Source organism: Hordeum vulgare, chromosome 2H (assembly GCF_904849725.1).
Source record: "Hordeum vulgare subsp. vulgare chromosome 2H, MorexV3_pseudomolecules_assembly, whole genome shotgun sequence".
NCBI lineage: Eukaryota > Viridiplantae > Streptophyta > Magnoliopsida > Poales > Poaceae > Hordeum > Hordeum vulgare.
This window is the reverse complement of record NC_058519.1, coordinates 483,496,990-483,569,078: the sequence shown is the minus strand read 5'-3', so window position 1 is coordinate 483,569,078 and position 72,089 is coordinate 483,496,990. Positions and strand designations below refer to the sequence as shown.

The window sequence follows — 72,089 nt, the reverse complement described above, 5'->3', positions numbered from 1 at the left end:
ATGTGGAATAGGCTAGAGTTGCACGTGGCAAAGTTGTGTCTCAAATGCCCTAAAACAACCAGTATATATAGGAGGAGGGGAGGGGCTAGCCTTGGGGCACAAGGGCCCCAAGGGTGCGCCGGCCGAAGGGGGAGGAGGACTCCTCCTCCAATTCGGTTTGGGAAGGAGGAGTCCTCCTCTTCCTTCCCACCTCCTTCTTTCTTTTTTTTTCTTTTTTCCTTTGGTATTTTTTCTTGTGGCGCCATAGCCCTCTTGGGCTGACTCCACCAGCCCACTAAGGGCATGGTGCGACACCATAAGGCCATGGTTCACTCCCGGGGGGTGGGCCCCTCCCAGTAAACACCTCGAACCCATTCGTCACTCCCGGTATACTGCCGGTAATGCCCAAAACTTTCCGGTGACCAAATGAAACCATCCTATATATCAATCTTAGTTTCCGGACCATTCCGAAAACCCTCGTGACGTCCTTGATATCATCTGGGACTCCTAACAACATTCGGTAACCACACATATAACTCAACTATACCAAAACATCATCGAACCTTAAGTGTGCACACCCCGCGGGTTTGAGAACTATATAGACATGACCCGAGACACTCCTCGGTCAATATCCATTAGTGGGACCTGGATGCCCATATTGGATCCTACATATTCTCCGAAGATCTTATCGGTTGAACCTTAGTTCCAAGGATTCATATAATCCCGTATGTCATTCCCTTTGTCCTTCGGTATGTTACTTGCCCGAGATTCGATCTTCGGTATCCGCATACCTATTTCAATCTCGTGATTCATTGGCAAGAAAATGGATTCATTGGCAAGGAAATGGATTCTGAGGAAGAATCTGAGGAATGTGATGAAGAGGAAGGATCTGAAGAAGATTCAGAGTGTGGTGTGGCAAGTGTTGCATTCTCTACCACATTCGTCAACAAGTCAATCTTCAACCTTGAAGAAAATGACAATGCCATCTACACTGATGACTATGCTGATGACTTTGCTATAGGGGAACGTTGCATGGGAAATGAAAATTTTCCTACGCACACGAAGACCTATCATGGTGATGTTCATCTACGATATGAGATTAGATTCACATACCCTTGTAGATCGGTAAGCGAGAAGCGTTAAGAAACGCGGTTGATGTAGTGGTACAGCTTCGAGATTCAAATCACCATCATCCCACGATCCGTTCCGATCTAGCGCCGAACGGACGACACCTCCGCTTTCAGCACACGTACAACTCGGTGACGATCTCGGCCTTCTTGATCCAGCAAGAGAGACTTAGAAGTAGATGAGTTCTCCGACAGCGTGACGACGCGCCGGTGTTGGTGATGATCTATTCCTGTAGGGCTCTGCCCGAGCTCCATATAAATCTAATCTAGAGGAAGAACTACGAGGTGTAGGTTTGAGTTGCACGTGGCAAAGTTGTGGCTCAAAAGCCCTAAACCTATAGTATATATAGGAGGAGGGGAGAGGCAGCATTGGGCAGCCTTGGCGCACCAAGGAAACCCTCCTTGGGTCGGCCGAAGTGGGAGGGAGGAGTCCTTCTCCAATCCCACTTGGATTAGGACTCCTTCCTTATTTTCCCACATCTTTTGGTTTTTCCACTTTTTACTCATGGGCTTTCCTTGGATGACTTTGTCAGCCCATTATACCTTATTGTACGTCCAATAAACCCACGCGGACCCCTTGGGGCGTGGTGGGCCCACCCAGTGGGTCCACGAAACCCATTCGTCACTCTCGGTACACTGCCGGCAATGCCCGAAAACTTTCTGGAATCCAAACACAAACTTCCTATATATCAATCTTCATTTCCGGACCATTCTGGAAAACCTCATGACGTTCGTGATCTCATCCGGGACTCCGAACAACCTTAGGTCAACAACACATATAACTCAACTATACTAAAACATCATCGAACCTTAAGTGTGCAGACCCTGTGGGTTCTAGAACTATGTAGACATGACCCGAGACACTCCTCGGTCAATATCCAATAGCGGGACCTGGATGTCCATATCGGATCCTACATATTCTACGAAGATCTTATCGGTTGAACCGTTGTGCCAAAGGATTCATATAATCCCGTATAACATTCCCTTTGTCCTTCGGTATGTTACTTGCTCGAGATTTGATCGTCGGTATCCCTATACCTATTTCAATCTCGTTACCGGCAAGTGTTAGAAGATCCCTGGCAATGGCTAGAAAAATGCTATTCTCGATTGCTCAACAATTAGAAATCGTCTTGCAATGACCCACCAACGCGTGGGATCGAGGCAGTTTTCGAGGGTAGAGTATTCAACCCAAATTTGTTGGTTCGCCAGACAGGAAGTGCGAGGATACTCTCAAGTATTAGCAGCTGAATGTGTCAGATTCAACCACACCTGAAAGATTAGTATCTGCAAGCAAAGTATCAGCAGCAAAGTAGTATGATAACAACGATGTCAGAAACGATCTGTTGACGGCAGACTATTCCTAACGGTTGTATCAATGGCGCCAGAAGTTTCCTGTGGACGGGAAATATTCTTTCCCGTCAACGTCGTGCGAACAAGTATTGTAGCAGGTAGCAGCACTGTAACAAGTAAAAGCAGTGGCGAGGAACAGTAGTAGTGACAACAGTAGCAAGTAGCAAAAGTAGCAAGTAACAGCAGAGCAAGCAAGTAACAGGAGCAGCAACAGTAGTAACAGCAGCAGAGCAAAACAAGTAACAACAGCAACAATAGTAGTAACAGCAGCAGTGGGACAAACTCGTAGGAAATGGGTCGGTGATTTGTTTGGATGATATTCATCATGCAACAGTTATAACATGGAGAGATATGTGGCTAGCTCCCGTTTGTCAATGTGATGTAGGCATGCATTCCGTGTGTCGTCATACGTGCTTAGGGAAAAGAAGTTGCATGACATCTATTTTCCATCCCTCCCGTGGCAGCGGGGTCCAAAAGGAAACTACGGGATATTAAGGTTCTCCTTTTAATAAAGAACCGGACCAACGCATTAGCACTTGGTGAACACATGAACTCCTCAAACTATGGGCATCAATGGGAGTGGTGCCGGTTATTGTCACTCCGGGGTTGTCGGGTCATAACACATAGTAGGTAACTACAACTTGCAAGATCGGATCTAAAACACACATATATTGGTGACAACATAATAATTTCAGATCTGAAATCATGGCACTCGGGCCCTAGTGACAAGCATTAAGCATGGCAAAGTAGTAGCAACATCAATCTCAGAACATAGTGGATACTAGGGATCAATCCCCGTCAAAACTAACTTGATTACATGATAGATCTCATCCTACTCATCACCGCCCAGCGAGCCTACGAATAGATTACTCATGAACGATAAAGAGCTTCATGGAATTAGAGAGGGAAGAAGGTTGATGATGACGATGGCGACGATTTCCCCTCTCCGAAGCCCAAAACGGACTCCAGATCTGCCCTCCAGATGAAGAACATGATGTGGCGGCGCCTCCGTATCGCAAACGCGACGAAATCTTCTCTCTTGATTTTTTCCGGGACGAAAGTGAATATATAGAGCTGAGTTTGGGGGCGGTAGAGCCACGTGGGCCCCACAAGTTTGCTAGCCGCCACCAGGAGGGTGGCGGCTACAAGGCTTGTGGCCCACTGGCCCATCCCCTCCGGTGGATCTTTGCGCAGGTATTTTTCATATTTTCCAGAAATATTCTCCATAAATTTTCAGGACGTTCCGAGAACTTTCATTTCTGCACAAAAACAACACCAAGGCAATTCTGCTGAAAACAGCGTTAGTCCAGGTTAGTTCCATTCAAATCATGCAAATTAGAGTCCAAAACAAGGGCAAAAGAGTTTGGAAAAGTAGATACAATGGAGACGTATCAACTCCCTCAAGCTTAAAACCTTGCTTGTCCTCAAGCAACTCAGTTGAAAAATTGAGAGAGAAAGAAAAACTTTGACAAACTCTGTTTGATCTTGTTGTTGCAACTATGTCTAACTCATAACCAGAATTTCAGCAAGATCACAAGTTAACCACATAAGCAAGTGACACAAAGGTCTCACAGTAAACTAATATCAGTGGCATAATCAGCTAACGAGCAAATAATAATGTGTTTCAAATACCAACAATTCAGTCAAAACAAGCATGAAGCAATATGAATAGGTGGTATCTCGCTAGCTCTTTCTGAGACCGCAAAACATAAATGTAGAGCACTTTCAAAGATCAATGGCTGACTAAACATTGTAATTCATAGCAACGAAGATCCAGTCATAGTCATACTCAATAACAATCAAAAGCAAAGCATAAAAATGACAGAGGTGCTCTCTAATTGGTGCTTATATAAGAAGAGGATGACTCAACAGGAAAATAAATAGACAGGCCCTTCGCAGAGGGAAGCATTGATTTGCAGAGGTGCCAGAGCTCAAGCTTTGACAACAGAGATAATAATTTGGGTGGCAAGCTTACATTGTCAACGCAATGACCAAGAGTTCTCAATATGTTCCATGCTACTCATGCTATAGGCGGTTCCCAAACAGAAAAGTAAAATTTTAACTCCCCCACCACCAATCAATCACACTCCACGGCTACCCAAATCCTCGGGTACCGTCCATACTAACATCAATCCGGGGGGAGTCTTCTTTTACAGTTATGTTTTTGATTTAGGCGTGGAACTGGGCATTCCAATTACCGGCCCTTTTCTCGTGAATGGCAAAGAATAAACACATGTCGAGGATAACACGCCTAACATGGAAGATATCAATAGCCCCCTGTCACCACATGAGCGGTTCGGGCATGCAAAACAGATTATTTCTTGAAGGTTTAGAGAATGGCACATGCAAATTTACTTGGAACGGCAGGTAGATACCGCAAATAGGTAGGTATGGTGGACTCTCATGGAAAAACTTTTGGGTTTATGGAAGTGGATGTACAAGCAGTATTCCGCTTAGTACAAGTGAAGGCTAGCAAAAGGCTGGGAAGCGACCAACTAGAGAGCGACAACAGTCATCAAGATGCAATGAGTTTGACTAACATTGAATGGAAGCATGAACAGGATAAAAACCACCATGAACACGAACATCATAGAGGCTATGTTGATTTTGTTTCAACTACATGCATGAACATGCGCCAAGTCAAGCCACTTGAATCATTCAAAGGAGAATACCATCCTATCATACTATATCATAGTCATCTCAAAATCTATGTTGGCATTCAAGACAAACCATTATAAGCTCTCAGCTAGTTAAGCATGGCATCAGAAACTATGATCTCTAAGTTGTCATTGCAAACATGGTTCTCTCACAACAAAGATGAATCAAGCATGACAAGCTAGTCATATTTACAAAAACAAAATAGATAGAGTTCATACCAGATTTTCCAGTCTGAGTCACTTCATCATATATCATCATTATTGCCTTTCATTTGCATGATCGAACAATGTGAACAATAATAAGAGTGCTCGTGCAATAGACTAAGCAGAATCTGCAGGCAAACACAAAGGAGAAGACAAAGTAATATGGCTCTTTGAAAGCTAAACACGTATGCATGCAAGAGCCACTAAACATTGTAACCAATATCTTCTACCTTGACCCAAAGAAAAAGAGAACTATTTACACGGGAAAGCTCCCAACTAGCAAAAGAAGAAAGAAAAATCTTTTTGGGTTTTCTCAAAAGTACACAAAACAAGAAAACGAAAATAAACTAGCATGGATAATACAGTGGCAAAGTGTAAACACCGACTGACAAAGTGAAAGCATAAGCATGAATGTAAGGTCGGTGAGAACACGTACTCCCCCAAGCTTAGGCTTTTGGTCTAGCTTGGTCTACTCCCAAGGATGGTCCTAGCGAAACCCAAAATCATAATGGGTGTTATACGGGAGTGCTACAGCCACTGCCTGAATAGCTGCCTCACAAAGTCGCGCAGCCGTAACCTCCCTCTCATACTCCTCTGCCTCTCCTATGGTTATGTAGTATCTCCGTTTTACCTGAAAGTCAAAGAAAGCAGGAGCAGGAAGGGTAATATGGAAAACACGCTACCGGTCAAAAATCAAACGGTATATGAGGGATTCATCATCCCTCTCGAGGAACTGGTAGCGTGTTAGAGCGACACGATCAAGGTAGGCTGTACGGACAGGGGGGTCTTCTGAATGGATGGGTCCTCCAAGAAAATTTGCTAAGCGTGTAGCATAAATTCCACCAAAGATATCCCCCTCAATGGCATTATTATTTAGCCTCCATGCTATTATAGATCCCATGTTGAAGCTCCTGTCACCTGTTACTGCGCTCTTAAGGATACTAAGGTCGGATGCGCATAGGTGACAATGTGCACCCTTGCCGTTAATGCACCTACCTATGAAGAGGGCAAAGTAGTGCAAGGCAGGGAAATGAATGCTTCCTATGGTAGCTTGCGTGATATCTCTAGTTTCTCCAACAGTTACACAGGAGACAAAGTCTCTAACCGAAGACTTAGCAGGATCATTAAGACTACCTCCATCGGGTATCTTGCAAATCCTATTGAAATCCTCCAAATCCATGGTGTAGGATTTATCATACAGATCAAACAGTATGGATGAGTCACGGCCAACTGAAAATTTAAATCTATGCACAAAAGAGGCAGTGAGCATAGCATACTGTTCACATTTATCTGAGAGGAATTCTGCTAACTCAGCATTGCGGACAAGTGTATCAAACTCATCCTTGAAGCCTGCTTCGATCATGAACTCATCGGAAGGCCATTCACATGGTTTTACCGGTGCGTCCCTTAGTTGATAAGGTTCAGGCTCCTGAAAAGAAAGACGGGGACCCTTCTTACTTGAGGAACCACCATGAAATTTCCTCCTGAACATAATTTCCTTTTGCTAAAATATTTGAAGTTCAAGAGAAAAGTGAATGAAGACCAACCACACCTTGTAGCAATTACTCCTACTAGTGCCTAGAGACCGTATCACGTGCTAAAACTACTTGGGACCAGCTAAAATCAACATTTCTAGATCAAGAACAGGGTCACCAAGGTAGCAAGAATACGTGAAGGATAAAGCACTTGAGCAAAAACTAATTGGGCCAATGGAGGAGTCACTTACCAAGGAGTAATTTCCCCAAAACGGTTCGGAGAATGGTGCTATGAGCAAGGAGATCGAAAATCACAGCCAAACGAGCAAGAACACGGGTTTGAGCTGCGAAACATTTTTTTATGGAGGTGGAAGAAGAGGATGGGAGCTGGAACGAGTGGAGGGGGTCCCTTTGGGCCCCACAAGCTTGCTAGCCGCCACCAGGGGGCGGCGGCTACAGGGCTTGTGGCCCACTGGTGTCGCCCCCAGGCCAGCTCTCAGTCCCAGTATTTTTCAAATATTCCAGAAAAAATCATACTAGATTTTCAGGACCATCGGAGAACTTTTATTTTCGGGGTATTTTTCCCGGGATGATAAAATGGAAAACAAGAAAAACTAAACTAAATCTATCATTTTTCTTCTAAGCGACAGAAAGTGAAAGCTTAAAATAGAGGTGTGTGACTCTTTGATTCATTCATTTCATGGTCATCGAAAGAAATCCGTCAATGGGGTTGATCAAACCCTCATGACAAAACCTTCTCGAATCGCAGAAGAGAACGAAGAATTTTCGAATAGCCACTAAGTCACCTCAATGGGGATATGTATCTCCCCAACAAGCAAATCGTACTTCATCTTGACACGAGGAATAGGGCATTCAAAGCTCACAATAAGAATCGATGAAGTTTTTTCGATAGCATTGATGCAATGTACTTGATATCGTTTCTTCGGAAAGCGCACTATACGCTCATTACCGTTGACGTGGAAAGTGACATTGCCTTTGTTGCAATCTATAACAGCCCCTGCAGTGTTTAAAAAGGGTCTTGCAAGGATAACAGCCATGGCATCGTCCTCGGGAATATCCAAGATAACAAAGTCTGTTAAGATAGTGGTGTTAGCAACCACAACAGGCACATCCTCGCAAATGCCGATAGGGAAAGCAGTTGATTTGTCGGCCATTTGCAGAGAAATTTCAGTGGATGTCAACTTATCCAGTTCAAGTCTACGATAAATAGAGAGCGACATAACACTAACACCGGCTCCAAGGTCACATAAGGCAGTTCTTACGTAGTTTCCTTTAATGGAGCAAGGTATGGTGGGCACTCCGGGATCACCAAGTTTCTTAGGAGTTCCACCTTTGAAAGTGTAATTGGCAAGCATGGTGGAGATCTCAAGATCTGGTATCTTCCGTTTATTGGTCACGATATCTTTCATGTACTTGGCATATGGAGACATTTTGAGCATATCAGTTAACCGCATCTGCAGAAAGATGGGTCTTATCATCTCAACGAAGCACTCAAAATCCTCATCATCCTTTTTCTTGGATGGCTTAGGAGGAAAGGGTATAGGTCTCTGAACCCATGGCTCCCTTTCTTTACCATGCTTCCTAGCAGTGAAGTCATTCTTATCGTATCCCTTAGGTTGTGGGTTATCAGGATTAACCGTAGGTTCAATCTCCACATCCTCATCATTGCTAGGTTGAGCATTATTATGAACATCGCTGTCCATATTGTCACCAGGTTCATGTTCATCACCAGATTGTGTTTCTGCATCAGACGCCGAAATATCATTAGGTTCTTTAGGTGTGACAGTATTTGGTGAGCTAGCATGTAGGTTTCTATCATCCTTCTTCTTCTCCTTAGGATGACTGGGTGTATCATCATTAATTCCTTGAGAATCTTGATCAATTCACTTAGGATGGCCTTCAGGATACAAAGGTTCCTGAGTCATTTTGCCTCCTCTAGTAATAACTCTGACAGAGTTGTCATTTAATTCATTGAGCAAGTCATTCTGAGCTTTAAGTACTTGTTCTACCTGAGTAGTAATCATAGAGGCATGTTTACTCAGAAGCTTCAGATCATTGACATTTCTGTCTACACAAGCACTTAAATGGCTAAGCATACGAGTACTTTGTTCCAAATGCCTGCTAACATAATCATTGAAACTCTATTGTTTGGCAACAAAGTTGTCAAATTCATCAAAGCATAGGCTAGCAGGTTTGTCAAAAGGAATATCACTCTCAGCAAACCTACGCAGAGAATTCACTTCTACTACTTGTATTGGGTTATCGAGACCATGGATCTCTTCGATAGGTGGTATATTTTTGACATCTTCAGATCTAATGCCTTTCTCTTGCATAGATTTCTTGGCTTCTTGCATATCTTCGGGACTGAGGAATAGAATACCTCTTTTCTTAGGAGTTGGCTTAGGTGCTGGTTCGGGAGTAGTCCAAGCATTATCGTTGATCAAGATGTTATTCAGAAGGATCTCAGCTTGTTCGATAGTTCGTTCCCTAAAAACACAACCGGCACAATTATCTAGATGGTCTCTAGAGGCATCGGTAAGTCCGTTATAGAAGATATCAAGTATCTCTTTCTTCTTAAGAGGGTGATTAGGCAAAGCATTCTGTAGCTGGATGAGCCTCCCTCAAGCTTGTGGGAGACTCTCTTCTTTGAGTTGAGCAAAGTTGTAAATTTCCTGCAAGGCAGCTTGCTTCTTATGGGCAGGGAAATATTTCTCACAGAAGTAATAGACCATATCCTGGGGACTACTCACACATCCATGAGCAAGAGAAGTGAACCAGGCTTTAGCGTCATCCTTTAGAGAGAAAGGAAACAACTTAAGGATATAGTAGTAGCGGATCTTCTCCTCACTAGTGAAAAGGGTGCCTATATCGTGTAGTTTGGTAATATGGGCTACGACCATCTCAGACTCATAATCATGGAAAGGATCAGATTCGACTAGAGATATTATCTCAGGGTCGACAGAGAATTCATAATCCTTATCGGTGATAAAGATAGGTGAAGTGGCAAACTTCGGGTCGTATTTCATCCTAGCTTTTAGAGATTTTTCCTTCCACTTGAGAAGTAATTTCTCAGCGTCATAGGCATCCTTACACGCAAGAAAATCCTCAGCTATATCTCCCTTCATAACGTAACCCTCAGGTATATCAGGCAATTCATATCTAGGAGAGATAGATCTAGTAGGAGCAAAAGCAGGTTCTATCTCAATAGTATCGGCAGTTTTAGAAGCATCACGAGCATTGGCAGTAACTCTAGCAATATGAGCATCAAGGAAAACCCCTAGTGGCTCATCAGGAAAAGTAGTATCTCTAGCAATATCAAGCATAGCATCATCAGGCAAGGCAGTATCAGGCATAGCAGTATCAGGCATAGCATCTCTAGCAGTATCAGGCGTAGCATCTCTAGCAGTATCAGGCATAGCATCTCTACCAGTATCAGGCATAGTATCTCTAGCAGTATCAGGCATAGTAGCATCATAAGCATCATCAAGCACAGGTGACATATCAAGATTTCTAGCAGGAGGTGATGTCGCAAACTTACTCATAATTGAAGGTGAATCAAGTGCAGAGCTAGATGACAGTTCCATACCTCCCCTCGTAGTTGAGGGCAGAGCTCTGGTTTTTGGATCTTTCAGATTCTTCATAGTGATCAGTAGATATAAATCCCAATTGACTCAGAAAATATAGCAATCTCTTCCCCGGCAACGGCGCCAGAAAAAATGCTGTTAGCAGATCCCTGGCAATGGCTAGAAAAATGCTATTCTCGATTGCTCAACAATTAGAAATTATCTTGCAATGACCCACCAGCGCGTGGGATTGAGGCAGTTTTCGAGGGTAGAGTATTCAACCCAAATTTGTTGGTTCACCGGACATGAAGTGAGAGGATACTCTCAAGTATTAGCAACTGAATGTGTCAGATTCAACCAAACCTGAAAGATTAGTATCTGCAAGCAAAGTATCAGCAGCAAAGTAGTATGATAACAATGGTGTCAGAAATGATATGTTGACGGCAGACTATGCCTAACGATTGTATCAATGGCGCCAGAAGTTGCCCGTGGACGGGAAATATTCTTTCCCGTCAACGTCGTGCGAATAAGTATTGTAGCAGGTAGCAACAATGTAACGAGTAAAAGCAGTGGCGAGGAACAGCAGTAGTGACAGTAGTAGCAAGTAGCAAAAGTAGCAAGTAACAGCAGAGCAAGCAAGTAACAGCAGCAGCAACAGTAGTAACAGTAGCAGAGCAAAACAAGTAACAGCAGCAACAACAGTAGTAACAGCAGCAGTGGGACAAACTCGTAGGAAATGGGTCGGTGATTTGTTTGGATGATATTCATCATGCAACAGTTATAACACAGAGAGATATGTGGCTAGCTATCGTTCGTCAATGTGATGTAGGCATGCATTCCGTGTGTCGTCATACGTGCTTAGCGAAAAGAACTTGCATGACATCTATTGTACATCCCTCCCGTGGCAGCTGGGTCCAAAAGGAAACTACGGGATATTAAGGTTCTCCTTTTAATAAAGAACCGGACCAACGCATTAGCACTTGGTGAACACATGAACTCCTCAAACTATGGTCATCACCGGGAGTGGTTCCGGTTCTTGTCACTCCGGGGTTGTCGGGTCATAACACATAGTAGGTAACTACAACTTGCAAGATCGGATCTAAAAACACATATATTGGTAACAACATAATAATTTTAGATCTGAAATCATGGCACTCGGGCCCTAGTGACAAGCATTAAGCATGGCAAAGTGGTAGCAACATCAATCTCAGAACATAGTGGATACTAGGGATTAATCCCCGTCAAAACAAACTCGATTACATGATAGATCTCATCCTACTCATCACCGCCTAGCGAGCCTACGAATAGATTACTCACAAACGATGAAGAGCTTCAAGGAATTGGAGAGGGAATAAGGTTGATGATGACGATGGCGACGATTTCCCCTCTCCGGAGCCCAAAACGGACTCCAGATCTGCCCTCCAGATGAAGAACAGGATGTGGCGGCGCCTCCGTATCGCAAACGGGACGAAATCTTCTCTCTTGATTTTTTCTGGAACGAAAGTGAATATATAGAGGTGAGTTTGGGGGTGGCAGAGCCACGTGGGCCCCACAAGCTTGCTATCCGCCACCAGGGGATGGCGGCTACACGGCTTCTGGCCCACTGGCCCATCCCCTCCGGTGGATCTTTGTGCAGGTATTTTTCATATTTTCCATAAATATTCTCCGTAAATTTTCAGGACGTTCCGAGAACTTTCATTTCTGCACAAAAACAACACCAAGGCAGTTCTGCTGAAAACAACGTTAGTCCAGGTTAGTTCCATTCAAATCAATGCAATTAGAGTCCAAAACAAGGGCAAAAGAGTTTGGAAAAGTAGATACGATGGAGACGTATCAGCAAGTCTCTTTACTCATTCTGTAATACAAGATCCCGTGACTCACACTTGAGTCACATTTCTTGCAAGGCTTATATGTGATGTTGTATTACCGAGTGGGCCCCGAGATACCTCTCCGTCACACGGAGTGACAAATCCCAGTCTTTATCCATGCTAATTTAACGAACACCTTCGGAGATAGCTATAGAGCACCTTTATAGTCACCCAGTAATGTTGTGATGTTTGATACAAACAAGGTATTCCTCGAGTGTTAGTAAGTTACATGATCTCATGGTCATAGGAATGAATACTTGACACGCAGAAAACAATAGCAACAAAGTGACACGATCGCATGCTACATTTATAATTTGGGTCTTGTCCATCACATGATTCTCCTAATGATGTGATCCTGTTATCAAGTGACAACACTTGTCTATGGTCAGGAAACCTTGACCATCTTTGATCAACGAGCTAGTCAACTAGAGGCTTACTAGGGACAGTGTTTTGTCTATGTATCCACACATGCATTTGTGTTTCCAATCAATACAATTATAGCATGGATAATAAACGATTATTACGAATAAAGGAATATAATAATAACTAATTTATTATTGCCTCTAGGGCATATTTCCAACATTCGCTCCAACCTATTGTTTCATGGCAAAAGGTTCAAAGGTACCGAATGATACTTCCTCCTCTGACTCGAGTGACTGTGAACCTGATGATTATAAAAAACCCAGTTACAGTAAACTTGCCAACATTGCAACTAAACAACAAAGTGCAATTGAAAATCTTCAAAAGCTGCTAGACAGAAGCGATGAGTTGTTGAATGATGAAATGAATCGCACTCAAGTCCTCACTAAAGATGTGAAAAGTCTTCAGTCTAGATTTGATAGTCTTCAAGATCGTTATGGCACACTCTTGGCTGAACATGAGAAACTTTCCTATGAATTTATTCAAAGGAAACTTGATCTTGAGAAGTTGAAGACGTCTCATGATGATTTTTGAATGTAAAACGATTCATTACTTGCTCAACAGATCAATGCCGCTCAGGTTGAATTCACTCCACCATGTCTCAAATGCATCGAGCGTGAAACTGCCAATTCTTCACCAGAATCATCAAATGCTTCTATCGCTACAAATTCTTCAACTGTTCCTGTGGTATCAAATTCTTCATGTGAGGAAACCACAAATGCTACTGACGAAAATGCAGGGTTGAAGGAATTGTATGTGACAGTCATATACAAAAGTCTCAAAGGGCATCAAACTCTTTGCGATGTGCTCAAAAGGCAGATCTTGAACAGGAACCCGAGGAAAGAAGGAGTTGCCTTCGAGAGGAAAATGAATGTTGATGGATCATACTGGAAACCTGAGCAGTACCCCAAAACCTCATGGGTTGCTATTAAAGGCCCTCCCACCGATCCATCTACTCTAACAGGCTTTTCTTGTGAATAACCCTATCCCTCAGATGAGTCATTTGACTCCAACTATAAACTGTTCAAAAATCAATCTCGTGAAGTATTTGCTCGATATGTAAGAACTCACTGCAGGAATGGACCCACCCCTGAGGAAAATCTGGGCCCCCAAAAGTCGCTTAGAAAATCTTCAGGTGAATGTCCTCATGACACCACCTCTGAAGAACCTGAACCCCAGATCAAATTCCTCAGGTGGACCAAAGTATTCAAGAGGATCAAAATCCTCATAATGGTCAATACTATACTCGTGCTCGTGCTAATGCTTCTGATATGCAGGGAAATTACAAGGGATATGAATATGAGCATTATTCCTCAAATCATTATGTTCATAAATCCTCAAAGAACTTTTGTGCCTACTCATTTCAGTACTCTAATCCCCCTACTGTGAAAAGAAGTGCATTAGATTCAATGCCCCCTTTCTCATATGGTGCTCGCAGGATGATGAATTCTTTGCCACCCCTTCAGATGTGGGTGGTGAAGAAATTGAACTAATCACTTCTGCAGGTTAGGTCTCCAGATGAAAATCATCATCTGAAGAATTTGCTGGAGACCTGAGGAAAATGCTTGATTGGACGCAAGCTAAAATTGATGAAATGATAACATTTCACAGGTCCTCAAATTTACTGTTTATGATGAAATTCCTATCCGATGAAATTGAAATCATATTCTTCAAGTCTGAAGCATATGAGATGGTAAGCTATACTAATTCATCTGCAGGATGACAAACCCAAGAATACAGAGTGGGTTCTTGACAGTGCTTGCACAAACCACATGACTGGTGATAAAAGTTTGTTGATGAATATGCCACTAACTCCATCACCACTGAAGCAAATCACTTATGCCGACAAAGGTAAAAGGAAGGTATTGGGACTTGGCAAAGTGGCTATTTCCAAGGACAGGCACATGGACAAAGTCATGCTTGTCGAATCCCTTGGGTTTAACCTCATGTCAGTCTCAATGCTTTGTGATCTTGATATGGTTGTTATCTTTGGAAAATAGAGTTGTGTAGTCATCATGGAATCTGACAGATCCAAAGTCTTCGAAGGCTTTAGGAGAGGAGATTTGTACATTGTTGATCTTTCCACAGGTCCTCAACCAACCACATGCTTACTAGCAAAAAACTCACAAGGCTGGTTATAGCATCGACGTCTGGATCATGCAGGCATGAGGAATTTGCACACACTGGCGAAGAAGAAGCATGTCATTGGCATCAAATCAAACAAATTCCTCAAGGACCACCTCTGCGGTGCTTGTGAGTCTCGAAAAATGACCACATCCAAACACCTCTCGAAGACTATCATGACTACTACTCGTCCGTTTGAATTGCTTCACATGGATCTGTTTGGACCTACTCATTATGCGACTCTAACCAATGCGGGATCTTTATATGGCTTTGTCATCATTGATGATATTCTCGATACACTTGGGTACATATCATTCTGTATAAAACTGAAGTGCAGGAAGTCTTCAAACGATTTTCCTCAAGGACCTCGACGAACTTCGGTGTCAAGATCAAACACATCAGGAGTGACAATGGGGGAGAATTCAAAAACACTGGTCTTTATGATTATCTTGATGAACTTGGTATTACTCACGAATTATCTGCTCCTTATACTCCTCAATAGAACGGCATCGTTGAAAGCAAGAACAAGACTCTGGTTGAAATGGCATGGACTATGCTTGAAGAATATCAGACTCCTCGTCGCTTCTGGCCTGAAGCAATCAACACCGCTTGCCACATCATCAACACGGTATATCTTCACAAATTCCTCAAGAAAACCTCATATGAACTCCTAACTGGCAAGAAATCCATTGTAAGTTATTTCAAAGTCTTCGGTGTAAGATGCTGGATTAGAGATCCTCACCATAGCTCAAAATTTGCACCTAAAGCACATGAGGGTTTTATTCTTGGTTACGGAAACGACTCGCACACCTACAGAGTCTTCAACACCTATCACAACAAGGTTGTTGAAACTGTAGATGTGCGGTTCGATGAAACTAATGGCTCGCAAAGAGAGCAATTACCTCCTGTGCCAGATAAATTATCTCCTGAGGAATCCATCAAGCTCAAAGCCACTGAGGATATCATTCCTACTGAGGAAATTGCTGAAGAAATCGTCCCCAACAGTGATGAAATCCAGACAAATGCAACTGAGGAAATTGCTCGAGATCAAATTCCTCATCTCAAACAAAGTCTTCAACCAGCTCATCCAAGGATTGCAAATGAAGTGGAACTTGACAAAATCCTCGATGACATCAATGCGCCAGGTCCTCTCACTCGCTGAAAAGCTTCACATTTAGTTAACTTTTGTGGGCATTCCTCTTTTGTGTCTATCACAAAACCCTCAAAAGTTCCTGAAGCTTTCATGGAACTTGAGTGGATTCAAGCCATGCAAGATGAACTTCGTGAGTTCAAGCTAAATGACGTGTGGGAACTTGTCAAATGACCAGATCCTCGCAAGCACAATATCATCGACACCAAGTGGATTTTCGGAAACAAGCAAGATGAGGATGGTCAAGTGGTGAGGAATAAGGCACGGCTTGTAGCCCAAGGCTACACACAGGTTGAAGGAACTGATTTCGATGAAACTTTTGCACCTGTTGCTAGACTTGAAGCTATTCGAATACTACTTGCTCATGCTAATCATCATAATATTACTCTATATCAAATGGATGTGAAAAGTGCATTCCTCAATGGTAAGCTTAAGGAAGAAGTATATGTTGCTCAGCCCCCAGGTTTTGAAGATCCGAAGCATCCTAACAAAGTCTTCAGACTAAAAAAGGCACTCTATGGCCTCAAGCAAGCCCCTCGGGCGTGGTATGACACATTGAAGTAATTCCTCATGAAGAAAGGCTTCAAACCTGGTTACCCGATCCAACTCTTTTCACAAAATCTTATGACAATGAACTATTTGTGTGCCAAATATATGTCGACGACATTATCTTTGGTTGTACTAACAAACATTACAGTGATGAATTTGCTTACATGATGGGTGAAGAATATCATATGTCTATGATGGGGGAGCTGAAATTCTTCTTAGGTCTTCAAATTCATTAACAACGCAATGGCATCTTCATATCTCAGGAGAAATACCTCAAGGACGTTCTGAGGAAATTCGACATACATGAATGCAAAGGCGTCAAGACTCCTATGCTTACCTACGGCCACCTCAGCACTGAAAAAATGGTAAAGATTTCGATCAACGGGTATATCGCTCGATGATTTGCTCTTTATTGTATGTATGTTTATCTAAGCCAGATATAATGCTTAGTGTTTGCACGTGTGCTCGTTTTCAAGCAAAGTCGAAGGAATCACACCATAAGGCTATGAAACACAGTCTACGATACTTAGCTCACACACCAACACTAGGATTGTGGTACCCCAAGGGCTCAAATCTTCATCTCGTTGGATATTCCGATTCTAATTATGCTGGTGACCGTGTGGATCGCAAGTCAACATTAGGCACATGCCATTTCCTCGGAAGATCATTAGTCTGTTGGTCCTCAAAGAAGCAGAACTGTGTTTCTCTCTCCACTGCCGAAGCTGAGTACATTGCTGCTGGATCCTGTTGTGCCCAACTGCTATGGATGAAGCAAACCCTCAGAGACTACGACATCAACATGAAGAATGTGCCCCTCTACTGCGACAACGAGAGTGCAATCAAGATCACCTACAACCCAGTACAACACTCGAAGACTAAGCACATCTAGATTCGTCATCATTATCTTCGTGACCATGTCCTCAAGGGAAATATCATCATCGATCATGTGAAGACTGACGATCAACTAGCAGATATCTTCACAAAGACCTTGGATGAGAAAAGGTTTTGCAAGTTGCAGTGTGAGCTAAATATCCTAGAGTCTTCAAATGTTTTGTGAAAACATGCACACATCCTAACACTTATGCAAAATTGGTGACTTAGATGTGCAACACACGAAGAAACGATTTTCTTCAATCAATGAAGAACGTCACTCTTAGTGTGAAGAAACTAATGAAGAATTTGGTTCTGAGGGCCCTACGAAAATTGTACGCGGCGCCTGAAATCATCAATCGTATATGGTGGGTCACGCCACCACCCAACTTTGAAATTCTTCAAGCTGGTTTTTCTTCAAAGTTGAAATTCATCAATCTCACACTTTGTCACAAAATCATCAAATTTTCAAAATCTTCAAAGTCATCAAAATGTTTGATGATTTTTATTTAAATATAATATATATATATATATTTATATATAGGATGAGCTTTCAAAGTCCTCAACAGCATTCACTTATAGCTTAGTCTTCAATATGATATTTCATCTAAGTGAATATGGTCTGACCCGACTCCCCTCTATGCTAAGCTCAACCCAGTTTATTCTTAATTCTTCATATGCGTTCAACTTGACACTCGTTCAGAATCCTCATCGTGTCCTTGTCAGCTGAGGACTTTGCAACAAAATCCTCAAAAATTTAAAAATTGTTTTTATAATGTTACACAACTACGGGACCCACTTCTCACGATCGGATAACCACGAACTCCACCGCTTTAGTCGTGGGCACAACATGTCATGCAGAGACGAAGGGGCAAGGGTAGTTCTGTCTGAAAGTTTCGGCCGAACAATTTTTTACCTGAGCTATAAATAGGCCCTTACCCCCCTTCTGTCAAAACTCTTCATGCTCTCATCTTCTCCGCTCGAGCTCAACCCTAGCGCCACCGCTAGCATCCTCGTCGCCGGTGAGGAAAAACTTCACTACCTCGCCCTCGCTGTCCCCAAGTTAGGGCACCGAAGATCTAACCCGAGGAACTTCTCCCTTTTATTGCTCCAGTTCTTCGTGTTCTTCGCACAGGGTAAATAAAATCTTGTTGTACTGCATCTGTTGATCTTTTAATTCACTTTATACTCGCGAAATCCGTTTTTCCTCAGAAAGTCTGTCAGCCATACACACTCATTCCTCAAACACTTGATGAATTTCACTAAGCCACTAAAATTCTTCTTGAGATTCCTCAATTGTGTAAATTCTCGAATCTGCGCAACTCTGGAACCCATTAGAATGCTTAGTCAAATTCCTCAACCCACTGGTCAAATTCCTCAACTTCTAATTTTGTTCAATTTCTTCAAATCTGAGAACGCATATGACCTCTCCAAATTCTTCACATCTGTATTCTGTTCACAGGTACAAAATATCAGCTGATGAATCTCTAGGTTCTCATCAACTTAACTCATTTGCAACATTCCTCGAAGAAACTTTACATGTGTCTTCATAATCATCAAGAGTTCAGATTCCTCAGCAAAAGCCTCAGTTGAAGAAAATGAAGGATGATCGAAAGAAGAAAGGAGGAAAGAAGCTAGAACAGAACACATCATTTGAAATACTTGAAGATATATATGCTGACTATTGTACTCCGGATGAGGAAATACATGGTAAAGAGACCATGGCGAAGCAAAAAATAAGGATTCAAAAGATTGAGCGCAGGTGGGCTAAGGAGTGGAAGGAGTACAAATATGTGACTCCAAAATATGCTAAGAAATTCGCCCTCAAGCCACCTTGCAGAAGACCGCCACAGGGTGATCAACAAGCAGCTCATCCCTCTAGTGTAGCAACTATTGAGGATTATCCTCATGAAAAAGACAAATATTTGTCTAAGTTGCACAAGAAGGCAGAAGCAGCTGTGAAGAAATTCAATGAGGATTCTGCTGCTGCAACCACTGCTGCCACTTCTTTAGCTGCTGAAGCCTCTGCTACAACAGTTCCTCAGAAGAAGACTCTGTTGAAGAAACCAAAAGCTTCAACTACACCGCCAAAAGAGCAATTGCCTCATAAAGTCGCATTGACAGAAAAGTCCTCAACAGCAACATATTCTTCACCCCCACAACAGAAGCAACTCAGTAAGTTTCAGCCTGGACAATCAAGTTCCTCAATGCCATCTGCCACTAGCTCTGCTTCAAAGTCTTCACCCACTCTGTTGAAGACTAAAGTGACTACTGGTAGAGGCATCACGCCAAGTCCGAACAAAGTCATCAACGTTCCTTCTGCATCAGAAGGAAGTGAAGAATTTTATGATGAAACACTCCAAGCAATCATCAGAAACAAACAGGAACGAGTTGCACAAGCCTCCGACAGTTCCATTCCTCTTGCTATGGATCCGAAGGTATTGCTGGATTTCATCGACCTATGGTATGAAGATCCAAACACATCGGTTGATGACTTGAAGCTTCCCCCTGGTGTCAGCCATATGGTGGCTACTTTGATCAATGAAGCAAAGTGGAAAGAGCAGCAAGCCAAGCAAGCAAGGGATGCCAAAATAAAAAAGGAGAAATTCCTCAAGCAGAATCTCCTCAACCTGACGCCTAAAGCACTTGTATCCACTCAGGCTGAACTTAAAATCCTCACACACAAATATACAAGTCTTCACTCTGATCGACAAGGCATCAAAGTGAAATTCATCAAGGCTGCAACAGCTGCTATTGATGAATACAACAAGAGAACTGCCCTTCCAAAGCAGCAAACACCACCTCAACCAAGCTACACCGTTCAGCTACCTGAGGAAGATGTAATTGATGAACCAGTTGCTGAGGATATTCCTCAAAATATTCCAGTTGAAGAAATTGCTCCAGCTGAAGAAACTGCGAGGCCTAACACTGAACCAGTGCCTCATGAAATTGTCCCTTCACCACAACCCTCAAAGGTGAAAAAAGTAACTCCGTCTGCATCAGACGTAAAGAAAACCAAAGCGGCTGAGAAGGAAGCCAAAAAGAGAAAAGCTTCAATGGTCTCAGAATCCTCAGAGGCCAAACGTTTGAAGATTACTAAGTCAGAATCTTCACCAGCCCCGGTGGATGCTACGCCTCTGAATGTAGCACCATCATACATGATCGTTCCCTTTGGAGTTGACTATGTCATTCCTGAAGAAGATGATGAAATGAATGACGCTAAAGAAGATGAAGTAATGGATGAGGAAATACAAATAGATGACATTCCTCAGCTCACCACTACTCCAAAGCAATGAAGAACAAGTGGGTGATGATGACATTGGACGCAACACACCAGTAATCCATGATGATTTCTGGGAAGAAACTCATCCACGCTCACCAAGGTCAACTCAAATCCCTCCAACTCCTGCTGCAACTGAGATTCTCACCGGTTCTGATGGAAAGAGCATTCGAGTAGAATCTGCTCAAGAATCAACTACATCAGCTGAAGAAAATGCAGCGTCAAATACTACAACTGCCTCCTCCAACAAGCAAATTCCTCAAGCTGAAGTGAATCCTCAAACTAAAGAAAATGCTCCTGCATCTTACACTGAAACCGCTATTGTCGTGGTGAACACAGAAACAACAATGGTGGTGGCTACTCCTCAAGAACAGGAGCACAATCTTCAACCGCAGCAAAATCAACCTTTCTCCAGAAGGCCAAAGTTGCAGAAAGAGGCATTCTATGAAGAACACATGTACTTCACTGGTGAAAATCCATATGACAAGCTTCGGATCAGACATAGGAAGTTCTAGACAAGAAATCAGCTTAACTACTATGCTTTTGTGCTCCGTGGGAGAAACAAGATATTTCAACGTACTCATATTTCTTACTGTGATATGGAGGAAATACCTTGCTTTGCTCCAGTCCTCAATGTTCTTCACGGAGCTGGGTTACTGCCTTTCTGTACTGATATCGATGATTGGAACACATACATAGTTCTTCAATTTTACGCCACACTGCATATCTCTGGCGACCCAAAGGATGTCAACACTTGGATATTGGATTGGATGACTCAGCACATGCACTACGAAGCTCCTGCCACTGAATTTCTTCAAGCTCTCCCAATTTCAATTCCCTCAGAAGATGCAGTTCTGGTGTATGATGAACGAGAACTGCCCAACAAGCTCATGGAAGTCCTCATGAAGCCTTTGGCCAAGGGACAACCCCCAAGGACATGATTTCTCGTACAGGACTTGAAGTATGAGCCCATAACCGTGTACAGAATCTTGTCTTATGCCATTGCGCCTATCAAAGGACATGATGATGAAGAAGATGTCGTAGGCATCATGAAGAATATCCTGTTCAATGTCATTCATGGCATACCTATGAATCTTCATGACTTCTTTTTGAGGACTTTGGCGGACAATGCTTTGTCACCATTTGAGTTGAAAATATATGCACCTTGGATCATGAGATTCACCAGAAACAGGTCAGGCATCAACTATCAAGATGATTTTCGGAATCACCTTGGCTATCTGCCGCCAGTCAAAGTCATCAAGAAATCATTTGAACGTGTTGAAGGCAAAGGGAAGTCTGTGATAGATGAAGGAAATCAGCCCCTTGATGGACAATTTCGCAATGCTGATTCATATTCTTCATATGATGACACTGCTACTCAAGATCCTCCAAGCCCAACTGCACCTAGAGTGATGACATACAGAGAGCTACTCCTAAGTATTCATAAAAAAGTCGATCACAATCACAAGTGGGTAAAACGCCAGTTTGGTGCCATTGTGAAAACCCTCAACGAGACCCAGAATGTAGTGAAGAAAAATCACTATTATCTTCATGAGGTGTTTGATCGCACTTGGGCCACCTTGGCTCATCTGAAGACTTCGGAGGAACTTGAGGAATTGGAATTTACTCAAGACTTTGGCTGGTCGTGGCCTCCAAAGAAGAAATTCAAGCCAATTCCAGTTCCTGACTTGGAGGACAGTTCATTTTCTTCATTTCGCACTGCTGAATCAGATGAAGAACGAGAAGACACCGCAACTGGTCCAAGGAAGAAGCCTGTCTCCAAGAATCCTCACGCCTCTACATCAACCAAGAAGTGAATTTTTCAAGGGCGTTAGTCCTTAGTTTTGCCCCTTTTCGTCACTTGATGACAAAGGGGGAGAAATCTGAGACTTAGTCTTCAAGCGGGATCTATTTTGGGGCTTATAAACTTTATTAAGTTACAAACTCTTGGCTCTTGTGAAGTGTTTGATGTAATGAGTTGTAACTTAAGCCCGGTGGTGCTCTGACTCTTTTGAACGTTTTTCCTCGCATGCTTATTCCTCAAAGTATATTAATGCAGGCATGCTGAAATTCGTCAGACACCATTTTTCATCATGCATTTTCAATTCCTCATATTATTTGTCAAATGTATGCATGATTTACAAGATACACGGGGAGATCTCCATGATATAAATCATCAACGTGCATCTGTTGTACAAAGAAAATTTCTCAAAATATGCACATCTTCAGGGGGAGTCTCTCATATCTTGATTTCAAATTCCTCAAACTCAATAATTACATATCATATTATTATCCCCGTTGAAGACTTAACCTAATTGTTATCAACCACCAAAAAGGGGGAGATTGTAAGTGCATCTAGTGCTCTTAATGATTTTGGTGGTTTGAAGACTTATGTGTTTGTAAGTGTACACAAACTCTATAAGTCGCTGAGGAGTTTGAGTTATACGATGAATATCGACCTCTAAAAATAAATGTCTTCAGCTGAAGAATTTGGTCTTAACTTGAAGACTTTAATCGCGAAGAAATTGCGATGAAATTGATATTCCTTATGAAGATATTGAAGATGAGGAATTCGGTGTGTCTTGAAGAAAAATAGTGTGAAGACTTTGAAGTGTGAAGATTTACTCTTTCTATTTCATTTTGTTTACTCTTGAGTCATAGGAACACCATACTGTTAAAGGGGTCGAAGTAATACTACGGAATGAATTTCCTCATGATGCTCAACCCAAGCCTAAACATACCAAAGCCTCAAAGTGAGGAATATGAGAGATATGAGGACTTCCACAGTTGAAAATTCTGACCGTTGCCGCGACATGTGCCACCTCACTCATCTTATCCACCCAAGAGTCATAATATTTAAGGGCATTTATGTCAAATCATGTCAGGATGCTCCCAGGCTATAAATAGCCACCGCCACAACCACTAGCTGGTTGGCTGCTCCGAGAGAAACTTGCACTTGTCATTTAGAGCAATCCTAATTCCTCAGAGTCTTCTAGATGAAAAATCATCAAGTGAGGAAATACCCCAAACACCGAACGCCAAACCAAAAACCAAGTGATTGAGCATCACTGAAGAATTTGTTCCTGTGTGGAACTGAAGCCTTTTACCTTTGAGGATTGTGCATCCTTTAGACGGTTAGGCGTCATGGTCTAAAGCATCCAGTAGTCAATTGTGGATCGTCGGGTGACGGAGATTGTGAGGGTTTGGAAGTCTACCCTGAAGACTTACCACTAGTGTTGGGCAAGGATTGTGTGTCCTTAGCTCAAGGAGAATACGGTAGAGACTGTGTGTCCCGGGACTGTGTGTCCATTGGTTTCAATACCAAGCCGCTCCGAACCAGACGTACAACTGTCACAACAGTTGGAACTGGATCATCAACTACTGTCTTCAGCGAGCTACGGGTTCTATTTCTTGAACTCTTTCATTTCCTCAAAATTGTATGTTGAAGACTTTTGTGTGTGCTGTTTGAAAAATGTGTCTGAAAACTTTCTTTGAATTTCCTCAACCTCAAATTATTCACACGAGTTAATCTTCACCTCGTTCTTTGTTCGTGCGTACTATGCGAACCGATTCTCATAATCTTCATCAAGTAATCTTTTGTAGTAGTCTTGCACTTCCGATCCTGCGCCATTTCTGATGCACGTAATTCATCATTGAGGAATTTCCTCACAAGGAATTTACTCAGCGATGAAATTTTAAATTCGCCTATTCACCCCCTCTAATCGATATAATGCACTTTCATGGCTTCATGTGGAACACACCCCCTCCGCTGCGGCCTCACCTCCTTTGCTCACCTCCGCCGCTTCATTTCGCTCCGGCTGACTCCACCTTGCCCCACCGCCATGGCTATACCCCGAGGCCCAAGCCGGTCTTCTCCGCGGTCCGCTTCGCTGCAAGCCGCCGCTGCATCGGCTCACCTCGCCTCACGTGTGCCTCACCGAGCCGAGCCGCCTCGTCCACATCGTCATGGCCTCGATCAGCCTGGCCGCCAGCCTCCCCTCACCGGCTCGCCTCCGCATGCCACCTCTCTGCCACCAGGGCCCCGCCTCGCCTGCCCACAAGCCGGCCTCAGCTTGAGCCGGCCTTGAACCGCTGCTCCCCCCTCCACACACCGACTGTCTGTTGTGCCGTCTGGCCACTTCTACCGCCTCCACACATCGGTCTCCTACCGCGTCGCCTGGCGCTGCTCCCGCCTTGTCGGCCCACATCCATCATAGCGCCGCCTCCGCTACCAAACAATGCCTTGAGCAGGCCCCTTCGCTGTCGATGCGCTGTGCCCTGGACGCGGTGCTGAGCTCCACCGCCCGCACACACCACACTAAGGGTGTGTTTGGTTGGAGAACCAACTGTCATGGAATGGAATGGTTCCATTCCAGAGGAACGGGTCGGTTCCGTTCCTGTGTTTGGTACGAGCAAAAAAGTGGAACGGGATGGTTCCGTTCGAGTGTTTGGTTGGGAGGCATGGAATGAAAAATGGAAGGGAGAGGGCCGGCGGCGACGCAACAGAGAGGAAGGGAGAGGGCCGGCGGCGCGGCAGCAGAGAGGGAGGGGGCCGACGTTGCGGCGACGCAGCAGAGAGGGAGGGGGCTGGCGGCGCGGTGCGGCAGCAGAGAGGGAGGGGGCCAGCGGCGCGGCGACGCAGCAGAGAGGGAGGGAAAGGGCCAGCGGCGCAGCGCGGCAGCAGAGAGGGAGGGGGGCGGCGGCGCGGCAGCAGAGAGGGAGGGGGCCGGCAGCGCGGCGCGGCAACAGAGAGGGAGGGGGCCGGCAGCGCGGCGACGCAGCAGAGAGGGAGGGAGAGGGCCGGCGGCGTAGCGCGGCAGCAGAGAGGGAGGGGGCCGGCGGCGCAGCGCAGCAGCAGAGAGGGAGGGGGCCGGCGGCGCAGCTGGGGAAGGAGGAGCTCGAGCGGCGCAGCTGGGGAAGAAGGATCTCGAGCGGCGCAGCTGGGGAAGGAGGAGACGAGTTGCGCGAGACGAGCCGTTTCGTGTGATTCCGTCAATTTCATGGTACTAGCACGTTCTGGATCTGAGTGGAATATTCCCTAAAGTGGAATGAGTGGGTTCTGTTCCAGTTGGTAAACCAAACGCATGAACGAGGACTAGGAACGGGTCCGACCCGTGACATTCCAGCCCATGACAGCAACCAAACACACCCGAAACTACTGCTCCTGCTCCTCGGCGGCATGCGTGCCTTTCTCTCGTGATGCGCCTCCTACCTCAAGCGACCGAGCCATGCATTGGCTGCAACCACTATAACGAACCATGTGGTGCCGTCAGCTAGCGCCGGAGGCGGTCAAGGAGAACCCGGAAATAGGTGGGGGCGAAAAAGGGGCTCCCCTTGTGGATGCCACCCGTCCGAAGGCTTCTGATGGGAACCCGAGGACCTGCCGTCGACGAGGTTAGATGTGCTAATGATTGGTGTTGCTAATGAGAGAGAGGAGAAGGTGTCGACAGCGGGTTGTGAGCAACATGCGGGTACATCCATGGTTCGGAAGAGTGCATGGAAGGAGAGAATCAAGAGGTGAAAGAGGACCTTGCTGAGATGAATATTGCGGAGGATGGCACTACACGGGAGCATGAACACTCGTGGATGATTATTGTGTTAGTATGTTCCCTTCACATACCTACACCGTTCACACTGTTTGATGGTTTGAAGTATGTGGTGTCAGAGGAAACTACTGGACGCTAAGGAAAAGAATGGCCAGGATACAACGTGCAGTGGGCAATATGAACTTTGATTCCAGACGACTACCAAGTTACGATCAGTCTGGGCCACCAGCAGCTCAAAGTGGCTATGTTGCACGTGCTGCAAACCCACAACTTCGGTTGCTAAGGGCGTGTCGCTTCAGCCTGCTACTGCTGCTGGGTACGATAGTCATCTTTACCTAATTTCTTTATCTAATAATAAAGAGGCTATCGCTTCCGTCGGAAAACCCACCGAGGTGATTTTACAAAAAAACCCTTACTGTTTATGACATTAAACTCGTAGTATATATTAAATTAAATGTTTTTTAAAATATTCATATCTTTTAAACCGTAACTTTAAATTTAACATATTATATATGAAATTTAATTAGAAAAATATGTAGAATTTAAATATGATATTATTTTATCTGTTAAACGTTTAATAAAAATACTATCTAGGGTGCAATCTTAATAAATAAGTCATTATTCGTCTTTCTTTCATACCGGTACTCATCCGGGTTGGGGATGAACACGTCAACAAAATCAGGATTAGAGATGAAACTGAAGGTCACTTGACTGATTCTTTGTACGTATTAAATCTACATGCAAGCAGTGTTAAAATAGAAGACCTGTGAAATTTTGAACTGCATTTTTGTAGGATAAGACCATCTTTATTTGTGTCGTAACTACAAATTCTCACATTATAGACCATTTTTTATAAATTAAGAGCGTGTGGTATTTCTTTCTCCCGTTACAACGCATGGGCCCTTTTGCTATAATAATAAAGCGCGGAGCGCTTCTGCCGTCCGTCGTGGCAATTTTACAAAAAATCCCCTCTGTTTATTAGTATTCAACCCGCGGTCCTTGGTAAGTGAAGAAGAAAAACGTTTCAGTTTTATTAACAAAACACCCCCAGCTCACCTTATCCACCCTGTCCTCCACCGCCCCACACCCGATCGAGCGACCGCGCCTCCCACCGCCATATGGATCTGGCGCCTCCCCGCCGCTCGCCCGCATCCTCCGCCACGCCGTCCTACACGCACCCCGACCCACCTCCTCTCCGCCGCGCCCTTCTCCCCGTGTCGTTCAAATCCTCTGCGCGCGGTTCGCCGACGTCGAGGCGCAGGCCGCAGCGCTCCGGGCATGTGCCGGCCGACTCAAGCGCCCGTCGTCGACCACGAAGGGCTTCTCAACATGCTCCTCGCCGCCACGGGCAACGGCCGGAAGGAGGAGGAGTGCCGCCACCCTCCTGTCCCAAGTGCCCCCACCGCTGATGACACTCGACGATGCAACCGCTGCCGGCTCCCCCATACCTATTACCAACGCGCCGCCGGGACTACTCCCCACTGCCTCCACCTGGGCAATGTTTTCCCCAACCCTCATGGCTTCGTCATCCCGGTGCACTCCATCACCCGTTGGACCGGTCCACCTGGCTCCCGCGACGAACATCGCCGCAACCTCGCTGTCCTTCCCACCCCAGCCACTAGCCTCCTCCACCGGCGCGCCACTCCCAGACTTCCCTTGACGCGTCGCGTGCTCCCCAGCCTCCGGCTAGCTGTGATGCGAGGTGAGCTTGGTTGCTTGGCAAAATGTGTGCAGACCATATTGTTTCAGAGGATTGGGAGTCAAAAACTTGCAGCTACAGGTCGTAGCTCTTCGGATGAGATGGGAGTGGATGAGAAGATCAGATCCTAAGAGACCATGGCAAGGATTACTGGAAGCGGTGGACGATTTTGTATGTCGGTTCTTTAATAGTTTGGTCATATTGATTGATGTGGGAGATGGGCGTACAACTTTTTTTGGTCTGACAAATGGATGGAAGGCTTTGCTGTTAGTGATTTTGCACCATCCTTGCTACTGAAGATCAATCCGTGCATCCTGAATAAGCGCACAGTTCGGGAAGCTCTCCATAGCCATCGATGGCTTTAAGATATTGTTGGCTTGGCGAGGTCCATCTGAATGAACAGGTTCAGCTGGGCACCTCATGGACAGTTCTCAACTATGTCCAACTTGACAATGCTAGACCGGATGTGTTCCAATTTTCCGGTGGCGCGTTGTGTTGGCCGTATTTGGGTCCTTCTGTGCTAGATTCCTCACTCAACTTGGCGTGGAGAGGAAGGATTATTTTCTCCCGTTGCAATGCACGGGCATTTGTGCTAGTTAATAATAAAGAGGCTATCGCTTCCGTCGGAAAACCCACCGATGTGATTTTACAAAAAAGCCCTTACTGTTTATGACATTAAACTCGTAGTATATATTAAATATTTTTTAAATACTCATATCTTTTAAACCGTAACTCCAAATTTAACATATTATACATGGAATTTTATTAGAAAAATATGTAGAATTTAATTATGATATTATTTTATCCGTTAAACGTTTAATAAGACAATCTTTATTTGTATCGTAACTATAAATTCTCAAATTATAGAACATTTTTTATAAATTAAGAGCGTGTGGTATTTATTTCTCCCGTTGCAATGCATGGGCCCTTTTGCTAGTTATTCAAAAATAAAAGAAAGGCCCATGTAAGTGCTACTATTATGTTGGACGCGGTAGTCCGATCGATCACCGCCGTCCGCATTCGTCCGACAGAAAAAACAGGTGCTATCTACTTCATCTATTTTATATAGCATATATTATTTCTTGTGAATTACTTTGGTCAGTGATATTTTTACACACGGCAATTATTCATTACCAAAGCGTCACGATACCACTGAGATGGAGGCGTGCCAAAATCAGTCTCGACCGGTGTTCATCTGTGTCGCATTGCGCCGGCTTATAATGACGCGGCCAACTCTCATGTCTGCGCGACCAAGCCGTCTTACAATGATGTGGCCAACTCTCAAGTCTGCGTGACCAAGGTGGCTTACAACGCCGCAACCGATTCTCGCGTCCGTGCTAAATCGTCGGACATCTCTCGCACTAAACTCAATATATCGGTGCTGTGCTCGCCTATATGAGCCGCCCAACATACGCGCGCAAGACGCCGCCCCAGCGGTCCAGTCTACATCAACATACCGGTGTAGTGCTCGCCTATATGTGTTGGGTAACGTAGCATAAATTCAAAAAAATTCTACGCCATGTTCATATCTTACTATGGAGAGACCAGCAACGAGAGAGGGGTGAGTGGATCTTCATACCTTTGAAGATCGCTAAGCAGAAGCCTTGCTAGAATGTGGTTGATGGAGTCGTACTCGCGGCGATTCAGATCGCGGTGTGATTCCGATCTAGTGCCGAATCACGCCATCTCCGCGTTCAACACGCGTGCAGCCTTGTGATCTCTCCCACACCTTGATCCAGCAAGGAGGAGGGAGAGGTTGGGGAAGATGTAACGACCAAACCTCGAAGGATTTGAGTCTCTGTGCTTTACCGTGCTAGTCTCTGGATCGACTCGCTAGCACACACAGTATAGATGAAAACCAGATATAGCAAGTGCATCATTTATAATAACGTATGATCCAGAATTTATAAAATATAACAATCTGCATAGCACTTAGCTAGCTTTATACTAATAAACAGCGGAAAAGTAGCAGAATAATAACGATGAGTCCCATCATAGCCCACTGGCGATGTTGAGTGAAGACTCGCGACCCTAACGGTACCTTACTCCTCGTCTGAATATCCTGCAACATGATACGTTGCAGCCATATAGGTCAATACTTTGAATGTATTGGCAAGTTACACAGGAAAAGAAATATAACAGACCTACAGGTATATGCATAGTATAACAAAAGAAAGGCTGATGGTTATTTTGCAGAAAGCTGATTTTATCCTCATAGCTACCTAATAGTCAAGTTTTAATTAGTTTGCTAAATAATTCACATATGGTTGAATTGGCATCTCCAACTCCAACCTATTACCATTATTAAGTTTCCCACCAAGTTTTATTAAGTGTGTCATCTGTCAAGATCATCCAACAACTGTAATGGCCTAGCTGCTCAAAATTGTCCATAACCGGGGACACGGCTAATCATGATTAGTTTATACACTCTGCAGAGGTTAGTACGCTGTACCCACTGGACCCAACCCGAAGATTGAGACGAAGTCTTTCAGAAGCAGTCACCTAGTCCCACAGGAGGCCCATCCCACCTATCATAGCTACATCAGCTGGCACATCCGGGTAAGGTTTCCACGACTGATCAACTAAGCCAGAGCCCATAATGGCCAGTGGTCGCACAAGGAAGCTACTAGTCACTAAGTCTGTCTGATCTTTTTGAACCTGGGCGGCATTCCACTTACATTCAGAGGGTAGAAACCATGATGTTCTTGAAACCACCCAGCAATACCATATCCGCCCAGAGGTGTATTATATCCTGAATTACTACTCAAATTTATTTTGTAGTAATCCTCACATAATCTCAATGAATACAGGAACCAATCCCCGTCTACATAACATAGCAAAATATATCTAGCACGATCTTTCAATGACGAGGGGATATAGCTCAATAGCATAGCAATAATAATCTTCTTATACATGCATAATTTTCATAGGGTGATATAATACTACATGCATAGAAAAATAATAGGTAAAGGATGATCAACATGTAACTTGCCTTGATTCTGATTCAGAAAGTCACACTCCTGACAATAGTTTGCGTCGCACTCCGCACAATCTACACGTTGCAAACAATCACACCAATCAATCACCACAATCACATAACACCAAATAAGATCATCGGCAATAAAACAACTTGTTTAAAACCAAAGCATAAATAGCATGGCAGCAGGTATAAAATCATCTACATGCTGATACGATGACAACGCAAAAAGAATCAACTAAACCGGATGAACGGTTTGCAAAATATGGCCTCCGGTAGGTTAAAATAATCTGTTTTAACAAAAAAATTAATTTTCGTAAAACTGAAAACCACTGGTTCTAACATGTTCTACTCATCAATACGAGATCACAGGAAAAAGAATTTCCTGAATCGGAGTTACGAGTAAAAAGATAAACGCGTTTCAAAATTATACCGAGAATCTGACAGAGCTAAAAACAGATTAAAATAGATTGAAATTCGTCCTGAAGCTGTTCATCAGGACTTGATGAATCGCTCGTGCGGGCGTTCTCACCACGAACAACGGGGAAAAACGGAACCGTCTCGGTGTGGTGCCTCTGATGGTGCTTCTCCGGTGGCGGTCGGACAAACTCCGGTGACGTACGCAAACTCCGGTGAACGGCTTCGCGAACTCCGGTGGATGGTGAGGTGCTCCGGCGATGGCGGCTCCGGCGTCGGCGCGGTGAGGGGCGGCTCCTCTGCGATCTAGGCGAGATGGGGTGACAGGAGAGAATCGGGACAGGGGAGATCGGGCTCCTGGACTTTATCGCGAGAAGAAGTCATGCGAGGAGGAGTCCACCTCGGTCTCGGGCGAAGGGAGAAACCGGCTCGGGGTCGAAGTCCTGGCGCTGGGGTTATGGAGGCTGCCCTCGGTCGCTGGGTCTCCTGGCCGCTGGCCTCGCTGGGTGCTGCTGTGGGTCCTGGGACTCGGTCTCTCGAGCAAGCTCGTGTGCAAAGCTGGCTACCTGGGCAACTAACGAGCCTGGGGCTCATGGGGCAAGAGCCTGGAGCGATGGCTCCTGCCAGCTGGGCTGTGGCGCGCTGGGGCAATGCGAGCCTGGGGCTGGGCACTAGCTCGGTGCTGCTGGTGCGGTCCGGCCTGGCCTGGCCAGCTGGGCCGGTTAGTACAGTTTTTTTTTAAAGTAAAAAAATAGAAAAAAAATAAAAAGTATTAAAAATAATATATATATATATAATTTCTTTAAAGAAAAACAAACAGAGAAAAAGAAAATAATAGCGATAATATACGTATACAAAAATACATATGTATGTATATTAAAACCAAACGCATATAGTAATATATATTTATAAGTATATATATAGATACATATATTAAAATCTAATATAGGTATATATATAAGTATAAAAATAAATATCCTAATAAATACTAAAGGAAACCTAGTTCCACCTAACGCAAAATTTTGAAAATATTTTTAATGCAATTGGCCACACAAATAGCATTTAAAACTTAACTAAAAATAATTTCGGGCATTATAAAATTTGCGAAACCAAAACGATAACTCCAAATGACATTTTAAATTTCACGAACTTTTTATTTCACACGGGAGAAGTCATATTATCTCCACTCCAATAAATTGCCCGAAGTTGCAAAAAGAATAAAATTCTCAGAAGAGCAAATAATGCATAAAAATATGAGATGCATATGAATGATCTATTAACATCCGAATTTAGGAAAATTGGGATGTTACAGAAGATCTCCAGCAACACGACGACGTGGTGTCGATGGAGAGACGAGGTCTCCCGGCAGGGCTTCGCCAAGCACCGTGGGAGAGGAGGAAGAACACAGACAGGGCTGCGCCGAGAGAGATTGAAAACCCGTGTCTCCAAAGGCCAAAACCCCCACTATATATAGGGGAAGGGAGGGGTGGAGCTCCCTTTAGGGTTTCCCCCTTGGGGGGCAGCCCTAGATGGGAGAGGAGGGCGGTGGCCAGGGAGGAGAGGGGGTGGCGCACCCCTAGGTGGGCCTTAGGCCCACCAGCGCCTAGGGTTTCCCCTCCCTCCCTCTCTGGTGCCCCTGGGCTGAGTGTGCGGGGCCCACCAGCCCAGCTAGGGGCTGGTTCCCTCTGGCACTTGGCCCATGTAGCCTTTCGGGTTTGTGGCCCCTCCCGGTTGGCCTCCGGAACCCTTCCGGTGGTCCTGGCACTTTGCCGGTGGTGCCCGAAACATTTCCGACGTCCAAACCCATCCATCCTATATATCAATCTTTACCTCCGAACCATTCCGGAGCTCCTCGTGACGTCCGGGATCACATCCGGGACTCCGAACATCCTTCGGTAACCTCGTATAACAATTCCCTATAACCCTAGCGTCATCAAACCTTAAGTGTGTAGACCCTACGGGTTCAGGAATCATCCAGACATGACCGAGACACTCTCCTGCCAATAACCATCAGCGGGATTTGGATACCCATGGTGGCTCCCACATGTTCCACGATGATCTCATAAGATGAACCATGATGTCAAGGATTTAATCAATCCCCTATACAATTCCCTTTGTCTGTCGGTACAGAACTTGCCCGAGATTTAATCGTCAGTATTCCCTTTGTATCGTTACTGGTAAGTCTCTTTGCTCATTCCGTAGCACGTCATCCTGTGACTAACTCCTTAGTAACATTGAGCTCATGATGATGTTCTACCGAGTGGGCCGAGAGATACCTCTCCGTCATGCGGAGTGACAAATCCCGATCTCGATTCGTACCAACCCAACACACACTTTCGGAGATATCCGTAGTGCACCTTTATAGTCATCCAGTTACGTTGTGACGTTTGATACACCCAAAGCACTCCTACGGTATCCGGGAGTTGCACAATCTCACGGTCGAAGAAAAATATACTTGACATGAGAAAAGCTTTAGCATACGAACAACACGATCTAGTGCTATGCTTAGGATTGGGTCTTGTCCATCACATCATTCTCCTAATGATGTGATGCCGTTATCAATGACATCCAATGTCCATGATCAGGAAACCATGATCATCTATTGATCAACGAGCTAGCCAACTAGAGGCTTGCTAGGGACACATTGTGATCTATTTATTCACACATGTATTATTGTTTCTTGTTAATACAATTATAGCATGAACAATAGATGATTATCATGAACAAGGAAATATGATAATAACCATTTTATTATTGCCTCTAGGGCATATTTCCAACAGTCTCCCACTTGCACTAGAGTCAATAATCTAGTTACATTGTGATGTATCGAACACCCATAGCATTGTGGTGTTGATCATGTTTTGCTCGAGGAAGAGGTTTAGTCAGCGGATCTGCAATATTCAGATCCATGTGCACTTTACAAATATCTATTACTCCACTCTGGACATGGTCCTGGATGGAGTTGTAGCGGCGTTCGATATGCTTGGTCTTCCGGTGAAACCTGGGATCCTTGGCTATGGCAATAGCCCCAGTGTTATCATAGAAGAGTGTCATCGGACCCGACACGCTTGGAACCACTCCAAGGTCGGTGATGAGCTCCTTCATCCAAATCCCTTCATGAGCCACTTTTGAAGCAGCTATGTACTCCGCTTCACATGTAGATGCTGCCATGACTTCTTGCTTGCTGCTGCACCAGCTCACTGCCCCGCTATTCAAAACATACATGTATCTGGTCTGTGATTAGAGTCATCCGGATCTGTGTCGAAGCTAGCATCAACGTAACCCTTTACGACGACCTCTTCGTCACCTTCATAAACGAGAAACGTCTCCTTAGTCCTCTTTAGGTACTTAAGGATATTTTTGACCACTGTCCAGTGTTCCATACCAGGATCACTTTGTACCTCCCTACCAAACTTATGGCAAGGTTTATATCAGGTATGGTACACAGCATGGCATACATTAGAGAGCCTACGGCTGAAGCGTAGGGGACAATACCCATCTTCTCTCTATCTGCTGTCATGGTCGGTGACTTAGTCTTACTCAATCTCATACCTTGCAAAACTGGCAAGAACCCCTTCTTTGAGGTTTCCATATTGAACTTCTTCAATATCTTGTCAAGGTATGTCCTTTGCGAAATACCTATGAGGCGTCTCGATCTATCTCTATAGATCTTGATGCCTAATATTTATGCAGCTTCTCCAAGGTCCTTCATTGAAAAACTCTTGTTCAAATAGGCCTTTATGCTCTCCAATAACTCTATATTATTCCCCATCAATAATATGGCATCCACATATAATATGAGGAAAGCTACAGAGCTCCCACTCACTTTCTTGTATAGACAGGCTTCTCCATAAACTTGTATGAACCCAAACACTTTAATCACCTCATTAAAGCGAACGTTCCAACTCCGAGATGCTTGCACCAGCCCATAGATGGAGCCCTGGAGCTTGCATACCTTGTTAGCACTCTTAGGGTCGAAAAACCTTCTGGTTGCATCATATACAACCCTTCCTTAAGATACCCGTTAAGGAACGCTGTTTTGACGTCCATTTGCCAAATTTCATAATCATATAAAGTGGCAATTGCTAACATGATTCGGACTGGCTTCAGCTTCGCTACGGGAGAGAAAGTCTCATCGTAGTCAACTCCTTGAATTTGTCGAAAACCCTTTGCGACAAGTCGAGATTTGTAAACGGTCACATTACCGTTTGCATCAGTCTTCTTCTTAAAGATCCATTTATTTTCTATGGCTTGCCGATCATCGGGCAAGTCCACCAAAGCCCATACTTTGTTCTCATACATGGATCCTATCTCGGATTTCATAGCCTCAAGCCATTTGTTGGAATCCGGGCCCGCCATTGCTTCCTCATAGTTTGAAGGTTCACCGTTGTCTAACAACATGATTTCCATCACAAGGTTGCCGAACCACTCTGGTGCGGATCGTACCCTTGTGGACCTTCGTGGTTCAGTAGCAACTTGATCCAAAGCTTCATGATCATTATCATTAACTTCCTTTCTAGTTGGTGTAGGCGCCAGAGGAACAATTTCCCGCGCTGCGCTACTCTCCGATTCGAGAGGGAGTGTAATTACCTCATCGAGTTCTACTTTCCTCCCACTTAGTTCTTTTGAGAGAAACTCTTTCTCTAGAAAGGATCCGTTCTTGGCAACAAATGTTTTACCTTTGGATCTAAGATAGAAGGTATACCCAATAGTTTCCTTAGGGTATCCTATGAATACACATTTCTCCGCTTTGGGTTTGAGCTTTTCTTGTTGAAGTTTCTTCACATAAGCATCGCAGCCCCAAACTTTTAGAAACGACAGCTTAGGTTTCTTGCCAAACCATAGTTCATATGGTGTCATCTCAATGGATTTAGACGGTGCCCTATTTAAAGTGAATGCTGCAGTTTCTAATGCGTATCCCCAAAACAAAAGCGGTAAGTCAGTAAGAGACATCATAGATCGTACCATATCTAATAAAGTGCGATTACGATGTTCAGACACTCCGTTACATTGCGGTGTGCCAGGTGGCGTCAGTTGTGAAACAATTCCACACTTCCTTAGGTGTGTGCCAAACTCGTGACTCAAATATTCTCCTCCACGATCAGATCGTAGACACTTAATTTTTCTGTCACGTTGATTCTCAACCTCACTCTGAAATTCCTTGAACTTTTGAAATGTCTCAGATTTGTGCTTCATTAAGTAGATATACCCATACCTACTCAAATCATCGGCGAGAGTGAGAACATAATAGTAGCCACCGCGAGCTTCAACGTTCATTGGACCACATACATCAGTATGTATTATTTTCAATAAGTCTGCCGCTCTCTCCATTATTCTTGAGAATGGAGTCTTAGTCATCTTTCCCATGAGGCACGGCTCGCATGTGTCAAATGATTCAAAGTCAAGAGACTCTAATAGTCCATCAGTATGGAGCTCCTTCGTGCGCTTAACACCGATATGACCAAGGCGGCAGTGCCACAAGTATGTGGGACTATCATTATCAACTTTACATCTTTTGGTACTCACACTATGAATATGTGTAACGTCACGATCAAGATTCATCAAGAATAAACCATTCACCAGCGGGGCATGACCATAAAATATATCACTCATATAAATAGAACAACCATTATTCTCTGACTTAAATGAGTAGCCGTCTCGCATTAAGCAAGAACCTGATACAATATTCATGCTCAAAGCTGGTACTAAATAATAATTATTAAGGTTTAAAACTAATCCCGAAGGTAGATGTAGAGGCAGCGTACCGACGACGATCACATCGACCTTGGAGCCATTCCCGACGCGCATCGTCACCTCGTCCTTGGCCAGTCTCCGCTTATTCCGCAGTTCCTGCTTTGAGTTGCAAATGTGAGCAACAACACCGGTATCAAATACCCAGGAGCTACTACGAGCACTAGTAAGGTACACATCAATAACATATATATCATATATACCTTTTACGTTGTCGGCCTTCTTGTCCGCTTAGTACTTGGGGCGGTTCCACTTCCAGTGACCTTTTCCCTTACAATAGAAGCACTCAGTCTCAAGCTTGGGTCCATTCTTTTTCTTCTTCCCGGTATCTGGCTTACCGGGCGCGGCAACAGCTTTGCCATCATTCTTGAAGTTCTTCTTACCCTTGCCCTTCTTAAAACTGGTGGTCTTATTGACCATCAACACTTGATGCTCTTTCTTGATTTCTACTTCTGCAGATTTCAGCATCGAGTACAACTCAGGAATGGTCTTTTCCATCCCTTGCATGTTGTAGTTCAGCACAAAACCCTTGTAGCTTGGTGGGAGAGACTGGAGGATTCTGTCAATTATAGCGTCACCCGGAAGTTTGACTCCAAGTGAAGTCAGACGACCGTGTAACCCAGACATTTTGAGTATATGCTCACTGACAGAACTGTTCTCCTCCATCTTACATCTAAAGAATTTGTCAGATACTTCATATCTCTCGACACGGGCATGAGCTTGAAAAACTAGTTTCAGCTCTTGGAACATCTCATATGCACCGTGTTGCTCAAAACGCCTTTGGAGCCCCGTTTCCAAACTGTATAACATGCCACACCAAACCAGAGAGTAGTCATCACTCCGCGTTTGCCAGACGTTCAGAATGTCCTGGGCTGCTGTGGGAGGAGGAGGGTCACCTAGCGGCGCATCAAGGACATAAGCCTTTTTAGCTGCTTCGAGGATGAGCTTCAAGTTGCGGACCCAGTCCGCATAGTTGCTACCATCATCTTTCAGCTTGTTTTTCTCTAGGAATGCGTTGAAATTGAGGTTGATGTTGGCCATCTACAATATTTATAAAGACAACTTTTAGACTAAGTTCATGACAATTAAGTTCATTTAATCAAATTAAGCATGAAGTCCCACTTAAATCGACATCCCTCTAGTCATCTAAGTGATACATGATCCATGTCGACTAACCCGTGTCCGATCATCAGGTGAGACGGACTAGTCGTCATGATGAGCAACTTCATGCTGATCGTATTCAACCACACGACTCATGTTCGACCTTTCGGTCTCTTGTATTTGACGCCATGTCTGTACATCCTAAGCTCGTCGAGTCAACCTAAGTGTTTTGCGTGTGTAAATCTGGCTTACACCCGTTGTATGCGAACGTTAGAATCTATCACACCCGATCATCACGTGGTGCTTCGAGATAACGATCCTTCGCAACGGTGAACACTTAGGGGAATACGTTCTCAAAATTTTAGGAGGGATCATATTATTATGCTACCGTCGTTCTAAGCAATAAGATGAAAAACATGATAAACATCACATGCAATCACATAGTGACATGATATGGCCATTATCATCTTTGCTCCTTCGACCTCCATCTTCGGGCATCGTATGATCACCATTGTCACCGGCGTGACACCATGATCTCCATCATCGTGTCTCCGTGAAGTCGTCACGCCAACTACTACTACTATAGCTAACCGTTAGCAATGAAGTAAAAGTAGTAAACACATGGTGTTGCATCTCATACAATAAATTAAGACAACTCCTATGGCTCCTGCCGGTTGTCACACTCATCGACATGCAAGTCATGAATCATATTACAATAACATGATCATCTCATACATCACACATGCAACATCACAACTTTGGCCATATCACTTCACATGTCAAACCCTGCAAAAACAAGTTAGACATCCTGTAATTGTTGTTGCAAGTTTTACGTGGCTGATTTGGGTTTCTAGCAAGAACGCCTTCTTACCTACGTGACAGCCACAACAATGATATGCCAAAGCTATTTACCCTTCATAAGGACCCTTTTCATCAAATCCAATCTAACTAGAGTGGGAGAGACAAACACCCGCTAGCCACCTCTTATGCACAGTGTGCATGTCGGCCGGTGGAACCTGTCTCATGTAAGTGTACGTGTAATGTCGGTCCGGGCCACTTCATCCCACAATACCACCGAAAATAATAAGACTAGTAGCGGCAAGCAATTGACAAATCAGCGCCCACAACCTTTTGTGTTCTACTCGTGCATAGAATCTACGCATAGAAAACCTGGCTCGGATGCCACTGTTGGGTAACGTAGCATAAATTCAAAAAAAATTAGGCCATATTCAGATCTTACTATGGAGAGACCAGCAATGATAGAGGGGTGAGTGGATCTTAATACCTTTGAAGATTGCAAAGAGGAAGCATTGATAGAACGCGGTTGATGGAGTCGTACTCGCGACGATTCAGATCGCGGTGTGATTCCGATCTAGTGCCGAATCACGGCACCTCCGCGTTGAACACACGTGCAGCCCGGTGACGTCTCCTGCACCTTGGTCCAGCAAGGAGGAGGGAGACGTTGGGGAAGATCTCCAGCAGCACGACGACGTGGTGTCGATGGAGAGACGAGGTCTCCCGGCAGGGCTTCGCGAAGCACGTGGGAGAGGAAGAAGAAGAGAGACAGGGCTATGTCGAGAGAGATTGAAAACCCGTGTCTCCAAAGGCCAAAACCCCCACTATATATAGGGGAAGGGAGGGGTGGCTCCCCCTTCAGGGTTTCCCCCTTGGGGGGAGAGCGCTAGATGGGAGAGGGGGGCACGGAGGAGAGGGGGTGGCGCACCCCTAGGTGGGCCTTAGGCCCACCAGCGCCTAGGTATTCCCCTCCCTCCCTCTCTGGTGCGCCTGGGCTAAGTGTGTGTGTGGGGGGGGGGGGTGCACCAGCCCACCTAGGGGCTGGTTCCCTCCTGCACTTGGCCCGTGTAGCCTTCCGGGGCTTGTGGCCCCTCCCGGTGGGCCTCCGGAACCCTTCCGGTGGTCCCGACACTTTGCCGGTGGTGCCCGAAACATTTCCGGCGTCCAAACCCATCCATCCTATATATCAATCTTTACCTCCGGACCATTCCAGAGCTCCTTGTGACGTCCGAGATATCATCCGGGACTCCGATCACCCTTCAGTAACATCGTATAACAATTCCCTATAACCCTAGCGTCATCGAACCTTAAGTGTGTAGACCCTACGGGTTCGGGAATCATGCAGACATGACCGAGACACTCTCGAGCCAATAACCATCAGCGGGATCGGGATACCCATGGTGGCTCCCACATGTTCCACGATGATCTCATCGGATGAACCACGATGTCAAGGATTTATTCAATCCCGTATACAATTCCCTTTGTTTGTCGGTATAGAACTTGCCCAAGATTCGATCATCGGTATACCCATACCTTGTTCAATCTCGTTACTGGTAAGTCTCTTTACTCGTTCCATAGCATGTCATCCTGTGACTAACTCCTTAGTCACATTGAGCTCATGATGATGTTCTATCGAGTGGGCCCAGAGATACCTCTCTGTCATACGGAGTGACAAATCCCGATCTCGATTCGTACCAACCCAACAGACACTTTCAGAGATACCCGTAGTGCACCTTTATAGTCACCTAGTTACGTTGTGACGTTTGATACACCCAAGGCACTCCTATGGTATCCGGGAGTTGCACAATCTCACGGTTGAAGGAAAAGACACTTGACATTAGAAAAGCTTTAGCATACGAACAACACGATCTAGTGCTATGCTTAGGATTGGGTCTTGTCCATCATATCATTCTCCTAATGATGTGATCCCGTTATCAATGACATCCAATGTCCATGATCAGGAAACCATGATCATCTATTGATCAACGAGCTAGCTAACTAGAGGCTTGCTAGGGACACATTGTGATCTATTTATTCACGCATGTATTACTGTTTCCTGTTAATACAATTATAGCATGAACAATAGACGATTATCATGAACAAGGAAATATGATAATAACCATTTTATTATTGCCTCTAGGGCATATTTCCAACAATATGAGCCGCCCAATGGACGCGTGCAAAACGCCGCCCCCGCGGTCCAGTCTACGTGAACACGTCGGTGCAGTGCTCGCCCATACGAGCCGCCCAACAGATGCATGCAATCCGTCCCCATGTCCCGTCTCCTCCAATAACATTGGAGCAAAGGAAAAAATGACATTCATGTCGTACACAACATCGTCAAGACACGCACCAGCTCCCACTCGCGCTGGGTTACTCAATGGATAGATGAATTAACCCATTACCCTCGCAATACTATCTACTTCAACATATCAAAAGAAACAGAAGAGCTTGTCATGAAGGAAACATCCCTGGTGAAGCTACAATTTGAGCCGGCCATCATTGAGCCAGCAATACAAAGCAAGCGACAAAGAAAAAGAAAAATGTCCCTGGAGGAGCTAGGAGAGCCGAACTACATGAGAATAAAGCAATGGGCCAAGAGGCATATGCACTCAGTTTGGCCACGATATTTGCCAAAGACATATGATTACCGTCAGAAAGATCATCACCTCACTACGTCTTCTCGAGTTTGGATAAATTCCATCGTTCGACCGTCCACCTTATGCCTCTTATGCCACAGTCAAGTATGGACACTTTCAAGTCGCCTCCTTGAGTCGACTTAAGACTCGGGGGCTACACAGACATGGCTCGGTAGATTCAACCAGGCTGAATAATTCAAGAACTCCGACTCAATGCAGGAAAGACAAACCGGTCCCGGGGGCCGCTGCCTCATTGGCGAAAAGATTTAAAGTCGCCCAAGAGGACGAGCCGCCATGATGCGATCGTTCAAACATGGGTGCCCTCCTTTATTGGCGGGCGATTTAGAAGTCGCTCAAAAGGACGAGCCGCCATAATACGACTATTCAAACATGGGTGCAATGGATGCCAAAGAGGCCGAGCCACCATGATGCGACCGTTCAAACATAGGTGCTATAAAGACAAACAGGACTAGTTGCCATGATGCACGGTTCAAACATAGGCGCCAATGGTGACCAGTGGAATAAATTCGGCTTATCTTGGGGCTATTGGTCCCCAGATTGTTTGGTAGTAATAGCATTGTCTTCTGCAATCCTATGTTGGGCCTTTCCCTGATCATGGGTCATTTGGGGGCTTCCAACTCACTGAGTTTAGCTTTCTCACCCTCTTGGTCCATGAAAAATTACCGTTATACAATGGTTAGACCTGACTGTATGTTTGTGCGACTCCCCTTAAAAGGCCCCATGTACTCTTGGCAAGTCAATCCATTGTGGACCCTCACTACAAGAAATATGCTCATACATGATGTTTTTTAAGACGTCGTTGATGAATTCGTCGTAAATCTATGATGATTTCATCCGAGATTGTCGTAAACCGTTTGAGGGGATCAAATCTACATATAAATTACGATGATGTGAGTCAAAAACATCGTAACCGCATAAGATGAGATCGTCGTAACTTTTACGACGATTATAAAAATGTCGTAACATGTTCTAACTATGTTGACATGTCACTCGTGGGTCCATTCTATGTCACACGCCAAACCCACCTAGTTTGTGAAGCAACCTACTATTCTGTCATTCCAAAAATTCTCAAAAAAATTCTCATAAATACTTTGGATCATATTTTCCTAAAATATGTGAAAACCCTTCCTTCCATAGTTCAAAAATAATTCAGCAATACTCATTTTCCTATTCTGTTCAGAATAGCACTTTGTGAAGGAAGTGCAATTTCTATTTATTTGATTACCCTCATATTTTTTGGGTACCCAAATCATTGCCTCATGAAAATTTTCGGCACAATTTTCCTAGTAAATCTTTCTCAACAAATTTTCAAAGTTTGTGTTCAGCTAACAACTTTGTGAAGGAAATACTAGATAGGAATATAATAATGAGTTGAATTTTCTCCACATCTTATATGTGCCCAAAACATAGCTCTCCTCAAAATTTTAGCCCCATCTAACAATCCATGTGAGCTCATCACCCAATCTTTGTTTCTGGTAATATATTCATTTTGTGAAGCAACTACATTTTATATTGCTTTATAGTTGATGGCCTCCCCGATGTTCCTCCCTGATCCATTCCCGCCCCACCCGACCATCTCCTTATCACCACCCTCCTCTCCCATATAGCTCATCGGTGTAATATCCGCCGCACCACGAATTGTCGTGTTTGTCCATCCATCCATCAAGATCCTCCCGTGCCATCCACCCGTATCCTTACCTCGTGTCTAGGGTTTTGGTGGCCTTCACCTTCGAGGTTGCTCAGATGGCGCCGAGGCTAGAAGCCGCCAGATCTATCACCCAAGAAGCTGTGGTTCCCTCATTCGTAGATCCAAGAGGGTAGAAAAACTTAGAAGTTATAAAAAAATGGAAAACACAATTACATGAGCTGGATTTCTATTGGTGGAAACGTTTGTACCACGGATCGATGACGTGGCACATATCCATCCATCCACCTATCGAACCCACATATCCATCCATCCATCCATTCCTCTAGAGAAAAAAAGAAAAAAAGAAAAGGAAAAAGAGCCCGTGAGAGAGAGAGCTCACCCAGCTCCACCAAACGCCACCTCCCTCTCTGTCTTGTCTCGTGATCTATTCTCTCCCCCACGAACTCCTCTCCCTCGCCGCCGTCGCCTGCCTTGTCCACCTATTCTGGCGAGCTACGGCGACGGGAAGCACTCCCCCGAGCTCCTGACGCTCCACGCCTCCTTCCCTTCCGGCCAGCATCTAGCCCCCCCCCCCCCGCGTGCCAGGTGGCTAGCTAGGGTTTCGGCCTGAATCCCTAACAGACCGTGCCCCCTCCCCTCATCTCCTTCGCCCCTCTCGTAGCACCGCGCTGAAGGGCCACCCGCGAGCGCCGCAGATCTAACACCGCACATCTCTCCTGCGCCTCGTGCCGCCATGCAGATGTCGACGACTTCTTCGACAGCTGCGACCCAGGTGAGTTGCCCCCCATATTGGATGCATTGGGTTGCCGCCGCCGGGCGGTGGGATCCGGATGGACGGGGATTGACTGGATCGGCCTGGGTTTTGTCTCTCTCTGCCCGCAGATAAGGAGAACTTCTGCCTCTACGGCCACCCCGACGGGACCTGGGAGGTGTCGCTGCCGGCGGAGGTGGTGCCGCCCGAACTGCCCGAGCCAGCCCTCTGCATCAATTTCGCCCGCAACAGCATGAACCGCCGCGACTGGCTCTCCCTCGTTGCCGTCCACTCTGACTTGTGGCTCCTCTCTGTCACCTTCTTCTTTGGAGCGCCGCTCAGCGCCAACGAACGGTAATTTCACTGCCTCTGCCCCTCCTCCTCCATTACCCAGTTCGATTTACTCTTAGCATGGTGCCTTGGACGATCGGGAAAATATTTGCTCTAGCTTTGAAATTACCTATCTGCCCATGAATAAATCCATCCTCGCTCTGCTGCTGCTAGTAGTACTACTACTACTATCTCGCAATTATTTACTATGTCTGAAGCAAAGTAAAAATGCTCTCACAAGGAATCCAATATTTGTAGTATTTTTGTTTTCTCACCACCGCAGATAATGATTGTTTCCACTGTGCAGAATGTTCGACCTTTGGTGCTTGCATAAACCCATCCAAGACCTTACCACCTTCCAAGGTGCGTGTTTCTCATGTGGATTTTAAGAACTGAAGTACACAAATGCCATGCCGCATTCTTAAAGAAAATGTTCATCTTGGAGTATCCCAGTTTGACTATTGCCACATATCCCGGGGCATTGCTGATAAGCAAAATCTGGATGGAACTTGGGTGATGAATGCAGGTCTTGTTGAGTGCGTAGAGAGGACAGTGAGATCAGAGAGGTCACGGGCACCGGACAGACCAGTCTATCTTGTTGGCGAATCCATCGGAGTGTGCATTGCTCTCGCTGTGGCGGCACGGAACCGAGACGTCGATTTGGTCCTCGTCCTAGTCAACCCAAGTCTTTCTTCCATCAACCATGGTTTCTGCATTGCTCTGTTCTTTCTTTTGGTGACAGTAACTTCTTACTAACCAATCTGTATTTTTGCATCTTCAGGGACATCTTTCCACAGGTCATAGCTGCATTCTCTCTCAGCATTCCTGGATTTGGTCCCTGATCCATTCCATTTAAGCACCACACAGTTCCTAAATTTCCTCACAGGTTTGGCACCATCTCCGTGAACAGCAAGCTGAATTTTAATATGGATATCTGCCCGCCTTGTACTAGTTTTAAGTGAGAAGAATAACGATCATATACAGAGTGTCAAATCAGTGACCTGTTGAAAAAAGAACCAAATCATCACTGAATGAAAATACAACATAGGCATGGTTTAATTTTGTATGCAATTAGTACTCATATTGTTTTCACCTTGAATGTTAGGCGATGACGAAAACGACGGTGTCTTGCACCAAAGCACGTTCGGTGTGTTCGACAAATCTTTCCAGGAGGTAACATCAGATATCATATCACACACAGCCTTTGGAAGTAGCTACAAGTTAGGAATGGAAGCCTTCTATGCCCAGAAAGAGCTCCACGCAATCGCCATATCCAGTTTAGTTTAGTCCCTTTGTGCTGTTATGATGCTTGTGCTATATGGTACTGAGCCGGCGCACAAATATCTAGCACAGTGACACCAGAAAGGCACATCCTACACAGAATTTGTATGTGTTTTCATAGCTTTCGTGTTCTTGGTATAAATAGTACCGCAACTTGATATATGTCCAAATTAATAGACCACAATGTTGTAAGACGATGATGGAACACAAGGAATTGTTTAGTTGTTTTGTGCCACAAACATATTGTATGCCTGTTGCTTTTCAAACTCTTATCTTCTTATATCTTTAGCAGTGTGCATGCCTACATCGTCTTCAAAGATGAGCAGTGTGCGCGGACAGCTTTATCTCATAATATGGCACTAGTGTGTTCCTTGTCTTACAAGTTACAATCGATAAGAAATTAGTTCATAAAGCTTAAGTACATCTTTAAGAAATTTCTGTGTCATGTCTTATATCTAATAATACAATATACATATATCGGAAGGTCAGGAGGCCGGGTACGAGCGGCGGACGCTTGGGGCGGCACCCGCGCCTCCGCGGACAGCGGCGGCGGCGGCCCCGTCCGTGTCCGCTTCGCGCCATCGCCCACCGGCGGCGTCCGCACCGCGCTCTTCAACTACCTCTTCGCGTGCTCCAGGAGCGGAAAGTTCGTCCTCCGCGTCGAGGACACCGACCTCGAGTGCTCCACCAAGAAGTCCGAGGAGGCCGTCCTCACCGACCTCTCCTGGCTCGGCCTCGACTGGGATTAAGGTATTTACCATCACCCACATTTCACCCTGGCAGGGTTCTTCTGAGGTGACCGAGGGATACCTGATGACTAGAGTTTAAGAACGAACTCCTACTTTGGATTGTGTTTGCTTATTCAACTGAATTGGAGTAGTTAATCAGTAGAGTAGCAGAGTATAATCTGTTACCTGCAAATTGGTGTGCTCATATTTGTACCTGTTTAGGCCCGTACATTGGTGGCGATTTCGGCCCTTACCGCCAGTCGGATCGCAATGCTGTGTACAAAGAGCATGCCCAGAAGCTAATGGAGTGGTGCTGTTTATCGATGCTTTTGCTCTAACGAGGTATCTCGATCTCATCCCAAGATCTCATCCCAAGGTACTAGAATAAGATGAGGGCTGCGCTCTGAATTTTTGGTGATTTTTCAGGTGTGCCGTTCAGGAAGAACTCGCGTGAGCCAAGGTACCGCGTGGAGTACCACCCAGTCGATTTGCCATACCACCCGGTGAGTGAGTAGTTGACTCCTGACGAGTCCTCATTCTGTTCTTCCAGCTGAAGGAAAACATGTGTTTTTCTTCAGTTCTGAATTCCTGGGATTAGCGAGTAAGAATTCAAGCCAAATAAGATGATATACTACCAAGAAATAATAATCAGTCCATGACATGTTAAATGTATGTAACTAGCTAAGATCCCAAAAGAGTGGGGAATGGACTGATTATTATTTGACTGAATCTAGACCGTATAATAAGGTCCAAGTAGTGTATGCTTAAGAGAAATTTTGTAGTGCATATCCTCTATTTCTCAAACGGGGGAATATGTCGATTTGCCATTGTCTTGTCATTAGAAATCCTGAATTTGGGTCTTTCTTTTACCTAAAGTCCTTGCTGCAGAGGTTGCTGTTCGACAAACGTACTTCCTCTAGCTAATTGTAACTGTTAACGAAAGATACTTACTGTTCTTCTGCAGGAGAATGGTCAGGAGTCTGAACCAATGAATGACCATGAGGGGAGACATTACACATGCTACCTACCAGTCAAAGAAACCAAGACCATGAAGTCGATTGTCCCATAGAATGCAACCAATGTTATCATAGAAAGCGAACGGAAAGTTTACAGTCTGCTATGCTTAACTACAGACATACATTTAAGTTCACCATACTGAAGTTCATATGGCTTAGGTGTAGTAGTGCAGTAAATCCTTAATTCAGCATTACACGTGTTCTAGGAAAAATTATAAAACCAACACATAACTCCTGAAACAAAAACGATGGACCAGATCTGATTTATCTTTTCTGATTTGTTTGTGAAACTGTAGACAAGAGTTGGTGTTTGTTTTCATGTGCTTTCTTGTGCATATCAGCATATGTTTTCTGGCCCTGGAACAAACAAGCATATGATGATTTAATTATTTGACTGAATCTAGACCGTATAATAAGGTCCAAGTAGTGTATGCTTAAGAGAAATTTTGGAGTGCTTACCGTCAAGTATTTGTTTCAAAAAACACCCGTTAACATCTAAACTCAAGAGACTTAGTTTTGCATTTTACAAAATGTCAAAAATATAGAAACCAGTTGATGATTTTGCAGACCTGACGAGGTGGAGAAGAAGGACCACCGGCTGTCCGGCTCCATGGTCCAATACACTATGGACCTCCAGCCCCGCATTAGCTGCACCCCCTCTCACCTCGAGAGCGACAAGGTCTTTCTTCTCCTCCCTGGAACATGCATCTCTCTCTTTTGCTGATGACAGATCCCATATTCTAGTAAGTGTTGTACAAATTCATGATTTTTTCAGTGATTAGAAAGAGTAGAATAATTGAGGAAACCTCATGGTGTTGGTGTATACGAATCCATCCATTAGATGAGAGTAAAGCCAATATGAAGAGCTTGATTCAGTTTGTTATGGGATGAGCTTCTTGTCTGATTACGAGCATCCTTTTTGTTCTAGTGTATGTTTTCCTATACTACTATATAGCGTATCACTATATAGCGTATCAGTTTGAATCAGACATTGAAATAATATTCGGCCATTCACTGGCTTCCATCCAGCGGCCTACAGTGCTTGGATTCGCAGCTACAGTGGCTCTCGGTGCCATCTCGGTCATTCCAAAGGCAGCCATTAATTGTCATAGAGTCAAAACTATTTGGTTCATTCTACATGTAGTAGATACTATGTTATTCTCATTTTTAGGAACTATAATTTAAGAATTTTGGGTGTGGGTTCCTCTTGTCCCGTGTGACAGTCACATAACTAACTGAACGCATTAGCAAAACTGCAGAAGAACAACGACCCTTCTACTTGGAAAATATATAAGCTTTAGTAAACCAACAACTGAATTACCACCAGGTTCCTGAACCTGGCAGCTCATCCACTGACCTTTCATGCTTTTCCCAGAAATGCAATCCATAAACCTGCTACTTGAAAAAAGAACTAGTATATTATGCACTCATCATTCGTAATGTTTTGCTCCTCGTGGCATTGTAACACATTGATCATGTTTACTGCTACTGTATTTTACTGCTATTTTCAGTTAACTGCTTATTTTCAGAAAAGTTCCTAAGAGTGTGCTTCTGAATTGCATTTGTAGGAGAAGGGCCATGCCTATGCGACTGCCTCGCTGGGGCTGGTGCACCTTGGGCTGGGGCTAGGTTGGATCAGCTCCGCCTGGGAGAAGTTGCAGCAGTGCGTGAGTGGCAAGGAGAAGGCCTGGGTGCTGATGTGCCATTCTATTGTGCAGATGTGTTATTGTTCTATTATGCAATTCTATTTGTTCTTGCTATATTCCTGTGTAAGGAAATGTATTCAAGAGATGACTTATTGTGTTATGTAAACCTGGGAGATGTATTATGTGATGTTATATGATGGATGATTTTAATTTGACTTGGATTTTCTTGATTTGAATATGAAATATTGTTGGATTTAATATTGGACAAATAATTGGGCTGAAAAGGCCCAACAAATAAAATGAAACCAAAAATAAAAAAGACCAAAACTGAACTAGACCAAATGTATTTGGGCACTAAAAGGCGAGGGCCCAAATTATAATGACAAAAAAATTCGAAAAAATATACTAAAGTGGCTGTAAATAGGCTAAGGCCCAAAAAGAAGCCCAATAAGAAAAAGCTCAAAAAAATAAAACCAGCCCATGTGATCAATTGAAATGGGTTGGGCTGATTTCAGCCATGACGTTTTGATTTCGTCATAATTTTGCCACGTAGGCCTGCCACGTAGGACTGGGTTTGATTGCCAACGACGATTTAGGATCGTCGTAAAGGTTACGATGATCCAGGAATCGTCGTAAAAGTTACGACGATTTTGATCAAAATGTCGCTGATGTTCATTTGTGACGCTCCGTTTTCGACGCTTGGTTTTTCGTCGTGAGATCGTCGTAAATTAAAAACCGTGACGATGTAGCGACGAAAAAATAGCGTCGTGTATTAGCATATTCCTTGTAGTGCCTGAACTTGTGAAGGTTAAAATATCGAGTGTGTCGCGTGAGATCCGTCATATGGAAAAACGAGAAACCATGGGTGAACGTACCCGCTTCACTGAAGCAAGACTTGAGCCTGATCAGCCGGACTCCTCGCCGAGTCTCACTGAGCCTAATTATTAAAAGTTTTTATCTTCATGGATTATCATAGTCGCTTCATTGAAGCAAGACTCGATCCTCGAAAGCGGTTCTTTATGTCATGCCTCGAAAACTGGCACTTTATATTTTGTTATCATATACATACATCATCCTGCATTGTATCATGCATCATACATACATATCATGGCGGTCTTCAAACCGGGTCAAAGCATAAACTTATGTAAGAGCAAATAAATATTTGATAGCCAATATGGTTGGATCTTCATCATGGTTTATCATAACCAGTGTTAAATGATTGGGGTTTTTAAGCCAGCTCGGAAGAATTGACTACTTTCGAAGAGCCGCCCTATCACATATAATGTCGGGTCATCTAATTGACCGACTCTTGGATTTTTTCAACTTGTGCTCTGTAGTAAACTACAACACTTGTGGATTTCTCAAACATATATTTCCTGGGTTACATTGCAGCCACAGTCAAGGATTTCTTTCATCACAAAGGCATCATCAGTTCACAGAGTGGATATGATTTTATTCTCCAATGGAAGGAATAGTCTTGAGTCGCTGTAGGCACACAACCCGACACTTGTGGGCTACATTATTCAAATCAAGATTACATCATAGTATGAAACGTCCCATGTCGGTGCAAGCATGCACCATGACACGTGGGGGCTAATGCAAACCACTTTTTCAAATCATCACATTAGACCCGGCTATCTCAAGGAGATAAGCCGGCCCTTGGGGGCTACAGGTCGCTCTTCATTCAAGTATGGATTCAAGGAAGGACCCGCTCATCATTTTTATAATGACCCGACCCTTGGGGGCTACACATTGTTGCTCAAGTTTACATAATCACATCTACAAAGTCCTTGTTCATTATTGTACAATGACCCGGCTCTTGGGGGCTACAATGGCTGAAGTTTTATGAACATGAGACAAATACAAAGTCCGAGGTTGCTGCAGGCAAGACAAACCGGCATTTGGGGGCTACAACACTGAGTTGTTTCACAGATCATGAGGTCCAAATTGAAGACCCGGACCATCACACACTGATGAGCCAGCCCTTGGGGGCTACACGAGCTGAAGCTTTATAAATATAAGATGATTACAAGTGCCAGGCCACTACAAGCAAGACAACCCGGCACTTGAGGGCTACATAGTCAAAAATATTACTGCAAATCACCAAGTCATCATGAACTGATAAACTTGGAGCTTGGGGGCTACAGGTAATGAGGATATATCAAAAATTGTAGAGAACTTTCAAGATGTCAATTGTGTGTGAGACCGGCTCAATAGATTTTTGTCTAGGCAAAGCATTGGAGGCCGACTCAACAACATATGGATGTTTTATTCCCAATATTTTATTCCAGAGGACACATACCTGCAAGATGATTGTGAAGATGGCTCGTTAATATGAAGAAGAAACCCGGATTTTCAAAGAAACCACTTCATTGAAATACGTCAGCCAGGGAAGCAAGCTGGTCTCTTGGCATATTTGTTTCACGAGCTTACCATGAATAAATTCAAGCTAACATGGGGGATAATGTCGGGGACATTCCCCACGACCAAGAACCGGCTCATGAGGTTAAGTCATCTAAGGGCTTAAGTCGCCCTAATGCTAAGTCCTCTCTGGGCTTAAGTCGCCATGATGTTAAGTCCTCTCTAGGCTTAAGTCGCCCTGATGTTAAGTCCTCTCTGGGCTTAAGTCGCCCTGATATTAAGTCCTCTCTCGGCTTAAGTCGCCCTGATGTTAGGTCCTCTTTGGGCTTAAGTCGCCGTGATGTTAAGTCCTCTTCGGGCTTAAATCGCCCTGACATTAAGTCATCTCTGGAGTTAAGACGCCCTCATGTTAAGTCATCTCTCGGCTTAAGTCACCCAAAGATAAGAAGGCCCCGGAGATGAATCCTGAAGATGAGTCCCGAAGATGAGAAGCCCTCAGTAAGAAGCCCGCGGTAAGCTGTCCCTGGTAAGCCGCCCGCGGTGAGAAGCCCGCGGTAAGAAGCCCGCGGTAAGCAGCCCACAGTAAGAAGCAAGAAGAGAAAAGATTCCCTCGCAAGGGAAGCAAGACACGGATTGGGAGTCAATAAAGATTAGTCCTAGTTTGAGTAGGACTCTCTATGTAAGTCCCCCCTTCAACCTATATAAGGAGGGGTAAGGCACCCCAAGAGGGGGAGGTTCAATACATTAGAGAATGATAGATTAGAGGCTCTCAAGATTAGAGGTAGCAAAACAACACCCTTGTGATCGAGACCATCCTCATTATAAATACACACAAAGTAGGAAGTAGGCTCTTACCTCCATCAGAGGGGCCGAACCTGGTTAAACTCGCGTCTCTCAATTCCTACCAACCCCTCTCAAGCCGCCACATAGTTGCGATGGCCTCATACCTAAGTCCTTTCACGAGGACATCTGTCGTGACAAAACCACGACAACCACCACCGCCACCACGTCGTCGTGCGGACAAAGAACTCATCTACCTCTCCAGCCTTGCTTGCTATATCAAGGAGTTTGAGAATGTCATCGAGTTGTACGTGTGCTGAACGTGGAGGTGCCGTTCGTTCGGCACTAGATGGGGACATATCGTGATGGGATCGCGAGACAGATCATGATGAGATCGTGGGACTAATTGTGATTGGATCACGAAGACGTTCGACTACATCAACCGCGTTATATACGCTTCCTCTTTGCGATCTACAAGGGTATGTAGATGCACTCCCCCCTCTCGTCGATGTTGATCTCCATCGATTGATCCTCGTGAGCGTAGGATTTTTTTGTTTCCCATGCAACGTTCCCCAACACTCCAGCCCCTGCTTCCCCGGCTGGCATCTATGGCACCCCCTTCTAGCAGCGGCCCCCAACTCCACGTGCACCTCCTCCTTAGCAAGAGCAGCAGTAGCAGTGCCAGGGGCAGCATCATCGTCGTCGCGGTGGCGGCCAACAGGGCAACGCCTCCAGTGCTCCTGGGACCCCCCGCGTGCCGGCTACCAGCACTCGACCCCACCATGGAGTGGCGGCCCTAACCCCTGGACCGGGGTTGTTCATGCTTACACCATGCCTGTTCCTCAGGCACCTGCCCCAGCCTCCTCGGGCCAGGGCCGTCAAGCCATCAGGCCTTCTTCACGAGTCCGTAGCCAGGCACGGGAGCGCCACAACCACCTTCCCACCCTGCTACCTAGATCGACTATGGTGGGACGAACCACGGTGGCGGGGTGATGGGCTATACTAGCTACCCCACTCCTCCGCCTATGTTGGTCACCTATGACCCGACGCTGCTTGTCGCGCTTCAGTCCCCGCCCCAGCCTGGTTCCTACTCTTGCGGTGGGGATTGGTTCATGGACACCGGTGCCTCGTCGCACATGGCCGCTTATCCAAGTAACCTCTCTTCCGTGTCTCTTATTCATACCTCCTCCCGCATCATCGTCGTTAATGGTGTCGACCTTCCCATCACACATGATGGCTTCATCGGTTTTCCTTCCACTTCTCGACCCCTAACTCTTCATGATGTTCTTGACTATCATGAACTTATTCAAAATTTAGTATGTGTTCGTAAACTTTCTGGTGATAATTCTATAACTATGGAATTTGACGAGGTTGGTTTTTCTGTTAAGGACGCCCTTACCCGGATGGTTCTTCACAGCTGTGACAGCCCTCCTGACATGTACCCCTCCAGCCACCATCATCCCCCCATGTTGTACCTCTTCCTCTCTCCGCCGGTGTCGATCTCTCGCATGCTCATCTTGGTCATCCCATCTCCACCGCACTACGTTAAATAATGAAGGACTTTTCTTTTACATGTAATAAAACAGATGCTCACTCCTGTCAAGCATGTCATCTAGGAAAACATGTTAGCGACCCCTTTAGTTCTTCATCCACAGTTGCGTCGTTTCCCTTTGTGTTCATTCATAGTGATGTATGGACCTCTCATGTTTCTAGTAACACTCATTTTCTATACTATCTTATCATTTTGGATGCCTTCTCTCACTTCGTGTGGACTTTTCCGCTGCGTAAGTAATCCGATGTTACCGCCACCCTAGCCACATTTTACTCTTATGTCACCACACAATTTGTTCACCCTATTATTGTTGTCCAAACTGACAATGGAAAGGAATTCGATAACATCACTATTCACAATCTTATTTCCACCCACGACACCATCTATCGCCTCACATGTCCTTACACCTCACAGCTGAGTGGTCGGGTCGGGCGCATCCTATGCACTATCAACGATTGTGTTTGCACCCTCCTTTTCCATGCCTAAATGCCCCCACAATTCTGGCCAGATGCCCTCTCCACCGCCACTCTCCTCGTCAACCTTTGTCCCTGTCGTACCCGTTGGCATTACAATCCCACCAACTCCTTTTTGGCTCTCCTCCTTCTTACGACGGTCTTCGGATTTTTTGTTGTCTCTGCTACCCTTGCATCTCCGCTACCACCCCTCATAAACTTGCCCATTGGTCCCTTCCTTGTGTCTTCCTCGGTTACCCGGCTAACACTAAGGGCTATCGTTGTTATGACCATGCCTCTCACCCTATCATCACCTCCCGACATGTTTACTTTGATGAGCTAGGTTTTCCTTTTCAACGGGAACAGATGGTGGACTCCCCATCACTGTCATGTCCACTCCTGACCGGCTCCCCTCACCATGGGTCTATACGTGACGATGGTACTCCCTTTGTCCCCATGGTCGTGGCTCTCTCACTGTCACCTGTGCCGGCCTCCATGTTGGCCCCACAGATGACCAGGACGGCCCCGCGGACTACCACATCAGCCCGCCGACGACCATGATGGCCCCTTCAGCGTCGCCCTCTTCGTGCTACTGTGGAGGCCCCGCCTGTTGTACTGGTCCCATTGGCCTATGGCCTGCAGCCGGCTGGCCCTATCACTCGGGCACGCACAGGTGTTCATCGCCCATGTCTCCGGTATTCCACGGCTGAGTATGCATGTACGACATCCACTACCCTGCCATCGCCGTTGTCGGCCTCTACTCTTGCTGCTCTTCGCGACCCCCACTAGTTCGCTGCCATGCAGGAGGAATTCGATGCTCTACAGCGTAATTACACTTGGCAGCTTGTCCCACGTCTCCGCCACGCCAACATCATCACCGAAACGTGGGTCTTCAAGCACAAGTTATGTCCAGATGGTACCCTCGACTGCTACAAAGTGTGGTCGGTGGTTCGTGGCTTCCGTTAGTGTGCCGACATCGACTTCTCACATACATTCGCCCCGGTCATCAAACCCAGGACGATTCGTACCGTCCTACAGCTTGCGGTCTCACACGGCTGGCCAGTGCACTAGATGGATGTGTCCAACGCCTTCCTCCTTGGTCGTCTTGAGGAACATGTGTATTGTCAGCAGCCCACAGGGCTCGTCGACGACACTTACCCGGAGCATGTTTGCCTGCTTCGTCTCTCCTTATATGGGCTCAAGCAGGCTCCTCGTGCCTGGTACCAGTGCATCGCATCATTCCTTCATCAGCTTGGCTTCGACTCCATTAGCCCCGATGTTTCGCTGTTTGTCTACCGCTAGGGCGAGGCGACCGCCTATCTGGTGCGATATCTTGATGACATCATCTTAACAGCCTGATGTACAGCTCTTCTTCGACAGCTTACCAATCGTCTCCGCGTTGAGTTTGCCATTAAGGACTTGGGTCCTCTGCATTACTTCGTCGGGATCGAGGTTCTCCGTCATCCAGATGGTTTCGTTCTTCATTAGCAGAAGTACGCTCATGAGCTTCTTGATCGCGCTGGGATGCTTAATTGCAAACATGCGGGCACTCCTATCGACACGAAGGCTAAGCTTTCTGCCATTGATGGTGTTCCTGCCATGGACGCTCCGCTCTACGGGTCTATAGTTGGTGCTCTCCAGTACCTCACACTTACCAGACCGAAGATCCAGTACGTTGTCCAGAAGGTGTGTCTCCATATGCATGCTCCGCGTGATGCTCACTGGACTTCCGTGAAGCGGATCCTTCATTATATTCATGGCATTATAGATCTTGGACTGTCACTCCATGCTTCGACTGCTACGGATATCACTGCCTACTCTGATGCTGACTGGGCCGGCTTCCTAATACACGACATTCCACCTCGGGATACTGTGTGTATCTTGGCATGTCACTCATCTCTTGGTCGTTTAAGCGTCAGCCCATCATCTCACGCTCCAATGATGTGGCCGAGTATCACGCACTTCTAATGTGGTTGTTGAGTGCTCCTAGCTTCGTCAACTTCTGCATGAGCTTTCATCACCGGTTGACAAAGCCACTATTGTCTACTGTGGCAATGTCTCCGCCGTCTACCTCTTTTCGAACCCATCATCGACGCACCCAACACATTGAGCTTTGATACTCATTTTGTTCGAGAACAGGTGCCTCTTGGGCGTATCCGTGTACTTCACATACCCATCTCCCAACAATTTGCCGACATCATGACCAAGGGGTTGCCTACTGCGTCTTTTGAGAAGTTCCGGTCCAGTCTTTGCGTCGACACTAGCAACGCTTCGAGGGGAGGGGGGGGTGAGATGTGTATTGTGCATGTGTATTTCTTGTACAACAAGCCCTCCTCCTTCCTTGTATAGTTGAGGGTGTGGCTATCCCTTGTACCATATATATATATATATATATATATATATATATATATATATATATATATATATATATATATGTGCATATGCACCCGATCAATATATCATAAGTTGCATCTATTCTCTACAGTCTCATCGACTCCAAACTACACATACATCAATTTGCCAAGCTGTGCTGTGCTTGTGCTTCCTAGTTTCGTAAGTATATTCTTCTTATTCATGGGAGATCATGCAGGCATGCAAGATTCCTTGTAGCCCTTTCGTATCTAAATAATTATAGTTGAAAATATTTGGGAAGTACAATACATGGTGAACGAAGTACGGAGTAGATTCAAGCCTCAGGAGTAGTAGTAACTCAAGCTTGAGACAATAAGCATGGTAGCTTAGTGGCATGGCGGCACGAAGCATTTTGCAGGAATCTCATAGTGCGGCACCTTCTCCTCCCCGACAGACACACCCAGCAGAGCTGCACGAACACGCGCATCAATAATAACTAAACAGTGTTGTGATCATGCTAATTAGTGTCCAGAAATTAGCCATGCATGTACCGATGTACTCACTCTGTAAACTAATATGAGACCATTTAGATCACTATTAGAGGGAGTACGTAATAATGAACTAAGGAAAACGCAAAGCCTGCTAGCTGTTACTCACAGCGGCCGGCGCCATGGCAGGTGTAGCTGCTGCTCGTCATCACCACGAACACCAGCAGCGCCATGATCTGCAGGAGCGCCACCAAGCCACGAGCTCCCAGGCTGCTAACTCCGACCGGCGACGATGCCATCTTCCCTGGCAACAAATATTATGATACAGAGGGAGTAGATTATTGCTCCTGATTTCCGAGGAAACGGAGCTGGATATGTATATAGCGAGCTCGTGGCCAACTGGTCGTAAGCTAGTATGTGTTGATTAGCAAGTTTTGTTGATCTTTCTTGCGGTGGACAGAAGTGCCAAACTGGATATGGTTGGGTTGTACTTCGCCTCATCTGTTCTAATTTGGTCAAATATATGCTGGATCTCTTTGACTCTTCAGCGCTGCTGGAAGCCTGGAAGACAGGATTTGTAAGCAAAGTTGTTTGGCTGATTGCATAGCACGTATAATCTGGTAAATAGAAGAAAGTTGCACGGGAGGATAATCTTGTAACAAAAATGCTAGACTTATTTTCTCGTAATCCTACTAAAAATCTCCTTCACCCAATCAAATATCCCCTGAATTTTAGGGTGGGCCCGCGCCCCACTAAAGCCAAATTCGATTCTGCCAAATCAACATGTAACCTCCCTCTAAATGTAAAATCACGTAACTCTCCCCTCCCCCTAACTCCCCCTAAAAAGGAGGTAGGTGTAGCAAAGAGCACGCAAAGTCAACTTGGAAGTTGTGTACCGCCCTAAGAGCATCTCTAGCAGACCCATATAACGATGACACGTAAAATGCGTTTACAGTTTACGAAAAAACGGTTTTACAGACCGGCGTGGGCGAGGGTAGAGTCAGACTCCACAAAATAAACCTGTAAAAAAAGATATTCGCAGAAGATGCTCTTTTACGGGTCGGCCCGACCTACAGCGGAATAGACCTCTTAATCTTAAACTGCAAATCGAATTTTTGCTTACGTTCTTCCCCCACATCTTCTTCTTCCTCTCGCCCGTGTCCATGGTCAACTAAATTTGTTTCTAAATACGTAGTCGTCGATCCGTGAATCCATCCAGGAGCGAGCTAGCTAGCTCCTCCATCCAGAACCTAGCTAGTTAGCTAGCTCCTCCGTTCATGAATCCATCCTAGCTAGCTACTCCGTCAACGAATCCATCCAGGAGCTAGCTAACTAGCTCTGTTGTCCACGAATCCATCCAGGAGCTACCTAGCTCCGCTCGTAGAATCCATCAAGGAGCCCGGAGCTAGCTAGCTAGCTTCCGCCACCGCCGCCAAATCCGGCTAGGATGAGCAGGGCAGCCGCCACGACGGGCAGGGCGGCGTCTGGGGACGGGCGACCGGCGTTCGGGGACGTCCGGGGCAGCGTACGGTGGACATGGACGGCGGACTCTAAAGTTTTCATGGCAGTTGGGCTCCCGCCAACTGCTTTCTCTCGATACAGGGCATCGTAGAAGCGGAGGCGAACGTCGCGTTTGCAGGGTCTGATCGGGCAATTTTTTTGTAGATCAGGAGGAGCTTTTTACCGCGCCCCGCAAAAATCTTTATGGGTCCGACTCGTTTGCAGTGTCCGATCGGGCAATTTTTTTGCATGGACCTGTATTTTGGCGGTTAGTTTACGGATTGGGGCATTATACGGGGTCTGTTCGAGATGCTCTAAGGACTATAGCAGCCTAGGGGTCCTTAACACCAATAAATTTGCTCGGACCTTGTGGTTGAGATGGTTGTGGTACAAGTGGAAGGCCTCGAACAAGCTTTGGGTGGGATTGGGAAAGCCATGCATAGAGGAAGATATCGATTTCTTCTATGCCTCCACCACGATCGTTGTCGGAAATGGGGCAAGAACGTCCTTCTGGGACTCTCCGTAGCTACTTGGTCGCAAGCCCAAGGATATTGCACCACTAATTCATGAAGACTCAAGGAGAAAGAACTAGAAAGTGAGGGATGCACTCAATGGGAATGCATGGATGATAAGGATTAACGGCGACACCGTCATCACCGGTAACCACATCCAGGAGCTGTTCACCCTTTGGATGTTGGTTCATGACTTTCATCCTGATGCGAATGTCGATGATGACATTGTTTGGAAACACTCCGTTGATGAGACTTACGCGACGGTAACTGCTTACAAGGCACAATTCCTTGGCTCACTCTCTCACCCATGGATACCATGGACTGGAAAGCTTGGGCACCCCAAAGGTCAAATTCTTCGCATGGTTGGATTTGCAAAACCGGATTTGGACCACCGTCTGTTTGGAGCGGTGTGGTTGGCCAAACTGTGGACTTTTTACACTTTGCCAGCGGGAGCAAGAGACGGACATTCACCTTTTCGCCAAGTGTTGCTTCACTATTAGGCTGTGGCGGCTTGTCATTCAAAGGTTTGGGCTCGCGCACATGGACACTACACACTGGCACCTTGACGAATCCGTCCTCTAATGGTGGGATAAGAGAACCGACATGAGAAACCCATATAGGAAGGCTATGGCCTCCCTCACCATTCTCCTCTCGTGAACAATCTCGAATGAGAAAACGCACACGTGTTCCTGTAACACTCCTCGATTTCAGCTACAGTGATGCTTATTGTTAATCTACAGTAAACCATGAGGTTAAGCCAATGCTTTTGTAAAACCTTCTTTGATCACAATGAAATTATATCTCATTTCAAATTCCTATTAAAATTCAAAATTCTTTTATCACTTGCTTAAATAGTTTTGCAAACCTGAAAACTAAATCATGGATAGGTTGTAAATATTCCCTAAGGATTTATAAAATTGTAAACCAACTTTTTATCACGTATTTTAGTGCCTTCAAAACAAATTAACGGAGGCCAAAATATTTATTGAATTGCCTTTTGAATTATAAAAATGCCAAACTTTTTCAATTGCCCCCAAATCATTTTGTGGCTCCCTCAAATATTGCTACACTAATATTTGACTAAATGGCATGTATTACAAAAGTCAAATCAGTTGGGCTTTTATTTTTAACATTAACTTTTTATATAAAAAAGAAAGTTTTAAAATTTCAAAAAAGGGAAACGGCCTTCCCCTCTAGCCGTCCCACGTGGCCTCCCCCACCCCTAACCTCACTACATGGCCAGAGGGTTGGATGCCCGCCACGGCACCCCACTGGCCACGCGCTGGCCATCCCCCAGCCGGCCCTCCTCTATAAACGCCCCCACGACAAGAACCCTAGCCCCTACCACTCTCCCCTTGCGCCCCCGCACCCCTCCTTCCCTTGTATCGTCGGACGCCGAGCCGCCCGTCGCCCTCGCCCTCGTCCCCATCGCCGCACTTATCCGCCTCCTACTCATCGGCCGACATCACGCCTCGCCGCCCCAACCTTCCTACACCGCCGGTTAGGCCGGCCTCTTCTCCCTCCCTCTCCCCGTCATACTCGTGCGCCCACATCGCCGTGGCCACCGTCCCCACGTCGGACGAGCTCACGGCCACCCCTTCCCATGCTTGGGCCTTGTATGTGCGTGCTAGTGGTCGCGCTTGGCGCGCCATGGCCACGCCCCTGAGCGCCCCGCGCACGCGTGTTGTTGTTGGTCGTTGTGAGCCACCTGGGCCCACCATAGCTGTTGCATGTGTCCGTGGCCACTCGCTACCTCATGCCATTGTCGCATCGCTGCTGTTGTGCACCGCTGGAGGCCCCCAGCCGCCCCGCCGTGGCTGGCCTCCGTCACCAGCTCGCATGTCCTCCCCGCGCTCGTTTCCGGTCGATGTGACCACCGGTGTGCTCTCAGCGCGCGATCCCAGCCGCACGGCCGGCTCGACCGTCCCCTCTCTGTTTAGTGGGGTTAATCCCCACTTTACACTAACCCCCCAAGCCACTAAGAACCACTAACCACCGCCCCCCCTAACTAGATTAAATTAAAATCTGTTAAATATATATGTACCTATGACATGTGGGCCCCATTGATTTTGTTGACCAGTCAACTTCTGACTGGGCTACACTAGTGTATGACATGTGTGTCCATTGACCATGTTGACCAATCAAACCTTGACTCGTCAACTGCTCACTATGCATGCTGACTAGACCCCTTGGTCCCACTGCCATACTCTGGCAAAAGTATTCTCTCATTTGATTCTTTTTAATATACTAGTAAGCTTGTACATACAATGCACGTCTCGATTCAGATGACAAGTACATTCTTTTGCAAAATATTCCCGGAAAGACTAATTTAGTTATTTGAATTGAACTTTGACCATTTACACAAAAATAAAGAGATGGTTTGAACAACTGGCAAAAAGGGATCTTCAAACATCAAACAAGGTTTTTGAATCGACCAACACAAAATCCACAAACTAAGATAACATCATTCATTAGCTGCCCTAATCATCCCACCACTTATCATTCTCCCGTCGGTAACCTTCTTCATCCGAGCTCCCAACTGGTGTTGGTTCGACATCTCCACATGGAGCTTACCCTATGCATGCGCATCTCGCTGCCGCGAGTGATGGGCATATACTTGGAGAAAAATAAACATATCATACTTGTGAGCACACCTTGGGAAGATGTCGCTTCTAGCTGGAATGTTCGTGCGTTGTCACGAGCCTTTTTTATTACATATATAAACATAATGGATGTCAAATTTTTCTTGTATAGAAAAAGATAGGCCACAACCATTAGAAAGCAATTGAAATCCACTTCATTCGCATCTATTTTGATAAAGAATTACATTCAATGATGTATACATAAAGAGCAATTATTCAAATAAGAATTCATGACAAACTAAGATCTATTTGATGCGCTTAAGACATTCCCGTATAATGTCAGGAATGTTGTCCTTAGCTTCATTCACACAGTACTTGAGGAAGTATAATACAACTTATTTCTCACCTCCTAAGCATCTTACACAAAAGTAATATATATGCTTAAAGGTTTCACATACAAACCAATTATTTACTATTTCACGAGAGGATAAAATCAAAAGCAAAATGACCGGACAAATCGTTGCAAATTAATAATTTGTTATCTTGAATATAGTGATAATAAAATAAATGATTGTATCCTGTAACATTAAAATAGATCAATCTACTTTTCTATGCTCATTGAAATATCAGCCGCTAATATATGTTGCCTAATATATCTATCATAATTCCAGCCGGGTTGAGCTATTTCGAGTGTGTCATTGAATTCCTTCTAAAATATGAATAATTTCAATGCAGCTCCAAGAGTTATAATGTCTAATGATTGTGATGTAGCAAGAGGGTCCAAGACATATAGGAGGCATGTATGTTTCTTGATGGAGTATAAGAAAGTGGCTGAAGAATGTATATGGCAGCAAAATCCACAACCAGTACATATTAGAAACCATAAAATTATGACAATAACGGATAACCACCCAAACATACCAAGTTGCATGAGGAATTATTGTTGCCTACCCCATGTAGAATATTCGTTTCTGAGGCCAGGCTTATGTGCACCCAATGAAGAGAAACATCATAAAAAAATACTGCAAAAATTTAAACAAATCCCATTTTTGTATGAAATATAATTTGCTGCGTGATGTACATTCCAAATTTCAAATAATTCAAACATATGAGTAGATCGCAGCAAAAAAGACAAATTGGGTCAGAACAATACATGAACACAATAAACTTTTTCTCATACACCAAATTTATCTTTTTCTCATACATGAACAGTAAACAATACATGAACAAACAGTAATCAATAGTCCCACCTCGGCCCATAACTGAATAACTAACAAACAAGGTGGCAAAACAAAGGATGGACTATTGAATCAACTTGTTGATGTAATTATTTTTTAGTAGGACCCTTGAGGGCATTTTATTCTTTGGAGAGAAACTTACAGAATTAACACGAAGAACCTGCACTTGTCCTCTTGACACCACTAATATATTAAATAGCTTGAGAATAACCGGGAACATACATGTGTCCATCTTTCTAGAGTCTCCACACAAAATACTGTTCAAGCAAGCAAGTTATGACAGAGAACGTGATGTGTCAATTTAATCAAATCAAACTTCTACAAATTAGGGCAAATATGAAGAAACTAAGTTTGAAGTAATATATCTTACATGTCATGTAAAAATGATGAAAAATACTTGGGAAAATTTAAAAGAAAAACTACAGATAAAAAAAACATCACTAACACAAGTGAAACACATTATCACCATATTCCTGTAAATTGACAGTGGGTCCAAGGTGGCGGCAGCATTGAGCCAGGCCCCAGACCCGCTTCATACAGTGGCTACACAGAATGTTGTGCAGTTATACTATCGAAAGCATGCATGCGGTCGCCGTGCCCCTGGGCGTGGCCAAAGGTGACCGTGGTTATTTGGTATGACATCATATAGGATCAATTAAAGAGGAAGTAATTTGAAAATCTAAATGTGTGAAACTTTTACCAATCTCAGCCATGGCACATGAATCTAAGGTGAAAATAGCACAAACATTATGTAGTTTGAAACTAAAGATAAATAACCAAACTTGATCATATTCCATCCTTTCTCTTGCATGTTCCTAATTAGTCACATAAAAACCATAACTCTCACCCGTATCCACAAAAGCAAGTGACAATATCTGATCTCAGTATTCTGTATTTACCTTTGAATGAGTCTAATTCGCCATCACTATCAACAGAACATACATATCCCGTAAATAAAAAGAGTAACTGAAAAATCTAGTTTGTTTCAGATGCTCTAGTACTTCATTATCATAGATCTTGAAATATATTCCACGTATAGAAAATATATTGTTATATGTCAAATAAATTTCTCATGATACAAGTTGTAAATAAATTCTTCACACATAAAAATAAAAGCCAATTCGACAAAGAGTTAAATTCAGAAAACAAATATCCAACACACACTACATGGCACATGTTGTCATGCAGTCATGTACATGACACCAACACACAACATTATTTGTTTCAGCTAACAATTCCTTTCTTAGCACATAAATATGATATGTGTGATAAAGCAGTAAAAATGTTTAAACAGTTATCTATGTAGTTTGAAAATTAATTATTGTTCGAGAGAGAAAAACATACCCTGGGTAAGTCCTTTTTTCCATTACCCTACAGAGGGAAACAAAAATCAAAAACTTATAGACTGTCACAACGAAACCAAGCCACCAATCTTCACACAAAGATACCTCATGTCATTTACCTGGCCTAAGAGCATCTTAAGAGAGTTATTTGCCACATAATGCACGTCGTTGATGCCCATCTACTCAGGAGGATTATGTGCGATTCACAGATGTTTCCACTGTCATGCACGACAAATTTTTTGAAGTGTTTGGCGTGTATTATGAAAGTCAAACTTACGTCTATGCATATCATGTAATATTTAAGTTGAAACCCCATGTGTCCCAAGGTTTCGGCCTTGCAATCATGTACAATATTGTTTCTTCCATTTGCTGATGCTCCTGCCATGACATGATGCACCTAGAGAGAAATCTCACTTGGCACGTGGAATGTCTGTCCTTGAAAAATGGTCTCGAGGTTTTCACCAGCATAGGAGCTGAGAAGAGAAGCCTCGAAGCCTATGATGGAAAGGGATCATGAGAAAAAGGACCATAAAAGTTCTATTTTGAAATGCCTGAGTTGTGATTTAATTTTGCAAGTTTCTGGGGTACAGGAATGGTGATAAATTAAAAATATGATGTGCAGTTGGAGTAACATCAGGTGCCATAGGTCGTTCCATTCACGTTCTTTACTGGCACATATATGCACCAGAGTATCTCATGGTTTTAAATCTCACAAAAAAAGAGGAAAAGAAGAAGAGGTGGCAGAAGATGCTATATTAGGGTAGATTGTTGAAAGTCAAACTTCAATGAGTGTCATGGATGGGGATTAAATGGATATGTCGAGTATGAACCACTCAAACTTCAGGGCTATAGTACATCCATGAATCAAAGGTATCTATTTGCCAAGTGATACAAATGAACATGATTTATGCTGGACCATGGCAATTTCCAAGTAAAATTACTTGCCATGACATGCCTTAAATCACAAACTCTAGCTCTAGATATAACTCCCATTGTCTTAGAAAAATTTGAGAAATGCACGCATTAAGCATCAAGTAGGTAAAATAGTAATGATATACTGTTAAAACCAGATTCAATTTGGAAGAGGGGGCAAACACAAGAGTGGTTTCATATAACACATGATTTGAAGGTCACGGTGCTACTAATAATAAATTCATTATGCTCGGAGCTTCGACATGTGAAGAGAGGAAACGAAACATTTCTGGGTTCGCTTATATTACTCCGACGAATCACTTTTGTTCTCATCTCGTAGTCCAAGATCCATCATCCATGACCCACGCGTGATTCCTCCTTTTAGCAGTTGTGATCGATTCATCGATCAATAATCCATTCCACCTGCAAATCTTACTTAGTTAACTCATTAGTTTTATCTTCTTCTGTTATTAACAGTAGAGTATATGATACATATATTAATTCTCAAGTTAATGCATGTAAATGGTAGCAAAGGGTTGCATGTAGAGTCAACTCAAAGAAGATGATCAACAACTAAAGAGGTGAATACTTGTACTCTTGGTTCTTCAGAGTTGAGACAATTGACATTGCACAATCTTAAAAAATGAACTACAAAGAAAAATGCAGACTAAAGATCTTAGGTGCTTAACTGCTTTTGATTCGTATAACTAAAGAGGTGAACAAATCATTATGAGTAAACAAACGTGCATTTGACAGTAGTGCAGTCAATGCTAACGCCAATTTTAAAGTGTATTCAGTTCAAAACTACCTAGTTATTTGTGATGAAATTAGTCCAGTACATTTCAAAAATGCAGGTTGCTCCCATCATATTGTGAAGTCCTTTCCTGCGGTGTTAAATAGATTTCAAGTAAGACATCATTGGCATCAACCACTTAACAGTTAAACACTCCGCCTCGCAACATCACACAAGCTTGCTCGGCAGTAATTAACAATGTACTTTTTTGAGACCGATGATGGACCAAACCAACTACAGGTACAGGTGATTCAATGGTACAAGATTTTCCGTTCATTTTCAGAAGGTGAAGAGCAAGAGATGGCTGGTGGGGAAGCTCGAGACCCAGCACTCGTTTGCCCTGCGAGCTCCGGAGCCGGAGCCGACGACGGATCAGATTCAGATAAGGCGGGCAGAGGAAGAGCAGAGCAAGCACGCGGTGGCGGTCGCGCTTGCCACAACGGCGGCTGCTCTCGCCACAACGGCGGCCGCAGAGGTGGCCGTTGTGGCCGCGTGGAGGTGGTCCGCCTCACAGGTCCACCCTCACCGGCGCCGACGCGTAAGCATGACCCCACATCTTCTGGCCATGAACTGTTCGCCGTTGTACATACCAAAGTCTCTGAAAGAACAAAAATGAGCATGCATATCCTACACGCACATGACCCAACAGAGCAAGCTAATTAAAATAATGGAAGAAATCATAGCAACCATTACCCAAACGGGTCGCCGACAACGAGGAAGGCAACGCCGGCGTTTGTGGCCTCGCTCAGCATCTGGTCCGCACACTCCTCTACCATCTCGCGGTCGGCAACCGTGATCTCCTTGTCGTACATCTTCTCCTGCAACTACACGGGTAGGGAATGGAGGTGAGGGAAGACTCCTACCCTGGTACGGCCATGAAGCCGTCACCCCTGTCCTCTCCTTGTCCGGTGCCCTTGTCCTGCTTGTCAGGCCGGTGCGGACGGCGGCCGCTGCGTGAGGCGCGGGCGAGTGGCTGCGCGAGGCGGGGGCGAGCGGCGGCTGCGGGCCGAGCAGGGGCAGCTGCGCGAGGCGCGAGGCGGCGGATGCGCAAGGCCGGGGCGAGTTATGTGGGGTCGAGCGGCGGCTGCGGGTCGAGCGGGGGCGGCTGCGCGAGGCGGGGGCGCGCGGATGCGCCAGGCGCAAGGTAGCGACTGCGGGCCGAGCGGGGGCAGCTGCGCTAGGCGCGAGGCAGGGGCGTCAAGTTCGCGAGGCGAGCGGGGGCGGGGCGAGTTCGCTAGCGGTTCCCGAACGTGGACGTGGGTGGCTTTCGTGATTAGCGTCGTTGGTTTCGTTAATGAAGGAGATCAATTTCGTTGACGACAATTTTAAACCATTGATGATGCGATTAGACGGTTGAGATTGCGAGTTGGATGTGCCCTCTCGTGCTTTTTTAGTGGTAGTAGATTAAGGAAATTTCAGAATATTAATAAAACTTTCAAAATTGATATAAAATAACCCATAACTCAGATGAAAATATTTTATGTATGAAAGTTGCTCAGAAAATTCCCCCAAATGTGAATACGTTGTCCGTTCATGTGTTGCTCCTACCATGATGAACATGGACATTTGGCGTTAGGATCACCTGTCTAGTAGAAGCTAGAGACACGGGAAATATTGTCAGATATTTTCCCGCTCCGTCCGTGACGTGTAGTACCGAGTTAGCTCATCCCTAGCACTTGCATATTGCCTTGTCATGCATCGTGTTGCATCTGCTTGCTTTTATTTATAGTTTCTTCCCCCACTTCTCTCTTGTAGACACCGAGACTGACACTATTGTTGGGCACAACTACGCCAGTGACAACCAGCCTTTTGCAGCAGAGCAACAAGGCAAGAAACCCCCCTTGATCATTTCTATATCACCCAATATTTCTCCCTCTTAATTGCCTTAGATTTTGCTATTGTTGTAGATAGCTCATATTCTCATGCATAGCCTATTTTCGTTGAACTGTTGTTGTACCCTACTGCATATTAAATGATTAGTATAGGTTGATTAGTGATCCCGAGTGACCCCACTATGTCCCAGTTTCCCCTCCTTGATCATCGAAGACTCGACGACTTGATGACTCAAAGACTCAATCATCTCGATCGACGAGCCAGACCTGTCACATCACCTCACACCCCTCAGTTGTACGACCCTGCAGAGCTACTATCGAGTACCAAGGGTGATATCTCATAATGTACTCTTGATGTTAACTCTGTACTGTAGTTAACCGGAAGTGGATTACGGAGGGTGATTCCTCCTTCACCACTTCCGATAACAAATCTATTGTACAATCCCTCAAGCGTGTACCATCGAGGGTGATTCCTCCCTAGTCACCTTGACAATTACATCAATTTGAATCCATCGAGGGTTACTTTAACTTTACTACCTGAACATGATGAGATGTATGGAGCGGGTGGATTCATGCGTGATTATGGCAAGGCATGGTCGGGCATTCTTGGTCCTTGTCGCAAGTCCTCGAGACAGGGCGAGGGGACCACATATCGTGGGTCACTGATCATCATCGTAGTTAAGAAGCAGGTGGATACCTGCGTGATTGCAACGAGGCGTAGCTGGGCACTCTTGGCCCTTGCAACAAGTCCTCGATACGGGGCGACATGACCATATATCGTGGATCATTGATCCTCAACGCAGTTTAACAAAGAATTAATGGGTTTGGATATGTGATCTGAGAATGCCTCTAGCCTATTTCGTACTAACCACCATTCAGGAATAAGTATGGGCACCCTGCATCGTACATTCACCCGAAAGCTCTTCAGATGCCACAGTGAGCGACACGCGCTCGGGTGGTCCGCGTAAGCATTGTTCTTATATTAAGAGGTCCCAGGACTTACACCGACAGTCCTCGCAACACGCAGGATTGTGAAGGGAGGTTGGTGCGTGACCCCTTTGCGATTAGGATGTAGACCGGCGTGTGGCCTCTCTATTGAGCCTAGGTAGGAATACAATGTGTGGATCGGCCGAGGCCGAGCATGACCCAAGAAAGTGTGTCCACCCAGAGTTAATAGAGCGTGTTGGGTAAGTTTGTGCACCCTTGTAGGGAAGTATATCTATTCGAACATCCGTGTCCATGATAACATGCGCTCAGAGTTGTATCCTGATCTAATACAACTAGAAGTGTGACTTTAGTTAAAATTTGGCTCCCAGATTTCTTTCTCGCGGGGAGTTGAGGAAGGATCTCTAGGCGTTACTTAATAAACTTGCTACATTATACTTATGTTGATCTTCACTCTTCTAATGCTTCAAGACACTGATGCTAGTCTTCGATAGGACTAGTCCTTCTCTCTATTCTAGCATTTATGCTGTCAGTCCAAAGATATTTCCTCATTCCTTTGATACGGATGCATACTTAGCATAATTTTGATGTTAGTCTTGCGAGTACTTTGGATGAATACTCATAGTTTCTTTTCTCCCCTTTTTCCTTGATACAATCGCCGTGACAAGATGACGGAGCTCGGGAAATGACTGATCCCGCCGATGACTAGTACTACCCTAATGGATCCTACTACTACGTGGAGGCCATTGATGACCAGGATTAGTTAGGAGGCTCCTAGGCAGGAGGCCTTGCCTTTTCGATCCAATGTTATGTTTGTGCTAGCCTTCTTAAGGAAAAATTTGTTTACTTATGTGTGTAGTTAGATATTGTTTGCTTTCGCTAACTCGTTTGTATTTGAGCTTATGTATTTGGTCCCTCAAGGCCCCTGGCTTGTAATACGAAGCTTGTGTGACTTTAATTTGTGTCTAGAGTTTTGTTGTGATATCTTCCCGTGGGTCCCTAATCTTGGTCGTACGCATTTGCGTCTATGATTAGCGTATAATCAAAATGGGGGTGTCACAAGTTGGTATCAGAGTCGACTGCATGTAGGTTGCCCTCTTTCCCACTCCATGGCCGAAGTTGAGTCTAGTACTTGAAAAACTTTTACTAACTTTGTTGTGTGGCTTATGGGCCCATGATACGTCTCAAACGTATCTATAATTTTTTTATGGTTTCACGCTGTTATCTTGTCAACTTTGGATGTTTTGTTTACCTTTTATATCTTTTTTGGGACTAACTTATTAACTCGGTGCCAAGCGCCATTCCTATTTTTTCTGTGTTTTTGACTCTTTTCAGATCTGATTTTGGAACGGAGTCCAAACGGAATAAAATCCCCAAAATGTTTTTTTCCAGAACGGAAGAAGATCACGAGGCTTGAGGGCCAAGCAAGTGGGCCCACAGGGAGCCCACAAGCCCTGTTGCCGCGGCTAGGGGGGAGGCTGCGGCAACCAAGCTTGTGGCCTCCCTGGCGCTCCCCTGCCCTAGGTCTTTGGCCTATAAATTCCCTAAAAATCCAGAAAAAATCAGGGCATCCACGAAAACACTTTTCCGCTGCCGCAAGCTTCCATTTTCGCGAGATCTCATCTGGAGACCCTTCCTGATGCCCTGCCGGAGGGGACTTTGGAGTTGGAGGGCTTCTTCATCAACATCATCGTCCCTCCAATGACTTGTGAGTAGTTCACTTCAGACCTACGGGTCCGTAGTTAGTAGCTAGATGGCTTCTTCGCTCTCTTGGATCTTCAATACAAAGTTCTCCATGATCTTCATGGAGATCTATCCAATGTAATCCTCTTTGGCGGTGTGTTTGTCGAGATCCGATGAATTGTGGATTTGTGATCAAATTATCTGTGAATTATATTTGAGTCTTTGCTGATTTCTTATATGCATGATTTGATATCCTTGTAAGTCTCTCCGAGTCATGGGTATTGTTTGGCCAACTAGATCTATGATTCTTGCAATGGGAGAAGTGCTTGGTTTTGGGTTCTTACCGTGTGGTGACCTTTCCCAATGACAGTAGGGGCAGCAAGGCACACATCGTGTAGTTGCCATCACGGGTAACAAGGTGGGCTTTGTCGTAGATATGAGATTGTCCATCTACATCATGTCATCTTGCTTAAGGCGTTACTTTGTTCTTTTGGACTTAATACACTAGATCCATGCTGGATAGCGGTCGACGTGTGGAGTAATAGTAGTAGATGCAGAAAGTATCGGTCTACTTGTTTTGGACGTGATGCCTATAGATATAATCATTGCCATAGATGATGTCACGACTTTGCGCGGTTCTATCAATTGCTCGACAGTAATTCGTTCACCCACCGTCTACTTGCTTTCATGAGAGAAGCCACTAGTAAACACTACGGCCCCCGGGTCTATTCACACCTATCGTTTACACGTTCGCTTTTACTTTGCTTTGTTACATTGTTGCTTTCAGTTCTCACTTGGCAAACAATCTATAAGGAATTGACAACCCCTTCATAGCGCTCGGAGCAAGCTTTTTGTGTTTGTGCAGACACTTGTGATACTCCTTCACTGGATCGATACCTTGGTTCTCAAAACTGAGGGAAATACTGTTGGAATTATGCCCTAGAGGCAATAATAAATATAGTTATTATTATAATTCTTGTATCAAGATAATCGTTTATTATCCATGCTATAATTGTATTGAATGAAGACTCATTTACATGTGTGGATACATAGACAAAACACTGTCCCTAGGAAGCCTCTAGTTGGCTAGCGAGTTGATCAACGATAGTCAGTGTCTTCTGATTATGAACAAGGTGTTGTTGCTTGATAACTGGATCACGTCATTAGGAGAATCACGTGATGGACTAGACCCAAACTTATAGACGTAGCATGTTGATCGTGTCATTTTATTGCTACTGTTTTCTGCGTGTCAAGTATTTATTCCTATGACCATGAGATCATATAACTTACTAACACCGGAGGAATACTTTGTGTGTATCAAACGTCGCAACGTAACTGGGTGACTATAAAGATGCTCTACAAGTATCTCCGAAGGTGTTCGTTAAGTTAGTATGGATCGAGACTGGGATTTGTCACTCCGTGTGACGGAGAGGTATCTCGGGGCCTACTCGGTAATACAACATCACACATAAGCCTTGCAAGCAATGTGACTTAATGTAAGTTGCGGGATCTTGTATTACGGAACGAGTAAAGAGACTTGCCGGTAAACGAGATTGAAATAGGTGTACGGATACTGACGATCGAATCTCGGGCAAGTAACATACCGAAGGACAAAGGGAATGACATACGGGATTATATGAATCCTTGACACTGAGGTTCAAACAATAAGATCTTCGTAGAATATGTAGGATCTAATATGGGCATCCAGGTCCCGCTATTGGATATTGACCGAGGAATCTCTCGGGTCATGTCTACATAGTTCTCGAACCCGTAGGGTCTGC

At 44.9% G+C, this 72,089-nt stretch overlaps 2 protein-coding genes and 1 long non-coding RNA gene across 3 annotated transcripts; 2 read left to right on the top strand and 1 right to left on the bottom strand.

The window, feature by feature from the left end:
* The first annotated feature begins 31,733 nt into the window (after nt 1-31,733).
* LOC123428399 lies at nt 31,734-46,142 on the top strand. The gene is made up of 9 exons (XM_045112593.1): nt 31,734-31,984; nt 43,906-44,003; nt 44,114-44,336; nt 44,620-44,675; nt 44,839-44,975; nt 45,094-45,198; nt 45,418-45,485; nt 45,886-45,955; nt 46,083-46,142. Exons 1-6 carry the CDS (start codon nt 31,734-31,736, stop codon nt 45,166-45,168), a joined length of 840 nt encoding a protein of 279 aa, XP_044968528.1. The 3' UTR covers nt 45,169-45,198; nt 45,418-45,485; nt 45,886-45,955; nt 46,083-46,142.
* Nucleotides 45,891-47,788, top strand: LOC123428398. The gene is made up of 5 exons (XM_045112592.1): nt 45,891-45,918; nt 46,025-46,343; nt 46,544-46,663; nt 46,748-46,824; nt 47,286-47,788. The coding sequence occupies exons 1-4, from the start codon at nt 45,891-45,893 to the stop codon at nt 46,773-46,775; spliced, it is 495 nt and encodes a 164-aa protein (XP_044968527.1). The 3' UTR covers nt 46,776-46,824; nt 47,286-47,788.
* A 17,361-nt stretch (nt 47,789-65,149) lies between these two features.
* LOC123426769 lies at nt 65,150-66,835 on the bottom strand. The gene is made up of 3 exons (XR_006622316.1): nt 66,542-66,835; nt 65,864-66,446; nt 65,150-65,478 (listed from the first exon to the last, which is right to left on the bottom strand). It is a non-coding gene; the product is annotated as an uncharacterized LOC123426769 (long non-coding RNA).
* Between the last annotated feature and the right edge of the window lie 5,254 nt (nt 66,836-72,089).

Bases quoted from the DNA above. Each gene is read 5' to 3' on its own strand.
- LOC123428399 (XM_045112593.1), top strand. From the start codon at position 31,734: ATGGAGGCTGCCCTCGGTCGCTGGGTCTCCTGGCCGCTGGCCTCGCTG. The intron at 44,337-44,619 runs GTAATTTCACTG...TCCACTGTGCAG, and splicing joins CCGCTCAGCGCCAACGAACG to AATGTTCGACCTTTGGTGCT. The intron at 44,676-44,838 runs GTGCGTGTTTCT...TGATGAATGCAG, and splicing joins AGACCTTACCACCTTCCAAG to GTCTTGTTGAGTGCGTAGAG.
- LOC123428398 (XM_045112592.1), top strand. From the start codon at position 45,891: ATGCCTACATCGTCTTCAAAGATGAGCA. The intron at 46,344-46,543 runs GTATTTACCATC...GTACCTGTTTAG, and splicing joins CGGCCTCGACTGGGATTAAG to GCCCGTACATTGGTGGCGAT. The intron at 46,664-46,747 runs GTATCTCGATCT...GTGATTTTTCAG, and splicing joins GATGCTTTTGCTCTAACGAG to GTGTGCCGTTCAGGAAGAAC.